This window comes from Solanum lycopersicum, chromosome 5 (assembly GCF_036512215.1).
Source record: "Solanum lycopersicum chromosome 5, SLM_r2.1".
NCBI lineage: Eukaryota > Viridiplantae > Streptophyta > Magnoliopsida > Solanales > Solanaceae > Solanum > Solanum lycopersicum.
The window spans coordinates 51,139,933-51,212,021 of NC_090804.1; the positions used below are offsets into that span (position 1 = coordinate 51,139,933).

Consider the following 72,089-nt stretch of genomic DNA (forward strand, 5'->3'; position numbering starts at 1 on the left):
CTATACTTTAGATGATGTGGCCTCGTCGGCATTTATTTTTCAATTGTGAAACAATATGACCTCGTCGACATTACATTATGTATTATTTTATTATCATGTTATAAATTTATTGTGTAATCATATTAAGGTTTATATGAGTTACATTTATCTATAAAGTGAAATATGGATACTTTTAGTAGATTATAGGTTACCATGACAGGCTATAGGGATGGTATATGTGTGAATACTTGTTATTGAAGTTTGAACCTTCTTAAGTGATCATAAGAGACTTGTGATTAATTATATTGATGATCTATAGTATGCGTGTAGGGTGAGTTGTTAGTATTCCTACTTTACCCTATATGCTACATAGACTGGTATTGTACATATGGTAAGGTGAAAATAAAGGGTGTCTTCTTTTGGTAGACTCTTGTCCCTTACATAATACATGAAGAATGTCAATATGAAACCTTTACTTAGTAGGATAAATTACATTTTTCATGAATGTCTTATGTTCTTAATAATAGAAAAGAAGGCTATATATGTGGATTCTTTTATAAAGAAGATTAAGATATCCTTGAATTAGAAAGTCGTAATGGTATCCTTGTTGTTTTAATGGTGTAGTTAGGGTGGATTGGATGGTAAGGCATGAAATTATCCTTATGAAAGTCATTGAGCTATCCTCTTAGCCATTGTAGGCAGACCTAGTTGACCCTCTTTGGAAGGTATGTTATGATTTGGTTATGAACAAGATATGAAACCTCTTCAGATAATCATTTATTGAAATACTCTATGAAAACAAAGGATAACACCGAGTGAGTATGCTTGGATAGTATCTATAGCTATGATGAGGCTAGAGTACAATGAAATCCTTGATATTCCTTAACCATGTGCCTATGTGGGATGTCTCCTAGTTCTATCGTTGGCAAGTAGAAAACCATCCATCAGAGTAGGTTTATGACTCCGGATTCCATGCCTAGATAGTACGGTATATTTCGGTTTTTGCCTATTCTCATATGATGGGATACCTATTAGTGTTGGAGAATTTCTATGAAGTTTACATAATGGAATGAGACTCTATTAAGAAATTTCACAATTAGGATTTGAAGATGTTAGTGCGTGCGTTCCCTATTACTTCTCCAAGACCATTATATGGATGTACTTGCATGTTAAATGTCTCTTGAATGGTATAACGAACATTATGAATTAAGTAAAGGTATGTTAATGAAAAGGCAAATATCTAGAGTAGCTTTTAGGATTGCTTAGTTAAGCTTGGAGAGGGTGTATAGGCATTCTCTTCTTGTGTTACTTAGGTGAGTAATAGAGTAATTCTAGGTAAAGAGTTTGATTAACGAAATAAAAATAATCTTATCTTAGGTAGTCTAGTTTCTCTTAGGTGTGTGTGAAAGGATTGTATGGGCAGTCCCTTCATAACTAACCCAAGAGATCCTTACAACCACCTTCGGTAGCAGGGTCTCATGTTATATGTGCTGATGTGTTCTTGATGAGCTTTTTTGGTATGTTACTTAGATGTGAAATTGTTGTGATGTGTGGTCGTTATATATTATCATAGGAAGTTTTACTCTAAAAGAGCATATTTGATACAAATGTCCATTTCTCATGATTATATGCATTATGCCATATTAAGTACATGCATTCTACACTTCCATATTTTTTTGTATATCTAAGGGTGTGACTAGCAGGTGAAAGGTATCGCTAAGCAAAGCTTGGAAACTAGGACTTTTTCAAGCAATGTTGTGGTATGTCCTCACTTGATTTGAGGACATTACTACAATTAGATTTCTTTCATTAAAAGTAATGTAATAGACATTATTATTCTATATTCGCATTGTTTGGTGTCACGACCCAAATCCGAGCCGCGACTGGCACCCACACTTACTCTCCTATGTGAGCGAACCAACCAATCTAAACCTTAACATTTCAATATAATATCAACAGAAAGTAATGCGGAAGACTTAAACTCATTAATAAAATCAATAAATATTAATATCCCCAAAATCTGGAAGTCATCACCACAAGAACATCTAGGATCAAATTACTAAACTAAGAGTATTCTAAAAGCTAAAAATACATAAGAAGCTAGTCCATGTTGGAAGTTCAAGGCATCAAGACTTGAATAAGAAGATCCAATCCAAGCTAGAAGCATTAGCTCACCCTGAATTTCCGATGTAGTAAGACTGGCTTGAATTACTGTTGAGTCGAAGGCGAGGACACGTTTGCTGCACTCCACAAATAATCAAGAAGAAAGCATAAAAGTAGGGGTGAGTACAAAACACGGGTACTGAGTAGATATCATCGGCAAACTAAAAATAGAAAACAGTATATATCAGATAATATCATAAAATCAACTAATATCCTTAGCATGCAGCATTTACAATTACCATAACCCTTGGTTACAACACCAAGCTCATCAATGAGGACTCACGCCTCCTCATCATACTCATTTGGGAATTAGGTTCATTAGATTAAACATATTATCATCTTTCAAGATTCATTATCTTTTACTCCTCTTGTGTCGGTACGTGACACTCCGCTCCTCAATATACTATCCTGGTGTCAGAACGTGACACTCCGATCCTCATTCTATCCTGGTGTCGGAACGTGACACCCGATCCATATTCTATCCTGGTGTCGGAACGTGACACCCGATCAATATTCTATCCTGGTACTGGAACGTGGTACCCGATCCATATACTATCCTGGTGTCGGAACGTGACACTCTGATCCTCATTCTATCCTTGTACCGGAATGTGGCACCCGATCCATATTCTATCCTGGTGTCGGAACGTGACACTCCGATCCTCATATACTATCCTGGTACCAGAACGTGGAACCCAATCCCCTAATCTCACTACTTTCATTCATCAAGCCTTCTTTTATACCAAGGCATCATCATTAACAAGTAGATTAGGGTTTTGCAAGATTTGGGATTCAATAACTTCATCATGCGTATATAATCACAATTATATAATTACCTTAATACAAGCATACAATTAAGCACATAGCAGGATTTACAATATTATCAATACATATCATTCGCTATTAAGAGTTTACTACGAATATCGTAAGAGAAACCATAACCTACCTCCACCGAATATTAGTGATCAAGAAAGCAATTTTTCTCCAAAGCTTTGTGTTTCCCCTTCTCGATCGACTCTCTCTCTCTCTTCTTGTTCTTTCTATTTTCTTTATTCAAACCCTCTTTCTTTTACCCTAATTAGTATATAATTAAGAATAAAAGATGGCAATAATAATCCACTAATTAACTTAAGGTTGACTCTTTTAACCCCCAAGTAATTAGACTTATTAACATTAACCCACTAACTTTATAATTAAGGCAGGGATAGTCAAAAACGTCCCTTAAAACGTATAAAGAAATCCGACCCGAACTGGGATTACGCATCCTGCGATGGCCCGTCATGCCTGCGACGGTCCATCCTGCAGGTCGTCGCAAGGTTCAGAGAATGGATTTTCACTAAAGGCTCTGTGACGGTCTGTCACGCCTGTGACGGTCTGTCACGCCTGTGACGGTCCGTCCTACCATTCCGTCACGAAGTTTAGAGATTCGATTTTTAGTACCCAATTTCAGATTTTCTAAGTGTTTTGAAACGAGACCCTGCGACGGTCCGTTGTGCCCATGACGGTCCGTCGTGGGATCCGTCGCTTCTACCAGTTTTTCCAGAATTGAAGTCTGCTGCTCAAAATGACTAAACAGGTCGTTACAATAGATACCAATTTACCCATCGTTCGTCCCTGAACGATCACAAGAAGGAAAAACAAGGGCGAAAAGGAGTACCTGAATCTGTAAACAGGTGTGGGTATCTTTCTCGCATATCGACCTCCTTCTCCCATGTTGCTTCTTCAACCGGCCGATTCTTCCATTGTACCTTGATGGATGCAATCTCCCTTGATCTCAACTTGCGAATTTCCCTATCTAGAATGGCAACAGGTTCCTCCTCATAAGACAAATTCTCGTCAAGCAGAACTGACTCCCAACGGATAATGTAGTTTCCATCCCCATGGTATCTTTTCAACATCGACACATGGAATACCGAATGTACTCCGGACAGCCCTGGAGGCAAGGCTAATTCATAAGCCACCTCCCCTACTCGCTTAAGTACTTCAAATGGTCCAATATACCTTGGACTTAGCTTACCCCTTTTACCAAACCGCATCACCCCTTTCATGGGCAAAACCTTCAGCAAGACTTGTTCACCCTCCATAAACTCCAAGTCTCTAACCTTCCGATCTGCATACTCCTTCTGTCTACTTTGATCCGCTAGAAGCTTTTCTTGAATAGATTTAACTTTCTCTATCGAATCCCTCAAAAGATCAGTACCCCAAGGTCTAACCTCGATTGCATCAAACCAACCAATGGGGGACCTACATCTCGTACCATACAATGCTTCAAATGGAGCCATATCAATGCTTGAGTGATAGCTATTATTGTATGAAAATTCCGCTAAGGGTAAGAAGCTATCCGAATGGCCTCCAAACTCTATCACACATGCGCGAAGCATATCTTCCAACACTTGAATCGTTCGCTCAGAGTGACCATCGGTTTGAGGATGGAACGCGGTACTAAGGTCTAACCTAGTACCCAATTCAGCATGCAATGTTCTCCAAAACATGGAAGTAAACTGCGTACCTCTATCTCATATGATGGATCGTGGAACCCCATGCAACCGAAAAATTTCTAAGATGTAGATTTTGGCTAACTTCTCTGCATTGTAAGTCACCTTGACAAATCGGCGGTAGTAGCTAGCTAACCCAACAAAGCTCCTTATTTCGTACACATTAGTAGGTCTTACCCAATTCTTTACTGTCTCAATCTTAGAAGGATCCACCATCATTCCATCCCTAGAAACCACGTGCCCCAAGAAGAACACCGCATCTAGCCAAAACTCACACTTAGAGAACTTGGCATAAAGCTTTTTCTCCCTCAACATTTCCAATACCATTCTCAAATGCTCCTCATGTTCTTTCTTGCTCTTTGAGTATATCAGTATATCATCAATAAATACGATCATGAAGAGGTCCAAATATGGCTTCAAAATCCCGTTCATCAAGCTCATGAACGAAGCAGGGGTATTCGTAAGACCAAAAGACATCACTACAAATTCATAATGCCCATACCTCATTCGAATAGCAGTCTTTGGCACATCCGTTGCCCGTATTTTCAATTGATGATAATCGGATCTCAAGTCAATCTTAGAGAAGACACAAGAACCTTGTAACTGATCGAACAAGTCATCAATGCGAGGAAGAGGATACTTGTCTTTATGGTTACCTTGTTTAGTTGTCTGTAGTCTATTCACATTCGAAAACTCCTATCCTTCTTCTTCACAAACAAAACCGGAGCACCCCAAGGAGATGCACTTGGTCTAATAAAGCCTTTGTTTAACAACTCTTGAAGTTGGGATTTTAACTCTCGTAACTCCGCGGGAGCCATTCTATAAGGGGGTATAGAAATGGGGCGAGTACCCGGTTCAAGATCAATACCGAAGTCAATATCCCTATCTGGTGGCATACCAGGAAGATCTGCAGGGAACACATCCAGAAACTCACGGACCACCGAAACCGACTCAATCGAAGGTACTTGGGTAGTGTCATCCTTGAGATGTGCCAAAAAAGCCAAACACCCTTTACTAACCATTTTCTTAGCACGATCAAAGGAGATGATACGCACCGGATTGGAAGTGTAGTAACCCTCCCACACTAACGGATCTGTCCCAGGCTTGGCTAACGTCACCGTTTAAGCATTACAATCCAAGATCGCAAATTGCGGAGAAAGCCAAGTCATACACAGAATTACATCAAAATCATTTATTTCTAAGATAACCAAATCTACATAAGTGTTGCTCCTCCAAACAAAACCTATATACCTTTTCAACAACAACAGACTTACCCACCGGAGTAGAAACACGAAAAGGCATATCAAGTAATTCACAATGTAAATTTAGACCATTATAAAATGAGGAAGATACATAAGAAAATGTGGATCCAGGATCAAACAATACAGAAGCCATGCAATCACAAACAAGAAGATTACCTGTGATGACAGCATCAGATGCCTACACTTCAGACCGCCCAGGGAAAGCGTAAAAATGGGCCCTTTCGTTTGTTTGTCCGTTGCCCCTACCATGTTGTTATGTAGTGGCTCCAGTTTGCCCATCACCTCGGCCATTTTGGTGACCACCATTACCTCGGCCACCACGTCCTCCAGAATAACGGCCTCTACCATGACCACCTCTACCTCTAGCCATTGGGGGTCTATAACTCTATTTCGGACAATACCTCTTGATGTGTCCAATCTCCCCACATCCATAACACTCTATGGGTTCATGCATAGGTCTCTGAAAGAAGTGTTGACCGGTCTGAGGTGGGCCCCCAACTACAGTCTGTAGTGAAGACTTAATTGGTCGGACTGAGTAACCTCCAGAATCTTGTCCTCTAGAGTAAGAACCATTAAACTCACCTCCCTTTCGAAACCTTTTTGATGTAGTTGCCATGGTGAAGTCATCTGGCTTCACTCCCTCTACCTCTATTACGAAGTCTACCACTTATTGAAAAGATTTCGCTATAGCCGCTACCTGTAAGGCTGAAATCCACAACTCTGATCTCAACCCCTTCATAAAACAATGAATCCGCTCTTGTGGACTGAAACAAAGTTGGGTGGCATATCTCGATAGTGCACAAAACTTAGCCTCATATGCATTGACCGACATCCTACCTTGCTCTAGGCTCAAGAACTCATCCCTTTTCCTATCCCTCAAACTCCGGGGGATATACTTCTCCATAAACAAGTTAGAGAATGAGGCCCAAGTCATAGGTGGTGCCTCTGTTGGTTGACACTCAACATGTGACCGCCACCACATTTTGGCGTTCCCTTGAAACTAATAACTCACGAACTCAACACCAAACCGTTCTACTATACCTATCTTGTGTAGTAGCTCATGACAGTCAACTAGAAAATCGTAAGCATCCTCAGATTCAGCACCCTTGAAAACTGGAGGTTTCAATTTCAAGAACTTACTGAAAAGTTCATGCTGATCATTTGTCATTGTAGGCCCAGTAGTCAGACGTGAAAACGTGCCTATGTCCAATGAGGCATCCATACGAGGAGCCATAGTGGCGGCATGTTGTACCACTGAAACTGGAGGTGTTGGTGCAGAAAACACTGGAGGGGCCTGACCCTGATCAGACAACCCACTAAGATAAGCGAGAACCTGATTGATTATCTCTGAGGTAGGTTGGGGTGGCAATTCCTCATTTTGCACTTGTTCATTCTCCCCTTCCTCACCCTCTCTTACTACTTCCTCAGTCGGTGGAGGAGTCCCTGCCCTAGTATCAGATGGGCTAGGTGCTCGTCCTCTTCCTCTATAGGACGTCCTCCAACGACCTCTTCCACGGCCTCTTGCCGCTACTCTTCCTCTAGCTACAGCCCAGTGGCTGGTTAAGACGCACCCTTTCCTGTCGGTGCTGGTGTTGGCATGGTTGTTGCTCTAGTTCTAACCATCTGCGAAATAGAGTGAAGATGGTTAGATACAAATTTGTATCACCTAGATACAATTTGGACCCAAATAATAGCACGAAAGAAAGAATGAAAGAATGGAATTTTCCTAAAGTCTTATAGCCTGTCAAAGAAAAGTAAAGCCGTCCCCCTACTGTTCCTTAAGACTCTACTAGAATCTTTCTTGTGTGATGAAACCAATGAACCTAATGCTCTGATACCAATTTTGTCACGACCCAAATCCGGGCCACGACTGGCACCCACACTTACCCTCCTATGTGAGCGAACCAACCAATCTAAACCTTAACATTTCAATATAATATCAACAAAATGTAATGCGGAAGACTTAAACTCATTAATAAAATCAATAACTATTATTATCCTCAAAATCTGGAAGTCATCACCACAACAACATCTAGGATCAAATTACTAAACTAAGAGTATTCTAAAAGCTAAAAATACATAAGAAGCTAGTCCATGCCGGAAGTTCAAGGCATCAAGACTTGAAGAACAAGATCCAGTCCAAGCTAGAAGCATTAGCTCACCCTCAACTTCCGATGTAGTAAGACTGGCTTGAATTACTGTTGAGTCGAAGGCGACGGCACGTTTGCTGCACTCCACAAATAAACAAGAAAAAAACATAAAAGTAGGGGTCAGTACAAAACACGGGTACTGAGTAGATATCATCGGCCAACTCAAAATAGAAAACAATAGATATGTGATAATATCATAAAATCAACTAATATCCTTAGCATGCAGCATTTACAATTACCATAACCCTTGGTTACAACACCAAGCTCATCAATGAGGACTCACGCCTCCTCATCATACTCATTTGGCAATTAGGTTCATTAGATTCAACATATTATCATCTTTCAAGATTCATTATCTTTTACTCCTCCTGTGTCGGTACGTGACACTCCGCTCCTCAATATTCTATCCTAGTGTCCAAACGTGACACTCCGATCCTCATTCTATCCTGGTGTCGGAACGTGACACCTGATCCATATTCTATCCTGGTGTCGGAACGTGACACCCGATCCATATTCTATCATGGTACCGGAACGTGGCACCCGATCCATATACTATCTTGGTGTCGGAACGTGACACTCCGATCCTCATTCTATCTTGGTACCGGAACGTGGCACCCGATCCATATTCTATCCTGGTGTCGGAACGTGACACTCCGATCCTCATATACTATCCTGGTACCGGAACGTGGCCCCCGATCCCCTAATCTCACTACTTTCATTCATCAAGCCTTCTTTTATACCAAGGCATCATCATTAACAAGTTGATTAGGGTTTTGCAAGATTTGGGATTCAATAACTTCATCACTCTTATATAATCACAATTATATAATTACGTTAATGCAAGCATACAATTAAGCACATAGCAGGGTTTACAATATTATCAATACATATCATTCGCTATTAAGAGTTTACTACGAATATCGTAAGAGAAACCATAACCTACCTCCGCCGAAGATTAGTGATCAAGCAAGAAAATTTTCTCCAAACCTTTGTGTTTCCCCTTCTCGATCGACTCTCTCTCTCTCTTCTTATTCTTTCTATTTTCTTTATTCAAACCCTCTTTCTTTTACCCTAATTAGTATATAATTAAGAATAAAAGATGGCAATAATAACCCACTAATTAAATTAAGGTTGACTCTTTTAACCCCCAAGTAATTAGACTTATTAACATTAACCCACTAACTTTATAATTAAGGCAGGAATAGTCAAAAATGTCCCTTAAAACGTTTAAAGAAATCCTACCCGAACTGGGATTACGCAGCCTGCGACGGCCCGTCATGCCTGCGACAGTCCGTCCTACAGGTCGTCGCAAGGTTCAGAGAATGGATTTTCACTGAAGGATCTGTAACGGTCCGTCACGCCTGTGACGGTCCGTCCTGCTATTCCGTCACGAAGTTCAGAGAGTCGATTTTTAGGACCCAATTTCAGATTTTCTAAGTGTTTTGAAACGAGATCCTTCGACGGTATGTTGTGCCCATGACGGTCCGTCGTGAGGTCCTTCGCTTCTGCCAGTTTTTCCAGAATTGAAGTCTGCTGCTCAAAACGACTAAACAGGTCGTTACAATAGATACCAATTTACCCATCGTTCGTCCCTGAACGATCACAAGAAGGAAAACAAGGGCGAAAAGGAGTACCTGAGTCTATAAATAGGTGTGGGTATCTTTCTCGCATATCGACCTCCTTCTCCCAAGTTGCTTCTTCAATCGGCCGATTCTTCCATTGCAACTTGATGGATGCAATCTCCCTTTATCTCAACTTGCGAATTTCCCTATCTAGAATTGCAACAGGTTCCTCCTCATAAGACAAATTCTCGTCAAGCAGAACTGAATCCCAACGGATAATGTAGTTTCCATCCCCATGGTATCTTTTCAACATCGACACATGGAATACCAGATGTACTCCGGACAGCCTGGAGGCAGGCTAATTCATAAGCCACCTCACCTACTCGCTTAGGTACTTCAAATGGTCCAATATACCTTGGACATAGCTTACCCCTTTTACCAAACCCCATCACCCCTTTCATGGGTGAAACCTTCAGCAAGACTTGTTCACCCTCCATAAACTCCAAGTCTCTAACCTTCCGATCTTCATACTCTATCTGTCTACTTTGAGCCGCTAGAAGCTTTTCTTGAATAGATTTCACTTTCTCTATCGAATCCCTCAAAAGATCAGTACCCCAAGGTCTAACCTCGAATGCATCAAACCAACCAACGGGGGACCTACATCTCCTACCATACAATGCTTCAAATGGAGCCATATCAAGGCTTGAGTGATAGCTATTATTGTATGAAAATTCCGCTAAGGGTAAGAAGCTATCCCAATGGCCTCCAAACTCTATCACACATGCGCAAAGCATATCCTCCAACACTTGAATCGTTCGCTCAGACTGACCATCGGTCTGAGGATGGAACGCGGTACTAAGGTCTAACCTAGTACCCAATTCAACATGCAATGTTCTCCAAAACATGGAAGTAAACTGCGTACCTCTATCTGATATGATGGATCGTGGAACCCCATGCAACCGAACAATTTCTGAGATATAGATTTTGGCTAACTTCTCTGCATTGTAAGTTACCTTGACAAATCGGCGGTAGTAGCTATCTAACCCAACAAAGCTCCTTATTTCTGACACATTAGTAGGTTTTACCCAATTCTTTACTGTCTCAATCTTAGAAGGATCCACCATCACTCCATCCTTAGAAACCACGTGCCCCAAGAAGGACACCGCATCTAGCCAAAACTCACACTTAGAGAACTTGGCATAAAGCTTTTTCTCCCTTAACATTTCCAATACCATTCTCAAATGCTCCTCATGTTCTTTCTTGTTCTTTGAGTATATCAGTATATCATCAATAAATACGATCACGAAGAGGTCCAAATATGGCTTAAAAATCCTGTTCATTAATCTCATGAACGCAGCAGGGGCATTCGTAAGACCGAAAGACATCACTACAAATTCGTAATGGCCATACCTCGTTCGAAAAGCAGTCTTTGGCACATCCATTGCCCGTATTTTCAATTGATGATAACCGGATCTCAAGTCAATCTTAGAAAAGACACAAGCACCTTGTAACTGATCGAACAAGTCATCAATGCGAGGAAGAGGATACTAGTTCTTTATGGTTACCTTGTTTATTCGTCTGTAGTCTATACACATTCGAAAACTCCCATCCTTCTTCTTCACAAACAAAACCGAAGCACCCCAAGGAGATGCACTTGGTCTAATAAAGCCTTTGTTTAACAACTCTTGAAGTTGGTCTTTTAACTCTTGTAACTCCGCGGGAGCCATTCTATAAGGGGGTATAGAAATGGGGCGAATACCCGGTTCAAGATCAATACAGAAGTCAATATCCCTATCTGGTGGCATACAAGGAAGATCTGCAGGGAACACATCCAGAAACTCACGGACCACCGAAACCGACTCAATCGAAGGTACTTGGGTAGTTTCATCCTTGAGATGTGCCAAGAAAGCTAAACACCCTTTACCAACCATTTTGTTAGCACGAACAAAGGAGATGATACGCACCGGATTGGAAGTGTAGTCACCCTCCCACACTAACGGATCTGTCCCAGGCTTGGCTAACGTCACTATTTTAGCATTACCATCCAAGATCGCAAATTGCGGAGAAAGCCAATTCATACCCAGAATTACATCAAAATCATCCATTTCTAAGATAACCAAATCTACATAAGTGTTGCTCCCCACAAAGTTCACCAAGAAGGCCTATATACCTTTTCAACTACCACAGACTTACCCACCGGAGTAGAAACACGAATAGGCATATCAAGTAATTCCCAATGTAAATTTAGACCATTATCAAATGAGGAAGATACATAAGAAAATGTGGATCCAGGATCAAACAATACAGAAGCCATGCAATCACAAACCAGAAGATTACCTGTGATGATAGCATCAGATGCCTCCGCTTCAAACCGTCCAGGGAAAGCGTAAAAATGGGCCCTTTTGTTTGTTTGTCCATTGCCCCTACCATGTTGTGATGTAGTGGCTCTAGTTTGCCCATCACCTCGCCCATTTTGGTGACCACCATTACCTCGGCCACCACGTCCTCCAGAATAACGGCCTCTACCATGACAACCTCTACCTCAAGCCGTTGGGGGTCTATAACTCTGTTTCGGGCAATACCTCTTGATGTGTCCAATATCCCCACATCCATAGCACTCTCTGAATTCATGCATAGGTCTCTCAGAGAAGTGTTGACCGGTCAGAGGTGGACCCCCAACTACAGTCTGTAGTGAAGACTAAATTGGTCGGACTGAGTAACCTCTAGAACCTTGTCCTCTAGAGTAAGAACCATTAAACTCACCTCCCTTTCGAAACCTTTTTGATGTAGTTTCCATGGTGAAGTCATCTGTCTTCACTCCCTCTACCTCTATTACGAAGTCTACCACTTCTTGAAAAGATTTCGCTGTAGCCGCTACCTGTAAGGCTGAATTCCGCAACTCTGATCTCAACCCCTTCACAAAACGACAAATCCACTCTTGTGGACTGAAACAAAGTTGGGTGACATATCTGGATAGTGCACGAAACTTAGCCTCATATGCATTGACCGACATCCTACCTTGCTCTAGGCTCAAGAACTCATCCCTTTTCCTATCCCTCAAAGTCCGGGGGATATACTTCTCCAAAAAGAAGTTACAGAATGAGGCACAAGTCATAGGTGGTGCCTCTGTTGGTTGACACTCAACATGTGACCGCCACCACATTTTTGCGTTCCCTTGAAACTGATAACTCACGAACTCAACACCAAACCGTTCTACTATACCCATCTTTTGTAGTAGCTCATGATAGTCAACCAGAAAATCGTAAGCATCCTCAGATTCAGCACCCTTGAAGACTGGAGGTTTCAATTTCTAGAACTTACTGAAAAGTTCATGCTTATCATTTGTCATTGTAGGCCCAGTAGTCAGACGTGGAAACGTACCTATGTCCAATGAGGCATCCATACGAGTAGCCATAGTGGCGGCATGTTGTACCTCTGAAACCGAAGGTGTTGGTGCAGAAAACACTAGAGGGGCCTGACCCTGATCAGATAACCCACTAAGATAAGCGAGAACCTGATTGATCATCTCTGGGGTAGGTTGGGGTGGCAATTCCTCATTTTGCACTTGTTCATTCTCCCCTTCCTCACCCTCTCTTACTACTTCCTCAGTCGGTGGAGGAGTCCCTGCCCTAGTATCAGATGGGCTAGGTGCTCGTCCTCTTCGTCTAGAGGACGTCCTCCCACGACCTCTTCCACAGCCTCTTGCCGCTACTCTTCCTCTAGCAACAGCCCTAGTGGCTGGTTCAGACGCACCCTGTCCCACCGGTGCTGGTGTTGGCGTGGTTGTTGCTCTAGTTCTAACCATCTGCGAAATAGAGTGAAGATGGTCAGATACCAATTTAAATCACCTAGATACCAATTGGACCCAAGTAATAGCACGAAAGAAAGAATGAAAGAATGGAATTTTCCTAAAGTCTTATAGCCTCTCAAAGAAAATTAAAGGCGTCCCTCTAACTTTCCTTAAGACTCTACTAGACTCGTTCTTGTGTGATGAGACCAACGAACCTAATGCTCTGATACCATGTTTGTCACGACCCAAATCCGGGCCGCGACTGGCACCCACACTTACCCTCCTATGTGAGCGAACCAACAAATCTAAACCTTAACATTTCAATATAATATCAACAGAAAGTAATGCGGACCACTTAAACTCATTAATAAAATCAATAACTATTATTATCCCCAAAATCTGGAAGTCATCACCACAAGAACATCTAGGATCAACTTACTAAACTAAGAGTATTCTAAAAGCTAAAAATATATAAGAAGCTAGTCCATGCCGGAAGTTCAAGGCATCAAGAATTGAAGAAGAAGATCTATTCCAAGCAAGAAGCATTAGCTCAGCCTGAATTTCCGATGTAGTAAGACTTGCTTGAATTACCGTTGAGTCAAAGGCGACGGCACGTTTGCTGCACTCCACAAATAAACAAGAAGAAAGCATAAAAGTAGGGGTCAGTACAAAACACGGGTACTGAGTAGATATCATTGGCCAACTCAAAATAGAAAACAGTATATATCAGATAATATCATAAAATCAACTAATATCCTTAGCATGCAGCATTTACAATTACCATAACCCTTGGTTACAACACCAAGCTCATCAATGAGGACTCACGCCTCCTCATCATACTCATTTGGGAATTAGGTTCATTAGATTCAACATATTATCATCTTTCAAGATTCATTATCTTCTACTTCTCTTGTGTCGGTACGTGACACTCCGCTCCTCAATATACTATTCTGGTGTCAGAATGTGACACTCTGATCCTCATTCTATCCTTGTGTCGGAACGTGACACCTGATCCATATTTTATCCTGGTGTCGGAACGTGACACCCGATCAATATTCTATCCTGGTACAGGAACGTGGCACCCGATCCATATACTATCCTTGTGTCAGAACGTGACACTCTGATCCTCATTCTATCCTGGTACCGGAACGTGGCACCCGCTCCATATTCTATCCTGGTGTCGGAACGTTACACTCCGATCCTCATATACTATCCTGGTACCGGAACGTGGCACCCGATCCCCTAATCTCACTACTTTCGTTCATCAAGCCTTCTTTTATACCAAGGCATCATCATTAACAAGTAGATTAGGGTTTTTCAAGATTTGGGATTCAATAACTTCATCATGCTTATATAATCACAATTATATAATTACGTTAATGAGCGCATACAATTAAGCACATAGCAGGGTTTACAATATTATCAATACATATCATTCGCTATTAAGAGTTTACTATGAATATCGTAAGAGAAACCATAACCTACCTCCACCGAAGATTAGTGATCAAGCAAGCAAATTTTCTCCAAAGCTTTGTGTTTCCCCTTCTCGGTCGACTCTCTCTCTCTCTCTTCTTGTTCTTTCTATTTTCTTTAATCAAACCCTCTTTCTTTTACGCTAATTAGTATATAATTAAGAATAAAAGATGGCAATAATAACCCACTAATTAACTTAAGGTTGACTCTTTTAACCCCCAAGTAATTAGACTTATTAACATTAACCCACTAACTTTATAATTAAGGCAGGAATAGTCAAAAACGTCCCTTAAAACGTATAAAGAAATCCGACCCGAACTGGGATTACGCAGCCTGCGACGGCCCGTCGTGCCTGCGACAGTTCGTCCTGCAGGTCGTCGCATGGTTCAGAGAATGGATTTTCACTGAAGGCTCTGTGCCGGTCCGTCACGCCTCTGACGGTCCGTCCTGCCATTCTGTCACGAAGTTCAGAGAGTCAATTTTCAGTACCCAATTTCAGATTTTCTAAGTGTTTGGAAACGAGACCCTGCGACGGTCCGTCGTGCCCATGACGGTACGTCGTGGGGTCCGTCGCTTCTGCCAGTTTTCCAGAATTGAAGTCTGCTGCTCAAAACGACTAAACAGGTCGTTACATTTGGGCAGTGTCCCAAGTATTATTGAGCCTACGACTGGGGTATGTTGATACTTAGTATTTTATATCATTTTATATAAACGATGTTTTGCAATATTATTTGTGTGAAAAATTATAATTCCACACTACATTTCATACATTTATGTAATGAATGATGTCTAAGGGCTTGGATAAGACCTCCAAGAGATCCAAATAGGACGTGTCGTAATTTGAGGGTGCGCTAACTTCTAGGGTGTACTCAAAGGTTGTTATACAAGTGTTATCTGTGTACATCCTTTACTGGATCTTCGGGCATGGCCTTTCTATATCGCCCTTGGACTGCAAGTATGGTAAGCCGTTGTCAGACATGGGCTGCTAGAATCAGTCCTATCCTACGTCTTGCTTATATGACGTCAGTCGTGGACTGCCTGCATCCTTTTTGGCTTGTGCACATCGCTGATCTGTCATCGAGTGAAGACTTCACGCATCGTCCATGGCGTGCAAACTATAGTCATGCAAAATCGGGCATTGCTTACGCTCATGACCTTTGGCTAGCACAATGGTCAGTCGACGTCGGACGTTGCCTGACCCCATAACCTTTTGCTTTCACATTGGTCAGCCGACCTCGACCATGGACTTCCCAAATTGACTTTGACCTAGACATAAGGGTAAGCCGACATTTGATTAGGCGTTCCCGCATCGCCTTTCTCTTTCTCACAATGGTCAGCGAACGTCAAACGTGTCCTTGAAACAATGGTCACCAGATGTGGGACATGGACTGCACGTATCACCTGTGACCTACATACATTAGTCCATAGATGATGGACATGGGCAACACCTATCGTCCGTGGCCGGCTCACATCAGTCTTCCAATGTAAGACGTCGCCTGTCAACTTCCTCCATAGCTTCTACACATCAGTCTACCGACCTCAGAGTGACGTGGCCGCATTAACTATGGCCTACACAATTTGGTCACTCTACGTCTAAACTTGTTAGACAAGTGACGTCAGATTTGGCGACATTGATCAACGGCTAGTCATAGAATGTGTATATCCATAAGGTACAAAAATCAAAAGAGTGTGAAATGCCCTTCCTGCATAACAACATATTCATCTACTTTCCATCATTTATTCTCTACGTTTCCACCTGACGTGGTTCCTTCCTATCAATTTCATCACGTTTAAGGTTCGTAGAATATTGAAAAATCAGTTATTTGTACAAATATTTAATTTATCATTAATCTTATATAATAAAAGTATTTTCAAGCATTTTCACATTTTTCCGACTTTTATTCATTGTTTTGAAAATCATTTTTACGTTTGTTATTTTTGACATCACATTTTAAAAGTTATTTTTTAAAAATATTGTTGAATTTAATGCTTTATTTATTTGTGAATTTTTTTTAAAAAAATTATAATTTTTATGATTTTCCTATTTTATTTAATAATGAATTACCTATTTTCAAAATATAAGGAATAAAAATAAATATTAAAAAAATTTCAAATTGTTGAATTTAAGGTTGAAATATTTATTTATTAATTTTTTATTTTTCCTATTTTTTATTAATGTATTTACCTTTTTTGAGATTTACCAAATAAAAATAATACTAAAAAAATTGTTGAAATCTTTTAACTTATAATTTCTATAAATCTTTGTAGTTAATTTTATATAACTCGAACTAAATATTATTTCTATTTTTTATTTATGAATTACCTATTTTAGAGATTTAACAATCTAAAATAAAAAAATATATGTTGAAATTGTTGAATTGAAGGTTACAATACTTATTTGATAATTTTTGGCATTAATTTTTATTTTATTAATGAATTACCAATTTTTAAGATTTAACAAAAAGAAAAATAAATATTAAAAAACATGTTGAAATTGATTAATTTAAGGTTACTCTATTTTTTATGATTTATTGGCATTAATTTGATATTTTTCTTAATTTTTATTCATGAATTACCCATTTTCTAGATATACCAAACAAAAATATTAATTAAAAAATTATTGACAACATTGAATATCAGGTTCCTTTATTTATTCGTGTATTTTTTTTTCATTTATTTAAATGTTTTCATTGATTTACTATTTTTTAATCATCAATTACTTATTTTCGGGATTCATCAATAAAATAAAACATAAAATAATTTGTTAAAATTACTGAATATAAGGTTACTATAATTATTTGTGAATTTTTTACATTATTTTTTTTTTCATATTATTCCTATTTTTAATTAATTAATTATTCATTTTTGGCTTTAAACAAAAAAATTAAACATAAAAACAATTGTTGAAAACTTTTTTATATATATAAATAAGTTATTTGTGGAACCTAATGTGTGTTTGTATCTTAGAAAATGCATATTTGGGTTGTTCAATATGAATCTTTAGAAAAAATGATGTCTACTCAAGTAAGTCAGAATTCGTGCCAAACAATTAAATGCTCCAACTGGACCATGCATCAGACGTGGCATGTTGGCTTCAACAAAGTTATTTTGTGTAACGACAAGCACCATCAGCCAAGGCTTGCACGAATGAGTCTTGGCGTGTGCGTATCGCTTGGGCGACATCGGCGTTGTGCAACAACAGACACCATCATCCAAGGCCTTTAAGCTTTGGGAAACAAATCTCGGTCAACAGAAAGCGGCATTGTCTATGTGAAATTGGTCGTGCATAGCCCGCATTGGTCGTGGCTTGTGCAGATTGATCCATCCATGTGTGTTGTGGACTGCCCGCATCGGTTGTTTCTTGTGCGCATTACTCATTCTCTGTCGTGCATGGGTTGTGCGTGTCCGTCACGCAAATTCTTCCCTTGTCTGAGCCCATCGGTTAGGTGACATCAGTTATGGCCTGCATCATCGAACAATCGACATCGGCCAATGAGAGGTTACAAAAGCCAAGGCCTACATGTATCAATCTTAGTGTGTGTATCGACTCCACGACACGTTCGTGGCATGCATGCATTGGCCAGGTGACGTAGGCCAATGACAAGTTGCATCAACCAAAGTCTTCACGCATCTAACGTGGCTTGTGCATATAGGGAAAGGAACATCGTACAACAAAATGCAACATCATCCAAGGATATGCATGCGTGACACGTGGAGTGTGTACATCGTCTTTGAAAATCGACATCGGCAATAAAAGACACAATCAACAAAGGATTATGTGCTTTCGGCAAGTGAGGTTGGACAATGTTAGGCATCGTCAACTAAGGCCTACATGCATCTGATATGGCATATATGCTTCGGAAAAGCAATATCAGCTAACGGAAAGCCGCATCAGCCAGTCCTACATGTAGTTGTCATGGTGTGTGTGTATCGACAAAGAGACCTTCGCATCGGCCTACGTTAGGTAATATTTGCTATAACTGGTGTGTTTCACGCACGCAAAGTTTCCCAACGGCAAGAAACATAAGTCGTGGCAAATGTAGATCGGTAGGTCAAAGTTAACGTCATCTTAAAGCTTGCATCATAAGCCAAAGCATATTTTCTTTGGACTTTTTACATCATTTAGTAGTCGTCGGGCTTGATATTCCCACATCGCCCTTGGTGTGCACACCATGGTCAACCAATGTCAGACGTGGGTTTCCCGTATGGGCCGTATCCTGCATATTTCTCGGCCCCTGTCGGCCATGGACTGCCTGCACCGACCATGGTTTTTGGACATTGCTATGTTTTCATTGGGCGTGGACAACAAACATCTTCCTTAGCCTACAAACAACTATCAACAGACATCAGTCTATGCCTTCTCAAATTGACTTTGGCCTGCACAACGGTCATCTGACGTTAAGAGTGGCCTTCCCACCTTGCCGGTAGCCTGAATACAACGTTCGTCAATTGCAAACATGCCATTTCTGCATTGTCTTTTTCCTGCAAACTATGGCAAGCGGGCTACACATGTGTCCTAAGTGCATTACCTTTTGCTTGCACACAAAAGTCGGTAAACGTCAGACGTGGACTATACCTATTGTTTGTAGCCTACACATATCAGTCAGCGACCTCTGATATGGCCTGCCAGTATTGTCCATAGCCTGCACACATCCTCCTGTAGATATCGAACGTGGCCTACCAGCATCATATGTATCCTGCATACATCGGTCTACCTAGATCAAATTTGGTCTAGACGCATCACCTCTAACCTGCACATATGAGTTGGCGACATCAAGTGTTGCTTGCTTCCATTGACTTTGTCCAGCACCAATAGTAAACCGACATGCTAGGTGGACTTCCTGCATCATCCTTTGTCTACACACCACGGTAATAAGACTGTTAGCATTGACTTCCCATATTTCCTTTAGCGTACACACAATGACCAGTTGATTTCGGACCTGGCCTACCCCAATAACCTTTAACCTGCACACAATCTGCCTACCTCACCCTTGTCCTTTACACAACGGTTAGCTGACATTAGACCTGGGTTGCTAGAATTTTCCTCAAACTGAACACATTAGTCTGTTGATAGCATTGTCTGTATCCTACATACATTAATTTCCAACGTCGAACGTTGTTTGTCAACATTGTCCATAGCCTACACACATCGGTCAGCCAATATTGCATGTTGCCTGCCAGCATCGTACGTTGCCGGCACATCGGTTTATAGATGTCTGCAAATGGTAGAAAACATCCAAAAAGTCCTACATGCACGAACGTGAAATGAGCATGTCTTGCAAGCTATGTAGGCCTTAGGCTTTAGATATCAACCAAGTATTTCACGCATAAGTCTTGGTGTGTGCGCATCAACTCGGAGACATCATTCGTGGCTTGCACGCATCAACCAGGCCAAATCAACCAATGGAATACATCATCATCCAAGGTTTGCACGCATCACCCATGGCGTGTGCGCTTCGAATGGGTGTCATTGGTCATGTCCTACTTTTATTTGATAGGTGAAATCAACCAACAACAAGTAGTATCATCCAAGGTCTTCATGCATCTGAAAGTGTTTGTGAATATTTTTCAAGCGACGTGAGACAAAGACATGCAATATAATTCCACTCATGCACACATAATATGTGGTGTGTGTGCATTGGATAAGCGAGATCAACATTAGTACTAGGCGACACCATCAGCCAAGGTTTGTATGCTTCAGGCAAGAGATGTTTGTCAAAGGCAAGCAACATCACCTAAGGCCTGCACATATTTGACATGGAATGTGCACATCTTGCAAGACACATTGGTTATTCAAACAAAGTACCAGCCATGGCCTACACACAATTGTCATGGCGTGTGTGCATCTGCAGGGCAACCATTGTATCTTCCTCCGTCAGGCAGCGTCATCCAAGGAAGGTGCACTTTGGGCAAGAGATGTTGTTAAATGAAATGAAGCATAATATGTTGTATTTGTATATATGTAGGGTGACCTCAGTGTCTGCTGACAGCAGGTAGAATTAATTAAGGCCTATATGCTTCGAGCAAGAGACATCTTCCAACACGAAGTAGCATTAGCTAAGCAACGTTGATTGTAGATAGTTGCATTGGTCGTGGCCAGTGCATATCACTCACGAGACATCGAGAGTGGACCAAGAATGGCCTCTGCACATAACTGAGAGATTGTCAAGCTTGGTCATTTCGTATCACCTTTGGACTAAACAAAATGTCTAGGAGGCATCGGATGTGGTCTCTCTGCATTGTACGTATAATGCACATTTCTCAACCTATGTTGGCTGAAGACTGCCTCCATACGTGGTGATTTATGCACATAGCTTTGCCATTGTCGGACATAGACTGTGCGCATTATTCTTGTACTTCAAAGAATGGTTCGATGTAGCTTGTCTCTGTCAACTTGTCCTACACAAATGTCAACCGACATGAGGCATTTCCTGCCCCCATCAACTTTTGACAACATAATAATTAACGACCATCAAGTATGGCCCTCCCTCATAACCTTTTTCATGTACACAATGATCAGCTAACGTCGAGTGTGGCCTTCTTGCACGCATCACCTTTTATCTCCACACAATGATCAGTCTATGTCAGACCTGGGATACACCTATCTTTTATGTACTGCACATATCGTTCAACCGACGTCTGACGTGGCTTCCTTGCATATTGTCTATCCTCCACACATTGGTCGGTAGACATCACACGTGGACTAGACTAATCACCTCAGGATTTCACATATTTTTCTGGCAAAATCAGTTGTTACCAGCTCCATCAACATTGGCCTGTACAATGATTAGCCGACATTAAGTGTGGACTACCTACATTGTCCTTTGCCTACACATCATGGTCATCAAATGTCAAGTGTTTCCTGCCTTCTTTTCCCTTGGACTACACACATTGGTCAATGTTTATCAGGTTTGGCCTGCCACCATTGCCTTTAACATTCACACAAAGGTCAGCCGATGTCAGACATAGTCTGCCTTCCTGTAACCCCCTAAAATGAACTAAGGTGAACTAGAAATTCGTTAATGTTTCAAGAGTTAGTTTTGTGTGAAAATGAGCTACATTGATGTTATAAGGAATTGTGTGAAGTTTGGTGACGTTTAGAGGTCAAATGTCCAAGAATGTCCATGTCATTCGGAAGGTAAGTCTTAGAAAATGCTTGTGTGTATTTATGTTATTTAGTGAGTTTTACATGTTCATTTTAATTGAAATTGATGTGGGATGTAATTAAGACCTAGAAAACTATGTTTAGGGGTTTAACATCTGGGTACGACCCAACCTAGGACCCACGAGGGGTCCTAGAAGAGGACCCATCACTTGTGTAGGATGCTGCGTAGAAGTGACAATACATGACCACAACGAATGGTCTTTTGGTAAACAAACGGTCCATCAAACTTTAGCTTTGACTAGCCCTTAAAGTCTAGAAGATACTTCATATTATGGAGTATCAGTCCCAATCAACGGGCCTCCACCAACGGTGCGTCGATTGGGAAACAGTCCATTTTTTGAGAGCGGTTGGTGGTGGCTGGAAAAAGATAGCCTCTGCTTGGGGTGTTTGGTAAATTCACCCCATGTATTTTAGAAACTTTGGATAATATTTTTTAGGGTCTTCTAGGTATATTGTGGTTTTTCAAACCGTGAGACCTAATTTTAGACATCATTTCCTAAAACCAAAAACCCTTCCCTCAAGAAAACTCTCTTAAGACTCCATAGAAGCTAGAAGTCAAGAAAGAGTTAGGAGCTTTTTTGTTCGTCAATTCTTCATCAAAACATAGTTGGGTTTATTCTATTTGAGAAATGGTAATCATCCTTGTACTCTCTTCCATTTAAGGAGTCCTTTCTAATAGATTTTCTAAAAGGGTTTTAAAACTCTATCTCCTTATACTTTTAATTGTATGAATGATTCTAGCATGAAACATTTTAAATGATTAAAATATGATTTTCCTAATGTTATTTGGTGATTTTAATGCTAAAATTTCAATGAAAACAAGTTAAAGATTTTTATCAAATTTTGGCTTAAGGAATGGGTCAAATGAGCATGATTATGTAGTCTTTGAGCCTTGGTTTTTTCGGGTTGATGTTGTTGTGTAGATACTGCCTAAGGGTTATATTATGATGAATTGTTGAAGAATTTACAATAGGTTATGGAATCTTAGATAAATGGTAAGTTGGTTATGTTGTTTAACTTTATTTATGAATTGCTCTTGAGTGGTATTGTCCACCTTCTTTGTGGCAGTGTTTACTTGATGAATTTGGATATAATTGGTATGTATTCTAAGGGTGAATTTTATGTCCTTATGTGTGAAATGAAGTTATAATGAAGATTATTCTTGTAATGTGTATTATGAAGCTTAAATTGCATGTTTTCCTTAGATTATGCCTAAATGAAGTAAGTGTATATGTTGAGCATCATAGAGTTTGTAATGAGATGAATGAAGGTCTAACCATGTTTTGAAGTTAATGTATATGAAATGATTTTTATATTCAAGGTGTGTTATGTACACACATACACTTGAATGAATGAATGAAGCTATGGTTAAGTCAAAAGGAGAGTTTTGGGGTAAACACTCTTCATGAGTGGAGATGAAGTGTTTAGTAGCAACCTCACTACATCCTAAGAGCTTTGTAAGAGAGTTCGGATGACGAATGCCCTTCGTCAGGGGTGATGTGGTGTTCACTAGTTATTCTTAACCTATATTTTATAATTATGAGAATCTGTGGGGAGTTATGTATATTACTGAGAGGATATGAACAACGGGTGGTTACACATCGTTAGTTTAGATGTTGTATTCCAATGTACCTCTTGATATGATTCTCCTCATTAGTAGAGAATGGTTTACTTTGTAGTAATCTCCTTATTCCTTAACTATGCGTCCGCATAGGTTTAGCTATTGGAAAAGCCATGTAAAATATGAGAGAATGACCCTACCATAGGCAAGTGTGGATCCCTTATCCGATAAGGGTAGTATCGGGATTCTACGTCTAGATCTCATGGTCTATGTCGGGTATGCTAACCCCCACAAAATAATGAATGAACTAAGTTTCCTAAAAGAACATACATCTTAGGGCAGGTGGTGGAATGGGATGCAATCTATCCATTGCAATATATAGACATTCTGAAAGGGGAGTCTTGGTATGTTTTATGTGAAGTGTATGAACTAAGTCTCCTAAAAGAACGTACTACTTAGGGTAGGTGGTGGTATGGGACGCTATCTATCCATTGAACTAAATAGACCTTCAAAAAGAGGAATCTTGGTGTGTCTTATATAAATTGAATGAGATAAGTCTTCTAAAATAGTGTACTATTTGGGGTAGGTGATGGAATGGGACACAATCTATCCATTGCCATAAGTAGACATTTCAAAAGGCGAGTCTTGGTGTGTTTTAAATGAAGTGTATGAACTAAGTCTCCTAAAAGAATGTACTACATAGGGTAGGTGGCGGTATGAGATTCTATTTATCCATTTAACTAAGTAGACCTGCCAAAAAAGGAGTTTTGGTGTGTCGTATGTGAATTGAATGAGCTAAGTCTTTGAAATAAGTGAACTAGTTGGTGTAGGTGATGGAATGAGACACCATCTACAAATTACACTACGTAGGCTTCCGAATGGGAAGTCTTTGTGTGTTGTTTGAGCGTTCTTCTAATGTCTTATCATTGAGTGGGGACTTGTTCTCCCGAGCCGAGTAAGCCTAGAATGGGCAGTCTTGGGGATCACATAGGAGTGTATTGAAGGAGGTTTATGGGTGTTTCCTTCATGTCTTACATTGGTGAGTCTTAGGATAACCTTAGCTAGGGAAACTCCAACGGAAATGAATTGACATCCTATTGGATTGACTTTGGGAGTTCACTGTTTTGGGTTTGAGATAATTCACTGTAATGCTAAAATAAGTCACTCTATTTTTTGGGAGAGCATACTGTAAAATGGTTCTTTTGTTAAAATTATTGAAATCCTTTTCTAAGTGTGAAATGATGATTCGTATGTTTTTTTACTCCTACATTCATGAAGGTTTTACACAATTGGCATTAAAATGTATTAATGCTAAAATGTCCCTTTTTGCATATTTTTATATATACCATACTTAGTATTTTATTTATACTAACCCTATACTTTTCTATGCTCTATTACTAGAGGTTTGGAAGCAAGGAGAAGTTTAGAAGGCAATGCTTGGGAAAGATTCTCTCAAAACAAAATATGTCCTCATATATCCGAGGACATAGTCCTATTTTCTTAGTTTTCTTTATTTAAGACTTATTATGTTTTTATTTAATTGTAAAAGGTCGTGTCCCTAAATATTATGTTGTTTCTTTAAGTTTGCTTGTGACGATGAGATTTTCTTAGTATTTATGAAAAAATTTCATTTTATATTTAATGTATTGAAAAGTTTTAATTCTGCACTATTTTTCATGTCTTATGTAATGAACGATAGTTTAAGGGCTTGTAAAAGACCCCAAAGAGTCAAGTACGCCTTTTAATTATCCAAGGGTACACCCCCTACCTTCTAAGGTGTACTTGCGGGTTATTACAAGCTTCGTATCAGAGCATAAGTTTATGCAAAATAGTTTAAGGTCCGATGTCTCACAAGCCTCGTCTTGTTCATCGCTGTAAGTTTTAAACAATCCATGGATTAGAGTCTACAGGACGAGAGAATTTCTCTTTCTTCAATTCTCTTATATCGTTCCATATAACTTAACACCATAAGGTCTTTTCTCTTCTTTTCCCTTGTCTTGTGATTTTTTAGAGGTGATTTACTCGGACGGGGAGATATTACTATGTTTGAGAGAGAGAAAATTGAATTTTTTTGCTTATGAAGGTTCTATGGCTAAAAGAGTATATGTGAAGGGTAGTTTTGAGGATGTGTGCGGTTTATGTTTTGTGTTGAGGTGGATGAGTTAAGAGTAGTTTAAGTTCCTACCTTATGAGAAGTTAAGTGGTACTTTGATGTATGAGATATTGAAGGTGGATTTACCCTAAGTGTGGGAGAATTAGTTGAGTAGAAGGGTAGTTGATATCCTAATCTTTTCTTCAATCCTTATTTAAGCTTGAGAAAAAAATACTTGACAGTTTCGTAATGATCAATAGCCTTGCATATTAGTATGATTTATATTACTATTTATGTTATGAGTGCCTTAATGTTATAATGTTTTATAAACCCTAAATGAGATTATGGTAACATTGGGAGAATTGGTAGTCAACCTATATTTGTCGTTTTAAGGTATAGCTAATGGTATTGATTAATTGCTTCAAAGTTGTGTTATCGTGTTATAATGTGAGTTAGTATGATGTTGTCTCTCACATTGCCATGCCTTAATGCTAGAATTACTTGAAGGATGGACTAAAGGGTTTTTTAGCATGTTTCACTGTTAAAGTTTTGTATTCACTGTAAGAAATTCAAAATTTTGAGAAATCTCATTTTTCATGATCAATCTATTCGATGTGTTTATAAATAATGTTTATTATCATGTTTAATGTTATACGAGGTAATTCCACCAAGAAGTTGGTTGTGTTGCCTAGCAAGATGTTTATGAAATGTGTAGTTGGTGTTCCTTGTAAGTTTTATCATTTTATTATGAATTTTTGAGCCTTGATTTGGTGTTTTAAGTTTTTCTAATAAGTCCATAATGTTCCTTAAAGAGTTTAGTGTCATTCGAGGATGAATGTTGTTCCTAGTGGGGGAGAATGTAAGGGCCTAAAATGAACTAAGGTGAACCCGATATTCGTGAATGTTTCAAGATATAGTTTTGTGTTAAAATCAGTTAAATTCATGTTCTTAGGCATTTAGTGATGTTTGATGACGTTTGAAGGTCAAACGTCCACGAATGTTTACAATGTTTGGAAGGTGCGTATTAGAAAGTGCTTGCGTGTCTTGATGTATTTTAGTGAGTTTTATGAGTTCATTTTAATAAAAATTGATGTGAGATGTTGCTAAGACCTAGAATATTATGTTTAGGCATTTAACGTCCGGGTAGAACCCCTCCTAGGACCCACGAGGGGCCCTAGAAGAGGACCCCATCGCTTTTGCATTATCCTGCCAAGCAGTGACCATGGGCTGCCACAATGGATAGTCCGTTGGTCAACAAACGGTCCGCCGACCTTGGGCGTTGACTGGCCATGCATAGCTAGAAAGTACTTCACATTAAGGATTCTCATTTCCAATTGACGTACCCCAACAACGAGGTGTCGATTGGGAGATGGTCCGTTTGTGGGGACCGTTGGTGCTGCCTGCAACTGCCTTGGCTTGGGGTGTTTGGTAAATTCACCCCATGTCTTTTAGGAACCTTCAACGATATTTTTAGTGTCTTTTCGTTATAGTAAGGTGTTTAAAACCCTATACCTAATTTTAGACTTCATTTTCTAAAACCCAAAACCCTTCCCTCATGAAAAATCTCCCAAGACTACATAGAAGCTAGAAGTAAGGAAAGAGCTAGGAGGTTGGTGGTCGATTCTTCATCAAAAATCATTGGGGTTTCTTATATTTGAGGTATGGTAGTCATCCTTGAACTCTCTTCCATTCAAAGAGTCCTTTCTAATATATTTTCAAAAAGGATTTTTAACCCTAACTTCTTCTATCTTTAACTCTAAATGTTGCTCTTGCATGGAAACGTTTAAAATGATTCAAATATGATGTTTCTAATGTTATTTGGTGATTTTAATACTAAAATTTCAATGAAAACATGTTAATGTTTTTTATCAAATTTTGGCTTAAGGAATGGCTTAAAATAGCATGATTTTGTAGTCTTACAGATTTTGTTTCTTTGGGTTGGTGATATTGTTTAGATACTTCTCTAAGGTCTATATTATGATGAATTGTTAAATAAATAATTATAAGTGATGGAAGATTGGATAAAGGGTAAGTTGTTATGTTGTTTAGCTTTATTTATGAAATGCTCTTGAGTGATATGGTCCACCTTCTTGGTAGCGGTATTTATTTGATTAATTTTGATATACTTGGCATGAATTTTAAGGGTTAATTTGAAGGCCAAATGTGTGAAATGAAGTGATAATGAATATTGTTCTTGTAATGTGTATTATGAAGATTGAATGGCATATTTTGCTTAAATTATTTAAATGAAGTAAGTGTATATGTTCAGCATCTTAAAGTGTGTAATGTGATGAATGATGTTCTTAGCATGTATTGAAGTTAATGTAAATAAAATAATACTTGTATGCAAGATGTGTTTACATGTACACACTCACACTTGAACTATAAGTTAAGTAATAAGGGAAGTTTTGCGGTGAACACTCTTCGTGAGTTGAGATGAAGTGTTTAGTAGCAACCTCATTACATCCTAAGAGCTTTATAAGATCGGTCGGAGGATGAATTCCCTTCGTGATTTGAGATGTTGTGTTCACTAGTTATCCTTAACCTGTAGTATATAATGTTGAGAATTTGTGGGGAGTTATTCCTAGGACCTAGAGTATATGAACAATGGGTGGTTACACTTCGTTAGTTGAGATATTGTATTCCAATGTGCATTTTGATATGAGTACTTCTCGTTAGTAGAGAATGAGTTACTTAGTAGCAATCTTCTCATCCCTTAAATATGCGCTCGCATAGGTGTAGCTATTGGTAAAGCCATGTAAAATCTGAAAGAATAACATTATATGGGGAAACTCCTAAGGAAATGAGTTCACTTTCTCTTTTCTTGACATTGGGAGTTCACTGTATTTGGATTAAGATAACGTCACTGTAATGCTAAAATGAACTCATTGTATTTTATGGATAGCTTACTGTAAAAGGGTCCTTTTAAAAAATTATGGAAATTATTCTCTAAGTGTTAAATGATTATTCTTATGTTTTTTACTTCTATATTCATAAAGGTTTTATTTAATTGGCACTAAAATGTATTTATACCAAAATGTCCCTTTTTGCATGTTTTTGTATATACCATTCTTAGTACGTTATTTGTACGAAACCCATACTTTTCTATACACTATAATTATAGGTTGGAAGCAAGGAGAAGTTTTAAAGGCAAAGCTTGGGAAAGATTGACTCAAGACAAAGTATGTCCTCATATATCCGAGGGCATAGTCCAATTTTCTTAGTTTCTTTATTTAAAACTTATTATATATTACATTCAATGTAAAGGGTCGTGTCCTTAGATATTATGTCGTGTCTTTAAGTTTTCTTGTGACGATGATATTTTCTTAGTATTTATGAAAGAATTCCTTTTTATATGAAATGTCATGAAAAGTTTTAGTTCTGCACTACTTTTAATGTCTTCAGTCTTAAACGATAGTTAAAGGTTGTGCAAAACCCTAAAGCGCCAATTACGCCTTTTGAAGATCCAAGGGTTCTCCCTAAATTATAGGTGATACTTGCAGGTCGTTACACTACCTCCCCTTTGGCCTTCAAAGAATGGTCTACCAACGTCGAAAGTGTCCCGAAAACATCATTTGTAGCCAACTCACATCGATGTGTCAACGTCAAAGATGTCATGCCAACATTGTTCATAGCCTACATATATTGGTATATCAACGTTGGATGGTCCGCCAAAATTGTAAGTAGCCTACAAATATCGATCTAGAAATGTTGTCCAATGACTTACATCATCAGCCAAGGTATCACGCATCTAATGTTTCATCTGCGCATCTGGAAATCAATGTCGTCCAATAGCATGCAACTTCAGTAAAGGTCTACACGCACGGATATGGAATGTGCATATTTGGAAAGCCACGTCGTCCAATGATATGCAACATCATCCAAGCATGCATGCATGGATGTGGCATGTTCGCAGCTGGAAAGCAACATCAACCAATGACATACACCATCAATTAAGGTTTGCACTTATCCGTTATCTCGTGTGCACATCGACAAGTCTATTTGGGTCGTGGTTTGAGTGAATCGACCAAGCTACATCACCTATGGCATGTGCGCATCGGTTAAATAACACTGAACCACGGCAGGCGGCAACAATAAATGTGTGCATGAATCAATCGCGGCGTGTGTACATCAACTCAGGGACATCAAACCTATCTTACGCATAGTGGTCATAAGACATCGTCCAATTTCAGACAACGTTGTCACGACCAGGAAGAACCTCCTAGAAGTAACATGACGTACTTGACCTCTCAGCGGTCTTATACAAGCACATATTTATCATTCATTGCATTATCATATGTAAATTTATTAAAAAAATTTAAACTTTCATAGCACATCATATGATAGAAACATCACTTAAATTATGTATAAAATAACATAAGTACATATTTAGAATTGAAGTCTCTTTGTCATCTTATACTCAACATCATTAGAGTCCATTAGGGACATGACCTCTATAACATAAAACTATTAATTAAACTATTACAAAAAATCAACATAAACTTGACACAGGACATCCTTGAATCTTAAGGTTTCCTTTCTTGGAGATTGAGAAACGCATATCAAGCCCTTCATGATAGAAATATCCTTTAGGCATACATAACCTACACTTTTAATTAAAAAGGTAAAGAAGAATGGTGTTAGTACAAGAATGCACTAAGTATGACAAACGTGCAAAACATGCATTTAAAAGGAACATTTTCTTAAAAATAATGCATCATTCCTTTTTGTGAAAACTTCATTAAATTTTGACACCATAAGAATTATACAATTCATGTACTTCATTTAGGCATATAAAATCGTAACAACATTCCGTAAAACCATATATTGCATTTAAGGAACAACTGGAAACACATTACAGTAACCTTATTTTATTCACAATAAGCTTATATCCCTTTTTTAGTAAACTCTCTTTATTCATAATTCCTTAACAAACCAAGTAACCCTCTAATGATAGTTGGTGCAATGTATAGATAATGTCCCATTACACTATCTACACTAAAACATCACCTTAGGGACACTAGATGAACATGCATACAATCTTCATGATTCCCAAACATATACACATATACACAGAGGCTTAGCATATCATGGCAATATAAGTTTCACATATAACTCAACCTAATGCATCAACTTTATAAAATAATTATTCCAAGACAATATACAAGTCAAAACTACCAATAACATCATAAGAGACATTAGTCAACAATACATACTTGGACTTTCCTTCATAGGACATTGTAAGACCTTACTCATAATCCCAATCTAAGCCTACTAGTGCAATGTACATGTGAAGTTCCATAAACTCACTCATACTTAGGAAACTCATATAGAGACCACAAACATACCATTTACTTCATACATAAACAAGACAAATATACACACTTCATACATGTGATGTAAGACTTCATCATATAGTCAATAAGAGCTACCTTATGCATATAAGGTAAGTACAGATCATATAGACTCCTTAGGACTCATACCATGCATTTCATCATAAAAAGAATATAGAACTACAAAGTCATTCTTAAGGACATAAACATAATGATATACATTATAACACCTTCCTAGAACTCCCTTCAAGACCTACTTGTACAATGCTTAGGACGTCCCTAACCCCCACATACACTAAGAAACTTCTCTTAGGTTATTCTAGATAGGGTCCTTACATTACTTTCATTGTCCATTTTACTTTACCAAAAATATAGCCTTAACCTAAACTAAGACCGTTGGTGCTAAATATGGAATTTGGTGGTCAAGAGCCTTACACCAAAGGAAGATGCTCTACTTTTCCAAAAAAGATCATTAACATCATGCTAGCATATTAGGTGATATCACTTGCTAGATTCTATGGGAAAAACATATTATATGAATCTTGGGGGCATATATGGAAACCCTCTTCATGCAAAATAGGACTTTGTAGTTATCCACCTTGTAAAGAATATGGTGAACAAGATTTCCCACATTGTGAAGGGGCATCCTTCATCTATATTCACTTAGTGCTAAGCTAAGTTTCCTATATATAAAAGCCATTATTATCATTACATTATAATATTAGAAGTTAGGAGATTGAATACTCATATGCTTAGTTCATAGGTCATAGATGATAAGTTCATTAGCCTATATCATGGGAGAAAACCTTTCACATGGTATTGCATAGTAAAGCACCATCTAGTTCAGGATACCCTTGAGAACATATTTCAAGAGCCCCTCTATTGACTAGATCATCAAAAAAGCATCATAAACATACTTCATGTGTGTGTATACATGTATGTGAACAAACCTTTCACATAAACACCCTTAGGCTACACATTTTCATACTTGTTTTTCATTCAAACATAAGAGTATAGGTGTAACTATAAGAGCAATCCTTTCATACAAACACATCTGGACACTATGTGTATTTATACTTCATCATATAATATAAAACCTATTCATACCTCAATCATGCATTCATAATCATGTACATAGATCACAAACCTATGAACTATCCTATCAAGGCACACATTCCCATACCCTTTTCCACACTAGTACACACATTTATTCATCCTAGTTAATGGACACTAGTATATATACATTACATGCATTATAGTAGATGCTAGTGCATATGAGAATACCATTTCATTAGACACCATGAACCTACACTACTTGTAAGCATGAATGATATGTATGTGTGTGTACATTGGTAAACATGATCACATAATGGGTAAAAACAACACAATAAGGATGCCTCCCTCTTAAGACCACAATGAACATTAAAACATAGACCACACAACAGATAGTAGCATAGGAGACAAGAATGAGTTCAGATTACATTCATGACTACTAACCTTAGCTAATAACACATTCATATGGGGGTACATAGGTAAGGGTTGTATACCAATATCACATCATAAAAGGAATCACCTATACCTCACCCTAACATTGTCACTCGGATGCTTATACGATTATCAACACAACCTAGATTATATCTAGAATGAAATACTTTGCAGATGCTTTACATTGGATGATTATCACCACCAATTAATGAAAATACAATTTCTTTCAAGGACATGATAACCTAACATATACATTGATAAGAAGTAAACACTGCCACCATAAGTAGACCATACCACACAATGCCATACAAGGCTAATCATCTTGAAATTCGATAGAAAAAGTAGAAGAATGCAACAATCTTACCCGATCTCCCATAATTTGATCAATACACAATATATATCAATAATACAATTGTAGGGCAGTAGCTAAAGATAACATAACATAAACAAAATCATGCTTCATCTCAAAAAATTAAGATCACTTTTTGTACATTGCATTATCAATATATAGAAGATAGAAGAATATAGGTAAATCATACAAAATCTTCAAACCTTGATCAACATGTATCACTCATCAACAACTCTTTATCAATTCGAGTAAACAGTAGCAATAGCAAATTAAACATACTAGAATCATAATTTAATTAACACATAATAAAGATCACAATGCCCATAACATAGGCTAATTTCAGAATTGGAGGGAACATAGGTTCATCATGAAATTGGATTAAATTTTACATGAAAATCAGTATACAATCATCAATTCATCCTAAACATCCTTTGGAAAATGTTTTGAGAAAGAACCTATGGCTAGATTGAAAGATAAGCAACCTAACCATGAACTTTCATTGAAAACATAGGAAAGCGCTCTTTAGTGGAAGATTATATAAAGGTTAAGGATCACCATACCTCATTGTAGGAGAGAACCACAAAATATTTATGAAGAATCTATGATATCAAAGCTCCAAGATGTCCTTTAGCTGCACTCTTTAGTGGAAGATTATATAAAGGTGAAGGATCACCATACCTCATTGTAGGAGAGAACCACGAAACATTTATGAAGAATCTATGATATTAAAGCTCCAAGATGTTCTTCAGCCGCATCTCGAATGGAGGTTTCTAGAGAGGTTTCTTTGGAGAGAAATGTCAAATTTTGGAATGTAAATTGTGTTTAGGGTTTTAATATTTTTGACTAACTTAGTGTACCAAGAATAGATAAATTAACTACCTAGGGTCAGGTTTGAATGTGGGATAAATTTCCAATTCACCCTTAATAAAACAGTGCGCCTGGCAGCTTGTTGTAGGCTGGATCGATGCCCTCAATCGACGGTCAGTAGACCCATCAATGGGCTGTACTTCCAACCGTCATCTGGGTATGAGGCTTGTCATTTGCGGGCATCATGTCCCAATATATGTGTGGGACGACGCCTTCCCATCGATGGGGCGTAGGTGCTTTGGCGGGGCATCATGCCTTGCCGTCGTTTGACACTGCTAAGGCGGTGTCTGGGTTCCTCCTTGAGGAACTTTTGTGGTGCCCTTGTGGAGTGAGTCCCCGATGTTTTAAACGTAAATACCCACATTAACATGTCAATGACCTTCTATATTATTTTTATCATCTAATAATGCTCGCAACACATCAAAACATGTTAGGGATACTCAAGTATTTCCAAGGGCTAACTTTCGAATGTCTTAGACGTTCTTTGACGTTTGACTTATAAATGACTTCAAATCAATAATGCATATTGTAAAACGCTTATTTAGAATATTTTGATCCTATCTAGACTCATGTGAGAATATAGACACGTTAACTTATTTTAGGGGTCTTACATTATCTCCCACTTAGGAACATTCGTCCTCGAATGACACTTGGAACACTTTAAACACAACAAGGACATCAATGACCCATAGAGAAGATCATAACAATCAAACAATTATCATATAGAAGTCAATGAACAAAACATACAAGGAACACCAACTTCAAAACATTTAGTACTCCATGCAACATAAGCAAGCAAAATCTTTATTCACTCACCTTTTTTAATGCATCAAACACATAGGCTCTTGTCATGGTCATAAGAGGAAAATTATTTACCTAATCATAATATGGTCCTATTATTTTATTTAACTATGAGCTCATTATGCAACCACATTCAAGTCATACTTATGTAGATTTAACATCACGCAAGAAGCAATAAGGCACTCATACTTTAATGCATATAGACTTTAGTAAGGTGGATGAACAATGGATTCTTACTAGTTAGGCCTTATGCCATGACGGCCATACTCAGCCATACCATGCTTAGTTATGTTTAGTGAGGAATATCCTTCTCCTTAACACACTTACACGTCTCATGAGTTCACAGACAAGCAAGGCACAAAGGTAAATTCATTTGAAATTTTAAGTTCTAGACTTTCAACCACAGCATACTAATACTTTCTTCCTAGTTAAGTCAAGTGGTAAATCACACCACATACATTACAACAATAGGCTGTCATTTCACATAGTTTCAATTCCTAGCATAACACTAGCTTTCTTCATGCATCATTTAGGAAAAATGTTATAATTTATAAGCACACACAAGGACACTATCTAGATGTGCCTTCAATTTCAAGAGACTCACCATTTTTGGAACACAACACATTAAGAGTGACATGAATATGTTTCTTACGTTATCTCATGAAATTAAATGCACAACTAACATATCAATATGCACAATTAACTTAAGAAAACATGAATTTGATCAAAAAACATTTTTTATGCAATTTAGAATTTTCAAAACATGCTTAACATATTGTAATTTAAGACATGCATAATATATGTAAAACATGCAACTGACACTTTTATGCAAGATTGTTATCATGAAGAAGCTTCTAGGAACTCTTTAGTTTCAAGTTCAACTAAGTATAGAAGGACAAGATAGAATATTTGCAACCTTACTGCTCACATCATCATCCCCTACTTAGGGTAAACACATTTAAGAGAAACTTAACTCTACCATCATCATTCCTCTTTTCCTTACACCCAAAAAAAATCCATAACATTCACGATAGGTCATACTACCCAACTACATAGGGTCTCAACTATTGCATGAACATCAAGGTGCACACAACATTAAGGGAAACAATAGAGGAGACATAGACATAATGTCTATTTATTTTCTTTCATTATTAGAGTAAGGTAACATCTAGGTTAATCAAACCCACAACATCACCCTAAAAGGTGAGCTCACTACATTCGCTTCTAGGATAAAGCCTATAAAAAGGACTCCAATCCATACAAGGCAACTATGAAGAACCACTCATATATAAAAGCCAACATAGAACCATTTCACCTATACAAAGGTAACTTGAATCTTTACCATTTAACAGATTCTTCAAAGTATTTCAAGTCTAAAAAATATTATAAGACTATCATCAGGCAAAATCATAAAGCAACTATAATCCTAACAGGAAGATAAATTCAACTATAACAACTTCTTTAATAAACTATAAACTTATTATAACATAAATCTTCACATAATATATCATTTGTCATAAATCAAATATATAGTCATAAGTAGCATCACATCATCAGAGCATGCCAAAATTAACCTCACATATATTCATCAAACCAAAAAAAAACAAAAATGAACATCAAAATTCACATTTTCTCCCTCAAGCATTAACATACAATCTTATCAAAGCAATCACATCTAAAAGACCACAAGACAAGAAAACATTAGAGAGAGATCTTATAGATTTATGTTCTATGGACGACATGAGAATGATGAAGAAGGGAAACTCTATTGTCTGCCCACCTCGACATCAGCTTTCACATTGCTCATCCGATATCTATCGTGGATTTTACAATGTTTAGCCGTCGTCGAGTGTGGACTGCCCACACAGAACTTGGCCTGCAAAAAGAGGTCAGCGATATCAAGTGTTGCCTCCCCTCTTCTTCTTTGTCCTGCACGTAGGTCAGTCGATGTGAGGTGTGGCCTACCTCCATCACCTATGGTCCGCAAAAATGGATAGATGGCATAAAATATGGACTTTCCTCATCGTCTTTTTCCTACACAAAATTGTTAGATGACATCTAACATACCACCTTTTTCATGCACACAACGGTCAGGCGACATCAGATTTGGACTTTACCTATCATCCACGGTTTGACAACAATAGTAATACAATGTAAGATGTGGCTTCCCAGAATCGTTCGTAGCATGCACTCATTGGTCTGCCATTAGCGAACGTGTCTTGTCAGCATCTTCCATAGCCTGCACACATTGGTTTGTAGATGTCAGCCAGTGGCAGACACCTCAACAAAGACTTGCACACAGATCTTATGGCATTTATTCATCGGTTGGACAAAATTTGCAATGACCAACGTCAGGTAGCATCAGCCAAGGGATGTGAACTTCAATCAAGCAATGTTGGCCAACAATAGTTATTATCAACGAAGACTTGCACACATCAAACATGGGGTGTGCGCATCGACAAGGTGACATCAACATTGGCCAACGACATGAAGCATCAACGAAGGCCTATGTGCTTCAAGCAAGTGACATCTGCCAATGAAATCTGTCATCAGACAAGCAACATTAGACGTAGAGTATTGCAACGGGCATGGCCAGTGCATATCGCTCAGCCACCATTGGACGTGGTACGATTATTTCAACCGTCGCATGTGTACATCCTTTAGAGTTCTTCAGGCTTGGCGTTCGCGAATCACCCTAGACCTGTTGTTGCACTCAGAAAGCACACCCTAGAAGATATGACACTCTCGGGGTGCGACCCGGCGTACTGATGTCTCGTCGGTCTTGTACAAGACCCTAAACACTATTCATTGCATACATTTATAAAAAGTAGTGCGGAATTAAAATTTAAACACGGATAATATCTTAAAACATTTTTTATATAAAACAATTGAAAACAGTAAGTCTCATTATATACCATATTAGACTCAAGGTATACTCGGGACACGGCCCATACATTCAAAATATATCAATCTAGTATGTATTATAATACTTTGATAATAAGTCTAAAGATGTTGATATCATCGAATAGAGTGAGGACATACCCCAACTTTTCTTAAATGATTACTAGATTCAAAGCTTGCTTCAATGACACCTCTCACTCTCTAGCCACACCTTTGGAGATAGACAAAAGTATGAAATCAGTCCAATGCATGGACTAAGTATGACATAGTGCATAAAATCATTAGAACGGTACATTTACAAGAAACGTGCTCTTTTAGATCAAAATTTCATATAATAAGTATAAGATTCACATTCAAACACCAAAAATCAAATTTGGAATACATGCCAACTGATATTCAATTTATATCAAATTAAATGCATTTACAATAAAATTATAGTAAGCCATACAGTGAGCTCACTGTAATTTCATATGAAACTTGCACTTCACAATATAGCCTCATGAATGTATTGAAGCACATAGACTTGAGATCCTCTTACCCAAGGTTATTCTAAGGTTAACTTGAATTAATTATGAAGCGACCACCCATACATACCTTCACACACACCTATAAGATCATTTAGACTACCTATAAAAAGTCTATTCTCGTCTCATTGATCTACTTTCCAATCTAGAGTTATCCTTAAGACTTCTCTAGGTAAGATGTGAAAAGACCATTCTTATGCCTGCTCCACACCTTCAATAGGCAATACTTAAAGCTAATCTAGATTAGTACTTACTCATTAAATTACTTTTAACTTAAGTCATCATCTTCATTAATCCATTTTATATATATTCAACATTTAAGGATATTCATGTAATGGTCTTGGATAAAATTAGGGATTCATGCACTAACATCTTCAAATCCTAATCGTGCAGTGTATAGATTGCATCCCATACCAGTACCTAAGCTTCATTGAACTTCTCCAACACAAGTAGGTATCCCATATGATGAGAATAGGAAATAAACGACAAAGACAATACAAGGTATGCACGGAATTCGGAGTTATGAATCTACTCCAATGGAGGTTTGTTGTTCTTACAAATGTTATAACTAGGACACATCCCATACAGAGACATGGTTAAGAAATATTGAGGGTTTATTTGTTCTTCAATATCATATTTGTTACAGAAACTTCCCAAGCATACTCATTTAATGCTAGCCTTTGTTCTCCTCGAGTACTTCATCAAATGGGCGTATGAAGAGGTTTCATATCTAGTTCACAACCCAATCACATTACACTTTAAAAAAGAGGGTCCACTAAGACTACCTAAAATGTCTAAGAGGTTAGCTCAATGACTTTCCTAAGGATTATTTCATTTTGTTCTAACCAATAACCCCTAAGTAAACCATTCACACATGAAGTATACCATTACAACTTTGAACTTCAAGAATGTCATAACCTTACATCTAGGATGAAAGTACCACATTAAAGACCTTCTTATCTATGTTCAAGGTCACATGTCAATCACAGACAAGACTAAGAGCTTTAACATACCAAGTCAAGAATTGATATTCACATTGTACATGTATCAAGTAAGGCACAAAAGTCTACTAATACAATGCACACACATACTTCATAATATCACATATAACATACCATTCTACAAGCATATAGGACCAACCAGTGTCATCTATAGGTCACTCTATTATCTACTATAGCATCCCCAATCTATATCATCACAAGACTCATATAATTCATCAAAAAGTGTCATACTTCAACATAAGGTATTATACATAATGACTCAACTATAGCCTACTAAAGATTGATATGATCAACTAAGAGAATTCATGCTTTGAGTCCACATTTATACACATTTCATCAAAAGCAACAAAATGATCACATAGGAAAGTACAAAATAATAATAACATGATTTATAAAGTAATGCTGACGAGCCACGTTGATTCATAATTCATAAAGTAATGCAGACAAGGCCACATAATTCACAAGTATAACACATAAGCACGTCGTTTTCATCTAAGTCATATACTGCACAATATAGAGAAAGTTAGATCAACTTACCATTAATACAACCTCACAACTCCAATCCATAACCAATTCAACCAACTAAATATACCAAGGCTCTTACCAATAGCCCTAGACACCAATTCAATTGAATAATCACAATATATAATTAATTAAAGGTGATATAATATTAATTCATCAAATTATGTAATCCTACTCACAATTCTACTATGATTCTTTAATAATTCAATAGCCCTAATCAAACTACACAAGGATTGAATAGCACTAAGACCTAATCAAAGCACCTATAAATTAGTCAAAACTAGGGTTTCATGAGTTGCATGGGTTCATAGAGTTTTAAGGTTAAAATAATCAAATATTAATTAATTTAATCATAATACATTGATTCAAAATGTTTTATGCAAGAAACCATGGCTATATTAAAAAATAGGAGAATTCATATTTTGAGAAGTATTTGAAAATCACTTTGAAGATTGGATCCTTGAAGAAAAGAGATTCAAGGAGGAAAGCCATACTTTAATGTGATGAAAAGCACATAAAATTGATGGATCAAAACTTTAAAATTTGTCTTCTTCCTTGGAGCTTGAAAGCTTCATTCACGGAGGTTTTTTTGGAGAGAAACAATGGAAAGGTTTTGTTTTGGACTTGAGGGTTTTGATTTGAAGTGTTAATCGGGGTTTTAAAAGGTCTAATAATCTCCAAAAAGTATCCTCTTAAATACCCAAAATACCCCTATAATTATAGGACCCTTTAACAAGGTCAAACTCAACTAAATATCCGCAATTATCATCGAGAATCAAGTCTGTGATGCGGAGCTGCTCCCACATGATTTTTTTAATTAATTTACAAAATAGTATAGTCCGCATTGTGTCCATGACGTGGAAAAAACTCTTGGACCAAGGACACCCTAATACGCGACGCGGACCCATGTTATTCTTGAACAAAGTCGGCTGCCTTTGGCAGCTTGCTAGCCCAAGGTTTGGGTCCTTCTAGACGACCCTTTGGTCGTTCCTCGGGGAATTTACCTGGACATTAACACCTCAAATATTCTCGTATTTAGGAAACTCTCAAATCAATTTCAACTCCAAACAACACATAACACATGCCAAGAGACCCTAGCGTGTTTTAAGGCATAACTTTCGAACGTCGTGGATGTTTGATCCAAACCTTAGAAACTTTCTATTGATATCATTATAGACCATTTTAGGACTTCAAAATATCAAGACAACAATTTTTACAATATAGTTTCACCTAAGTCATTTTAGAGGTTGTACAATCTCACCCACTTGGACAACATTAATCCTCGAGCGATACTTGCTTCATTTTAAAAACATTCAAGATATAAGAATTTGTCGACAAGCAAAACATAACCATACCACAACATACACACTAGTAGGGACATCAATTGTACATACTTTTGGTGACTTATAACACAACAAGAGGATAGAAACGAATCTAAAACTCATTAAACAATAAGACTCACATTCTAGATTTAAAATGGCAAGAACTTCTCCTATATTCATTATCATGCTTATATACATCCATTATATACACACTATAACCATTTTCAACAAAAACCAGTATAGTAAAAATATGAAATTCCTTACAGTGAACTGCTAAACAACACAGTGTACTATGCTCAATTTTTTCCAAAAATTCAACTATTAAGCATTGAATGATGAAAACCTGACAATATAAGAGATATAAAAATATAAACTTAATTTAAAACATGATGATAACTTCATGAGGTGCACAATGCAAGGAATCAATGAAATTTAATTTCAACAAGAATCCTAAACACAATGCAACATGCTACTATGACATTCTAACTCTTAAGCTTAAATTGAATAGAAGAGAAGAGACCATATATCACTACTCTGATACTCACCATACTCCCCCACTTAGAAAGAATCCATAAAATTATAAAGGTTGAAACTGCAACTTACCACATCATCTCTATCCGGCATTGTTCCTTTGGACCAAAGTGCATAGAAGCGATTCTTCCTTGGAACATTATAACCGGAAAACTTTGAGGAACCTTCTTACCTTTATAGTTGCAATAGAAGAACAATCTTTCACCTTGTGTTCTTCCATACCAAAACAAAAACAATTCTTTATACCAACTTGAGATTTCACATAGTGCTTCTTCCCACAAGTTTGAAAAGTAGGTTTACCATTTTGAGAACCACTTTCCTTCTCAAGTTTAACCTTCGGAGCACTAGGTCAATCTTGCATTGGAGCTCTCTTATTGAACCTAGGTTGATTTAGCTCACTAGATCCACCCCTGTTCAATGGATTGACCATACACCATAAGCCTACACAAGTTCATGTCCTTGTGGAGCATGGTCGTACAACACTCTTCTTGCCCAAGGTTGCAACACCGGTCACAAACCTACTCATCTCATTCATTGCATTAGACATCAAAGATGGAGCGTACCTAGAAAACATAGTGAATTTCAATGAATACTCCTCAACACTCATATTTCCTTGCTTGAGATTAATGAACTCTTATACCTTCACCTCCCTCATATCACGGTGAAAATACATCTCTAAGAAAGCCTCCTTTAACTTTTTCAACTCAATGGTACCCGACTAAACCGGCCTATTATCTTTCCATTGAGTATACCACACTTGAGCAACATCAAACTCCATTTTATCCTTAGAAGTCTCCCCCATTGCACTCAACAACTTGTACAAACCATCAAGAAACTCTTATAGATCCTGTCCCACCTTAGAGCCTAGAAAGATAGAAGGATTCATCCTCACAAAGTCTCTCAATCTATATGTCATAGTGATATCCATAGCATTTACTCTAGGTTCAACATCCCTATTCATATGAGTAGTCATGGCTCGGGCTAAAGCAAGTAAAACCTAGCTAATCTCCCAGTTAGTAATGTCCCGAGGAACCACCGGAACATCATTAACTTTTTCCACAATAGGAACTTGTGCATCTCTAGCACCTTGAACACCTTGAAGAACTTGCTCAAATTGCTCATATTCGGAGAAATTTCCTCATTCACCCTTCCCACATCAAAGCTTCTAACGACTACCTTCTAGTAGTCATCTTCCTAAAAACACAAGAAAAAACATTAAGAAGGACACTCATAGATTTTACTCTACAAAAGGACACAAGAATAGAGAAACAAAGGAAAATCTATCATCCTATAGACTCTCTCTCATGGATGTGTCGCGGCTCACACCGATGAACAAGACTCTACTAAATGTGGATTTTTGAGACATTTTGACTTCTAAAACTACTTTCATAACATTTGCTCTGATGCCAAAATTGTCACACCCCTCAAGCACACCTAGAATATATGGCACTCCTGAAGTGCGACTCGGTGTACTTGATCTCTTAGAGGTCTTGTACAAGCCCTTAGAAACATTCATTGCATACATGAATGGAAGTAGTGCGGAATTAAAACTTTTCACACAAATATTTGGGACACAACCCATATAATAAAAATATAGCAATCTAATATCTTTTACAATACTTTGATTAAAAGAATTCTAAAGATGTTGATGTCCTCGAAGAGAGTGAGGAAATACCCCAACATGGCTTGAAAGGTTACTAAATTCCAAGCTTGGTTCAATGAAAGCTTTCACATTCTAGACACACCATTGTAGAAGGAAAAAAAGTATTGAATTAGTACAAAGCATGTACTAAGTATTTCATAATGCATAAACTCATTAGAAGTGGATTATTATAAAAAAAACATGCTCTTTTTTATTAAAACTTCATATAATATATATCAGATTCCCATTTAAACACCAAATATCACATTTAGATCACATTACAAGTCATATTCAATTTATATCTAATTATGTGCATTTACAATAACATTACAATAAGCCTTACATTGACTTCACTGTAGTTTCATATTAAACTCACACTTCACAATATAACCTCATGAGTATATTGAAACACGTAGACATGAGATCCTTCTACCAAAGGTGATTATAAGGATCACTTAAGTGAGTTATGAAGAGAACGCCCATATAATCCCTTCATACAGACCTAAAAGATCCTTTAGACTACCTAAAATAAGGTTACTATCATCTTGTTAATCCACTTTCCACTCTACAGTTATCCTTAATATTTCTCTAGGTAAGACATGAAGTGACCATTGTTATGCCCCCTCCACAACTTAACTAGGCAATCCTTAAAGCTACTTTATATAAGTACTTATTCATTAACTTACTTTTAACTTAAGTCCTTATCTTCATTAGACCATTAAAGAGACATTCAAAATTAAAGGATATTTAAGTATAGTCTTGGAGAAGACCTAGGGACTCAGCACTAACATTCTAACGGCCCGAAAGTACCCCTAGATGAAAGGAGCACCCTTAGGTCTGAACAACGAGTACTTGACCTTTCAAAGGTCTTGTACTAGCCTTTTGCTATCATTCTTTTTATATGAAATTAAAATTAGTGCATAATTAAAAAATTTCATGACAATTATAATAATAATAAAATATACTTCATAAATACTAAATAGTAATCTTGTCTGTACAAGACATCTTAAAGATACAACATAAATATCTTAGAGATACGACCCTTTACATCAAATGAAAATACTTAATAAGTCCTGATAGTAGAAACTAAAGAGATTGAATAATGCCCTAGAATATAAAAGGACATACTTAGTCTTTAGAAAATAGATTCCAAATCTTTCCTTCTAAATTTCTTCTTGACTCCAGTATATACTTATACAATATAGAAATGTATGGGTTAGTACAATAAAATGTACTAAGTATGACATATGCAAAATCATGCAAAAAATGACGTTTTAGTAAAATAAGTTTTCATGCAAAATAATTAAAACCTTCTTGATTATAGAGTTAAAATAGTATAACAATAATAATTTATGACATAAAATAGAACTTTTATAATTTTAGAACCAAGACGTAACTTTACAGTAAACTCAAAGTACATTATAGTGAACAAAGTGACATTACAGTGACCACATTAACACAAAAATTAGTGAACTCATTTCCTTTGAGGTTTCCCTAAACAGGTTATCCTAAGACTCACTAAGGTAAGAAATGAAGTAACTACCCATACACCCCCTTCAATACACACCTAAGTGATCCTTAATACTACCAACCATAGGCTTACCTCGCATGGGCACTACACCATTTTTGTCCTGCGGCAACACCACATAAGTGTAGCCTAAACTAGAAAAAAGTGTGGCCTTTGATAAAAGGCTACACTTTTGGAATTTCAGCAACAATTTTTACGGGTGCCCAAAAGGAGCGTAACCTTTGACAGTGGGAAACACTTTTTGAATGATGCCATCTTTGGCTACACTTATAAAGCGTAGCCAAATAGGTATAAGGGCACGCTTTGAACACGTGCATTAGCAACACCTATTTTTTATTAGACTCCACTTGAAAATGTTGCTTTTTAGAGTTATTGGTCACACTTAAAAAGTGTTGTCTTTTATTGATCATCTAGAGCAACACTTATAAAGTGTAACTTTATAACTCATATATAGCAACACTTATAGTGTAATGTTATTTCTAATCTATAGCAACACTTATAAAATGTAACTTTATATCTCATCTATAGAAACACTTATAAAGTAGAACTTTATATCTCATCTATAGCGATACTTATAAAGTGTAACGTTATATCTGATCTAGAGAAACACTTACAAAGTGTAACTTTATATCTACCTAGAGCAACACTTACAAAGTGTAACTTTATATCTACCTAGAGCAACACATAGAAAGTGTAACTTTAATATTTATAATCCTACATGTAGAACAAATACACAAAAACATACATACATACAATTGACCTAAAACACAAAATTAACTAATCATTAAATCGAAGCTAATTTAAATAAACTTTGAGAAATATTTCATGTATAACCAAAACATAGAAAGTGATTTCTTAAAGAAGTCAAATATCAAATAATTCCAAAAAAAATGTCATTCAAATGTATATGACAATACTACAAAATTCATCATCTTTCACCAGAATTGATCGAGTTTACATCTGCCCAAATTCAAATTCAATTACTAGAATTTTCTTGCACATTCAAAATAAAATTATAAGTTTGTGAAATAATTGTGGAAGTGCATAATCGGAAAGTATTTATTGTAAGACAACCAATCCAACTCTAAATACAATTTCAAAGTTAAAATTACAAATTACAAGGACTACAACGTTTGTGTAGTCTTCTTTTGTTGGCTCTCTAAAATTAAACTTCAAAAGTTTAAACAGAGATTAGATCTTTGTCATAGGACAAATGAGATAACTGTTGAGATATGAATTCTTCAATTGCATATAGAAAGAAGTATATAATATGTATAAAGATTTTTTCTAATGCTCTACTTACTCTTTCAGACTTCATAGATAGTAAGTCTTGAATGGATTGTAGTAACTCAAAAAGCAACAGAACTACTTAATAATTCTGCACTTGCTACTTCTAGTAGTTCTTCACTAGCAAGTCTTGAATATTACATGTATTCTAATAATTCTACACTAACAAGTCTTAAATGTTGTACGATAATTCTCGGAACTTGTTTTGATCACCGAATAAGACAGACTCATTACACATGTAAGACTACTAATATGCACTTGCTACTTCTAATAATTTCATTGATCTTTCTATGCAGGATCAACAAAACAATCAATAAATAAGAATAAAATAGAGACACCAATTACTAATAAGTCGAGCACTAACAACATATTAGGCCTGAAAACACTCACAAGAACACACAAATAGTTCAAACGAACCAGACATGAAAACGGGAAAAAAAGTTCATATAATAGTTTAGAATGACCACAAAAATCAATATATAACAACAGGAATATAGTATTTTCAAAGACATGAAGCATAGGGCAAGGTGCATTACCAGGCTGCGTCTCCAGTGCATACATGTAAGTGCCAAAATATTCTAAAGGTTCAGTTTATGCTGGTACTCTATTCCCTAATACCCTAGATAATCTTGTTGTCAAGGAAGTTGCTGATATGGCTGGAAAGTCCAGGACACTACTAATATGCAGGAAAAGAAATCTACAGGGAGGAATGAAACGACTCTTGTTTTGAGGAGGTTATGGATATCCCTTTTCACTATATTGAAAACCATGTTACTCTTATTTCATGTTCAAAAAATACGGGGCAACAGGAGGTCTTTGATACAGGTCAAATGGAACATAGGTTCAATAATAAATCAGGATGAAGGTTTAGTAAGAAGAGAAGGAATGCTATAAAAAGGCATAAACAAAATCTTCAACAAGGTAAAGATTTAATAGACAATGAACAAAAAATAGAGGACCAGGCTGCAAAAAAATCCCGTGCCAATATTCCTCTCCAATTTTCTTTGCCTTGTCTGTAGTTGAACATAGCCACAACCACTTCACGGAGAAAGAAATCAAATTTCTCTATGATCTTGTATCATAAAAGTCCCTCGAAATATTCTTGTTTTAGGGCTTTAAACATAGTTCTTTTCTCAAATTTCAACAATCAATAGGGATGGATGCGTTGTCTTTCTTGAGGACCACCCCATGAATATCAAGCTTTATAACTCCACTAAAAATGTTGATAGTACTCGAATTCACATAGTCGATTATCAAACTGTTGCTACAGATGCATACAAGATTTTAAAATATGCTAGACAAAACAAGAAAGACTTCTACATTTCAGCAATCTCTAGGCCTAGTAGTTCAAAACATGATGTGCATAGTAGTTCATAAAGAAAGTGCAAACTTATGTCACTTGTTACAAATGTTCCCAAGGAAGTGTATGATGTGAAGAGGGATTTGGTGATTGTTGATGGACCAGAAAGCGATAAACCGGAATTATAGGAAGAATGGCTGCAATTTATATTGCTAGTGTAGTAGCAAGAATAAGAATGGGACTCATGCATTGGTACATGATGTTGATAGAATGATTGATAAGTGGTTTTCTTGCTTAAGTTTAAACTTTAATTTATGAAAGATTTCTAAGCGTGTTTATCTTTTATGACATCCTATATGTTCTATTTGCCTTTATAATTCTCTCACAAATTAATGAACTATATTTTAAAAGCTTAAAGGATTTGGATATATCTTCTTAAGTTTTTACCCGTGCAGCGGAGTAAGCACGTCAAAAAACCAAACCAGAAAAGTATTTTTAATGTAATTCCAAACAAATATAATACTTGAATCTAATTCAATACCAAAACTATATTATGAAAAACTCAAGATCATGTAAGTAAACAATCGGTCAAAGATATTCTGAAATTCAATAACTATTTCATCATCTGTTTCTTCAGCTTTGATTTTCTATTACACCTTGTAGTGCCCCTGGTGTTCACAAACAACATGGTAAGAAGCACCAGTAAAGCCAACATGCTTGTGGGGCAATGATTCCTTATTAGTCCTACTTTATCAAGGATTAAGTCCACTAAATACAATATCAATTGAAACCAAGTATATCCACATCCATAGGACAAGAACTCAACAAAGGTGACTAGAAAAAATTAAAAGAGAGACATGATTTTCAAATATTGCATGCTTATCAATTTTAAAACACATTTTATTACAAACATGACCAAATTTCTTAAGCTATAAATGTAGTGACGGGTTAAAAACTGGATATTTTCTTGAATCATGTAAAACAGTCTACACCAAAGCATTTAGACCTGCACTTTTTTTAGACATCTAAAACTGTATAGACCAAGGCATTCCAGTCAGCTTGTATTGTCTGTTAGCTGATTTATATAAGCTGATAAAATATTGAAATACCAGTCAGCAGGTGCAGGGTACTCCACGTTGGTCGTCAAACATTTTTTTTAAATTTTTTTTGCAGAAAAAAATGCAGAGAGGGGTAGGGACCATATGATCATGTATTACATGAGACACTGTTTAGTATTGATAAGCTAAGAAAATGTCAAGTGGTCACTATATATACTTTAGTTATACTGCTAGTTCTCATGTATTAAGTTATAACTTTTTGTAATTCCATATCTATGGCTATGAAATGAATGGGTCATAACTCATTATTGTTACTCAAAAGAGAACCCACATGACAAGGGGAACAGTCTTCCATGGATCTTTCTTCTCCGATAAAGTGGTGACCTATCTCAACTCTCAACTTAATACCCAATATTATTATCCCCTTGCTCTCACCGCTCCACCTTTCATATACACTCTCCCTTCAACTCCAATCATACTATAAATTACTTAATTTTTTCTCACATTTAAACTATTTGTCATTTTTCAAGTTTACAACAAAATTGATTACTTCTCCTGTCTCATTTTATATAAGTTGTTTTTTTAGTCAAACTAAAATAGAAACAATGCAGTTTTCTAATAGAATGATTTATTATAACATTCTACAAGTTTCAAAAGTCATTGTTTCTTATTTAAACTGGTAAATAAGATTAAGAAATATTATTTTTCCTATTTTGTCCTTAGCGTAATATTTGCATGATAATTCTTCAAAGTGTTTATGGAATATCAATTCCCAATATGCAAACCTCAATTATTATCTATATAACTAATGATATGGTGACCATCACTATGCCATTGACTGTATAAAAGAAATCGATATCATATCCAACATTTATCGTGAAAGAGCAAAAACTTTCACATAATTTGATAAATGAAATGGATAATATTAAATGTTTTCTTTATCACTTATTTTAATTCTAGTTCTTTTACATACTTGATGAGTTACTTCATGTCTTAAAAGTGAGAGAAGCTAGTTTTAATGCCTTATATCTAGTCTATGTCGTCTAAATTAAAGACGTCAAAGAAGTTATATATTCATGTTTACATAAAAAGACATGGAGAATAAACTAACCACAATATACCAAAATAAGATGATCATCTCATTAGCACATGCATCATTTGTCCAGTGATCTTTCACTATGTTTAGTTCAATCAATTCAACTAATCCATGGAAGTGGTACAAGTCGTAAGTAAGATCAACGTGGATCAACCTTCAAACAATAAAATAGATATACAATAAGTACTACATATCAAACTATAACAACACTTATAAACTGTAGGTTATCCCATTAAAGAGTACACATTAGAAGTGTTGCTAATATTAGTGTAGACAAAAGTCAAAATCTTTGGCAACACTTTATAAACATTGTCAAGAATTAGTGTTGCCGTAGACCTAAAATGGTGTAGTGGGGAACCAAGTCCACACTCAAAATATACATTGGAAGAACATTCATACATTAAGGACTTCACATAGGTGCCCTACTCCAATGGTACTTGTAAGTAAAACCAAGTGCAATGTAAGAGTAGAATCCCACACTACTACTCCCACTTAATGCTCCTTGAGGATTCCCTTGGGTAAAGCACACTACATTAATCATTCGAAACTTTTTTATATAAAACTTAATGTTAGCATACTTCTTCCAAATTAGAACTCAAGTCAACTAACTTCATTTTTAACACATCATAACTAATTCACACACTTCATATAAAAAAAAACCAATACTTATTTTTCGGAATGTCTACTTTGACAATTAATAAATAGCGTCTCATACAACCACCTACCCTAAGTAGTACATACTTTTAGGAGACTTAGTTCATTAGTTGTTTTGTGGGGGATAACTTAACCAATATAGACAATGAGAGATAGGCATGGAATCCCAATATTAGCCCTTATCGGACGGATGAGGGATCCCTATTGCCTAGATTAGTGTAATTCTCTTAGCGTTTACATGGCTTTTCCAATAACTACACCTATGCGGGTGCATAGTTAGGGGATAAGGATATTGCAACTATGTAACTCAATTTTTACTAACGAGAAGTACTCATCTCAAGAGGTACATTGGAATACAACATATCAACTCACAATGTGTATCAACCCCTTCTTCATATCTTCTCGGTGCTAAGCATAACTCTCCCACGAAGTCTCAACATGATATACTATAGGTTAAGGATAACTAGTGGACACCACATCTCAACTCACGAAGGGAATCCATCCTCTGGCCTATCTTAGATAGTTCTTGGGAGATAGTGAGGTTGCTACTAAATACTTCATCTCAACTTATGAAGAGTGATCACCTCAAAACTCTCCTTAATCACATTTGCTAACTTCATTCATTCATTCAAGTGTGAGTGTTTGAGTGTACATGTGAGCAAACGTTTCCACTAATAACCATTTCATCAATATTTAATTCTAAAGATGCTTAAACCTTCATTCATCATGTTACACACTTAAACATGCTTCACATAAACATATAATTCATTCAGACATAATCTATAGCATACTTTACATAACAAGCTTCAAAAAGCACATCAATAAGAACAACATCATTGTCATAATATTTCACATAATATTCCTTCACGGCCTTATACACAATACACAAATAAATTTTATTCATATATTTCAAATAAACAGCAACATAAAAGGTGGACCATACCACTGAAGATCATTTCATAATAGGAGTTAAACAATGACACCAACATACCATTTATTCAAACATCCAACACCTATTTACAATTTACCCAACAAATCATCATAAAGTATACCTTAGAGCAGTAGCTAAATCATAGTATTAATATGAAGAAACCAAAGCTCAAGCACTACACAATCATGTTCATTTAACCCATTTTGTTAAGCTAAAAGTGGAAAATATGCATAAGAATAGTCTGTTTAGAGTTTTCATGGTAAAATCACCAACTAACACAAAAAAACAAATTTGAATCTTTAAAACATTTTTACATGAAGACCCATGCTTAGAGTAAAAGATTGAAGAAGATAGAGCTTGTAAGCCCATTATGAAATCTTTTAGAATGACTCCTTGAATGGAAGAGAGTTCAAGGATGAATACCATACCTCAATAAGAAGAAACCAACTACGTTCTTATGAATAAATCGTCCACCACCAGCCCTCCAACCCTTTCTTTGATTCCAAGCTTCTATGGATTTTGGGGAGAGTGTTTCTTTAGAGAGAGAATTTGAATATTTTAAATGAGGGTTCTTGTATATGTCTAGGACTTAAACCCAATTTAATATACTTTAAAAACAAAAAAATAATCATCCTAGGGTCATAAAAGGCTTGGGTTGAATTTACAAAACATTCCAAGCTAAGGTAGTGCGTCCAGCAGCTTTTGTAGAACCACTATCGACGGAGCCAAGCAACAGGGCGTCAACTGAACGACAGCCCGTTTACTAGGCGTCATTTGGGTCTCCATATAGAAAATTTAAGGGTTGTTATCCAAGGTTAAGTATCAAACTATGCCCTATACGAAGGGGCTTTGTCTAGACTACGGCCAGTAGGTTGATGGGCGTCAGTTGCAACGTTTTTGGCAACTTGGTTTCCAAGTCCTTGATCCTCTTCTATGACCCCTAATGGGTTCTATGTGCAGTCAAACTCGCACGTCGAACCCTTAAACATGGTCATATAGGTCTACAGAATATCCAACATCAATTTCAATCAAAACGAACACGTAAAATTCGCTAAAACACATGAAGACACACTAGCACTTTCTAAGTCACACCTTCCGAACGTCATGGACGTTCTCGGACGTTTTACCTCCAAATATTAAAAAACTTCATACACTGCCTGAGAAAATTATTATTAATAATTTAACACAAAATCAACTCATGAAACATTTAGGAAGTTCTAGTTCTCCCTAATTCGTTTTAGGGTATTACATGCTCCCCCACTTGGAACAATTTTCATCCTCGAAAGATACTTAACACTTTTAAGAAAAGAAACGACTTACTAGAAGCATATATTAACACTAAATAAATTCTAAAACATTCATAGTCAATGCACCAAGCTTAGAAGGAACACCAACTGCGCATTGACAAGAATATTTTAGGCAACACATGCACCTTTTCAGAAATAATTTCCACACTTCAAAACTTTTTATCATTCTTCATTTTTGGAGGATATACCTTATGATACATTAAAAATGTTTATATAAATCATTTTAAACACATTGGAACGATTATTCATGAAAATTCAATTTTTTTCGAACCTTGAAATTTTTATAGTGAGTACTAAAATTCAAATAGTGAAACATCTGTGAAATTTCAACAATTTTCCAATTAAGCGATTTATCAAGAAAGCACGATCATAATAAGGATTAATCCATATGAAATAATCTTACAACATAAACACAACAACTAGAAAGGGTTAAGACTTACTAGGACTATCAAATCTATATTAGTTCTCCCTCCTAGCCCCCAACCCATAGGGAGGATTCTTCTTTGGAGCATTAGGATCTAGAACATCTTGAGGAACATGATTGAACTCTTTACCTTTTCCCTTGATGTTATGGAAGTCCCTCATCTTGTAATTCATACTAGCACACGCAAAGAAACCATCCGCTCCGGTAAGACACTTACCCAAATGTTGCTTCCCACAAGTAAAAAACCTAGACCTCTCAAAAGTATGGCCACCTCCTTAGGAATTTTAGTTGGGAGTCCTATCCTTGTTCCTCATGGAAGACTCTTGGTGATAGAACCTCTTCTTAGGATTTTGTTGACTTTATTCATCAAACCTAGGCCACTTCCCATGTTGTCTTATCTCCCTAATTTTGGACTCCTCAATTTGTTGTGCGTGCACAATGTTCCTAGACATATTTATCTAATTAATGAGCATTGTCGTACGACACTCTTTTTCCACAAAACTAGACACTCCCATCACAAATTTGTTCATCCTATATCTAGGGTTGGCTACAATGGTTGAGGAATTCTTAGAGATTTGGGTGAATTTGAGAGATTACTCTTTCACACTCATTCCACCTTGACGAAGATTTATGAATTCAACCATCTTCTTCTCCCTCCACTCTAAGGGAAAGAACCTATCTATAAAAGCCTCTTTGAACACTTCCAATCTACTGAACAATCCCGTAAGCGTCTCTCTTCCTTCCATTATTGCTTAAACCACACTTCAGACACATCCTTGAGTTGGTAAGTGGCTAGCTCCTCTCTCTCTCTTTAGGGGTCACACCCATTGCCTCCACCACCTTGAATATCTCATCTATGAAGCTTTATTGATCTTCATCCACCTTAGTTCCATGAAAATTTGGAGGGTTCGTCCTCAAGAAATCCTGAATTCTAGAAGCGGGAGTACTCACAAAGAGTGGAGGTCCACCTCCTTCGTTTAATTTGTCAACCAAATGATTAGTGACGACTTGAGCTTGATCCGTCATGATTTGGGTCAAATTCATAGGGGCAGCCCTTAAATCCGCATTAGTCATTTCCCCTTCGACAAAGGGAGCTTGAGGAGCTTGAGTTGTAGGGGGGAATATGACGTCATTGGGGTCCTTGATGTTCCTGATGGGGAACCACCTCATTTACATTCTCTAGGCTAACTATAGGAATTGGTCAACACGATCTGGGATCCTCTAATTTGCTACTCCTTACTCCTCCTTTCTAGCAGTTTCTCTCCTCGTATTCATGTCCTATAAGCACAAAGAGAATAGGTTGAGAGATACATCTTATAGAAATAAACTCTATGGAGTGATATTAGAAAAATGAATAAAGTGAAACTTTTATCATCTTATAGCCTCGCACTCATAGATGTATCGTGACTCACACTGATGAATAAGACACTACTAGACGTAAATTGTGAGACTCTAGACCTAAGTTATTTCCCATAAATGTATGCTCTGATACCTAGTTTTAACAATCAGAAAGTACCCCCCAGAAGAACAGAGCACACTTATGTCGGAACATGGCGTACTTGACCTTTCGGAGGTCTTGTACTAGTCATTTTCTATCATTCATTAAATACTTTTCTCGACAGTCATAATAATAATAAAATATCATACGTATATACAAGATTAATCTCGTCTTCACAAGTCATCTTAAAGAAACAACTTAAATATCATAGGGATAGGACCCTTTATATTAAATGAAAATATTTAGTAAGTCTTAACAGTAGAAACTATAGAAATAAATCAAATATATGAGGACAGACTTAGTCTTGAGAGAGTGGATTCCCAAGATTTTCCTTCTAGGCTTTTTCTTTATTCCAACCTATACTTACAGATTATAGAAAAGTACAAAGTTTGGAAAAATAACAATGTATTATGTATGGCATATGAAAATAATGAAAATAGCGACGTTTTAATAAAATAAGATTTCATGCAAAATAAGTAAATCCATCATGATTATGTAGGTAAAATAGTACAAGAATCATCATTTATCTCATAAAATTGAACTCTCTCAACTTTAGAACTAAAACCCCATTTGAATCATTAAAGCATTTTTATATGAAGACCCATGCCTAGAGTCAAAGATAGAAGAACATAGAGTTTGAAAACCCATTTTGAAATCTTTTAGAAATAAATCCTTGAATGAAAGAGAGTTCAAGGATGAATACCATACCTCAAAGAGAAGAAACCGACTATCTTTTCTATAAAGAACACATCCACCACCATCCCTCCAAGCCTTTTCTTGGGTCCAAGCTTCTATGGGGGGCTTGGGAGAGTCTTTCTTTACAAAGAGTGTTTGAATATTTCAAATGAGTTGTCTTATCTAAGTATAGGACTTAAAACCAATTTAATGTACTTTAAATATCCTAAAATAATCATTCTATTTTCACAAAAGACTTAGGGTGAATTTACAAAACACCCAAACATAAGGCAGTGCGTCCAAAAGCTATTGCAGAACTACCATCAACGGATCCTAGCAATGGGGCATCGACTGAACGACGGCCCATGCTATTGTGCGTCATTTAGGTCTGTAGCTGGAAAAGTGAAGGTTTGTGCAACAAGTATAAGTATAAACCTACACCCTTAGACGAAGGGTTGTCATCTTAACTAAGGCCAGAAAGTTGATGGGCGTCGATTGCCCTGTTTTTTGCCGCTTGGTATCTAAGTCTTGGGTCTTTTTCTAAAGCCCCTTGTAGGTCCTAGGTGGAGTCGTACCCGACTTTGAAACCCTAAAAATGTTCATCTAGGTATTAGGAACATCCAAAATCAATTTCAGTAAAAAATAAACATGTAAAACTTGGTAAAAGAGGAGGACACACAAACACTTTTTAAGACACACCTTCCAAACGTCATAGACCTTCTCAGACGTTTGACCTCCAAACTTCATACACTATCTAACGACATCATTTTTAATAATTTAAAACAAAATTAACTCATGAAACATTTATGAATATCTATTTCACCTTAGTTTATTTTATGGTATTACAAAACATCTTCAAAGCCTAATCGTGCAATGTCTAGATAGTGTGCCATACCACGATCGAAACTGCATAGAACTTCTCCAACACTAGTAGGTATCCCATATCATGAGTATAGGTAATAATAGACATAGAAAATTCCATCTATGCATTTAATACGAAGTCCAAAACCTACTCCGCTGGAGGTTTGTTCTACTTGCCTATGGTAGAACTAGGAAACATCCCATGTAGGCACATAGTAAAGGAATATCGATGATTTCTTTATTCTGTAATGTCATCTTAGTTACAGCAACTTCTCAAGCATACTCACTTGTTGATAGATTTTGTTCTCATAGAGTATTTCCTTAAAGGAGTATATGAAGAGGTTCCATATCTAGTTCACAGCCCTATCACATTACACCTTTCAAAAGAGGGTCCACTAAGACTTACCTACAATGTCTAAAGGAATAGCTCAATGACTTTCATAAGGATGATTTTATACCGTTCCAGCTAATCAACCATAATTCTACCAATCACACATGAGGATACCATTAAAACTTTCAATATTAAGGATATCATAACCTTACATCTAAGATGATGGTTCTACATAAAAGACATTCATAAACATGTGTACATGAAATACAAAGAACTAACATCACATTTTAGAGTCTTAAACCCGATACACATAGTCATGTTTCACATTGCACACACGTACACATAGTTTAGAATCACATAGGTGATCTTTTACACGATTTCAAACACACATACATGAACATATTCATCACAAAAAAACAGCACACGCCTAATATATACCAGCAAACATATCAAACCTATGAATCATTGAGAGCTAGTGAAAGGGACATGCAAGGACGAGGAATGTTCATATATTGGAATCATTGTTGGATAATGACATGTTACATCATCCAAGCATGCATACAAGGACATGGCATGTGCGCAACTGGCAAGTGACGTCGGCTGACGACATGCATCATCACTTATGGCCTTCACGCATCAGTTCTGTCGTATGCACATGGACTTGCAATTTCAACCATGGTTTGAGTGCATCAACCAAGAGAAATCACATGTTTCTTGTGCTCATCGGCAAAGAGACATTGGGTAACGACAAGGATCAACAACCAAGGCATGCATGCATCAGTCGCGGCGTGTGTATGATGACTCATTGACATCAGTCCTAGCCTACGCTCAATGTCTAGGTGACGTTGACTAGTGGATGGAAGTATCAGCCAAGTCCTGCACACATCAAATGCGGCATGTGTGCATAAATTGGGCGACACTGTCATGGATTGAAAGTTTAGGTCATCTGAGGTCAGCAAACGGAAAGCACAATCAACAAAGGTCTTCACGCATCTGACGTAGTTTGTGCATAACTTGCAACATACGTAAGATTATGACATGAAGAATCATCCAAACAATGTACACATAACATATGAGGTGTGTTAATTAGATGAACAAAATTAACATTGCCCAACGATAGGCACCGTCAATAAAAGCTTGTGCGCTTTAAGTATGCGACATCGACCAACGATAGGCAAAATCATCCAAGGTTTGCATGGATTTGTCGTGGTGTTTGTGCATGAATTGGGCGCTATTTGCATTGGCTAACGTCAGTGAGCATCACCAACGTCCTGTAAGCTTCTAGCAAGTGACGTTGGCCAACGAAAAGAAACATAAATCAAGGAATTAATGCATCAGCCATGGTGTGTGCCCATTGGCCGTTGTCTTCACATCAGTCAATGACATGACACATTAGTCAAGGCCTGAATGCTTCAGGCAAATGACATCGGCGATGAAAGAGGCCTCTGATAGGTGAAATTTATCGTGGACTACCACATCATCCGTTGCCTATGAATATCCTAAGTCGATGTTGGGCATTGACCAGTCGATCAGCCTTGGCATGTGCACATCACTCAGTTGCTGTCAAACATGACCTTCTTGATTCCCTTTTTTCGTACACACAATGGATAGTCAGCGTCAAACATGGGGTTCCTTCCTTGGCCGAAGCCTACACATTTCTCAGCCGACATGGACAGGGGACATCCCGCATAGCTTTTTGCCTACAAATAATGACCAGCGATATCGGGCGTTTCCTATCCACATCGCCTTTTGACTGCACAAGTGTTAGCTGACGTACGGTGTGGCCTTCCTACATAACCTTTGGTTTGCAATAAATGCATAGTTGACATCAGATGTGGCCTTTCCTCATCTCCTTTTCTCTACACACAATGGTTACCCAAAATAAAACATGGACTACCCACATCGCATTTGTCATGCACAAAATGGTCAACCAACGTCGGACGTGGTCTCAACCTATACTTCGTGGCATGGTAGCATCGTACGTAACCTATAATCGTCAATCTGCTGACATCGAACATGGACTGCCAAAATCTTACATAGCCTTCGTGTATCAGTCTGTAGATGTTAAAAAATGTAAAGCATAACAGCCAAGGCCTGCACACATTCATTATGGCGTTTATGCATTGAATGGGAGACATTTGCATCGACTAACGTCAAGAAACATAACCTAAGACATGTTCACTTCGGGAAGCGACGTTGGCCAACAATAGGTAGCATCAGCCAAGGTGTGCATGCATCCGTCTTGGCGTGTGCACATTGGTTAGGCGTCATCAATGTCAGTCAACGGCATAAAGCATCATCCAAGGCATTTGTTTTTTGAGAAAGAGACATCGGCCAACGACAACTGACATCCTCCAGTGGACATTAGTCGTGGATTGTTTCATCGGTCGAGGCATGTTCACATCGCTTAATGTAAGGTGCTGATCATCCGCATCGACCGTGGCCTATGTTTATCCTTTAGCGATCTTCGGGATTGGACTTATCGCATGCCTTGTACTACAACCTATGGCCAGCCGTCGTCAGACAAGGGATTCTCTCATTGGTCATAGCCTGTATATTTATTAGCTCACCTTGGTCATTTACTGCTTGCATCCTCCGTGGCTTGTGCACAATGCTCACCTATCATCGGATGTGGACTACCTCTTACGCCCTTGGCGTGCAAACAATAGTCAAGCGACATTGGGTATTGCCTGCCCTCATTGTCATTGGCTAGAACACTAGGAAGCTGACGTAAGAAGTGGCCTGACCCCATCACCTTTGGATTGCACATTGGCAAGTCGACCTCGAGCGTGGCCTTCCCACATTTCCTTTGGCATGTACATAATAATCAGCCGACATTGGATAAGGCCTTCCTGCATCGCCTTTTACCTGCTCAAAATAGTCAGTCAACATCGGATGTGGCCTTCACAAAATGGTCAGTCGATGTGGACTTCGAGTGCACGTATCATCTGTGACCTATTGTCCGTGGCCTGCACGCATTGGTCTTCCAATGTCAGATGTCGCCTGCCAACTTCGTCCACAGCTTGCACACATCGGTCTACAAACATAACAATTACCTAGATGAATTGACTGTAACCTACATAATTTGGTCACTCGACATCGGAGCCGCATCTTTTGATGCTTGCACTTGTTAGACGAGCGACATCACATGCAGGGACATTTATCAAGGTCTAGTCATACCAAGCAGATGTCCATGTCGTACAAAAATACAGAATGTGAAACTACTTTCCTGCATAACAACATATTCATCTATTTTCCATCATTTATTCTCAACGTTTTCACCTAACGTGGTTCTTTCGTACAAATTTCATCATGTTTACGGTTCGTACAATATTGAAAAATCTTTTATTTGTACAAATATGTATCTATTATTAGTTTCAAACTTTTAGAATTATATTCAAGCATTTTCATATTTTTCGGATTTTTATACATTGTTTGAAAATTATTTTATGGTTTTTATTTTCTACATCACATTTGAAAAATTATCTTTTTGAAATTGTTTGATTTAATGCTTTATTTATTTGTGAATTGTTTGCCTTAATTTTATAATATTTAGATTTTTCCTATTTTTTCATAATCAATTACCTATTTTTGGGAGTTAACGCACAAAAAAATATAAAAAAAATTGAATTGTCAAATTTACGATTACCATATTTAATTATTAATTTTTTCATTAATTTTTTTTTTTAATTTTTTTAATAATGTATTACCTTTTTCGATAATTATCAAATAAAATAATTATTGAAATCTTTGAATTTTTAGTTTTTATATTTATTTTTGTATTTTTTCATTAATTTTATATTTCTAAAAAATATTCTTCCTGTTTTTTATTAACGAATTACCCATTTTAAAGATTTACCATACTAATATAAAAATTAAAAAAATGTTGAAATTGTTCAATTTAAGGTTACAATATTTATTTGTGATTTTTGGCATTAAATTTTATTATATTAATGCATTACAAATTCATAATATTCATCGAAGAAAAATAAATATTGAAAAACATATAGAAATTGATGAATTTAATATAACTATATTAATTTGTGAATTTCTGACATTAATTTGATATTTTTCATATTTTTTTCTCATGAATTACCCATTATCGAGATTTTTCGATTAAAAATAATAATTAACAAAAAATTTGACATTATTGAATAAAAGGTTACTTACTCTATTTATTTTTGAATTTGTAGCACTAATCTTATATATTTTTCATAGATTTCCTATTTTTTTTATGATCAATTACTCATTTTCGGGATTTATCTAACAATAATAAAATAATAAATTTATTAAAATTATTGAATAAGGTTACTATATTTATTTGTAAATTTTTGGCATTATTTTTAAATTTTTTTTATATTCTTTCAATATTTAATTAATTAATTACTCGTTTTTGGGTTTAGCCAAAAAAATTTAAAATAAAAAAATTATTGAAAAATATTTTATATATATATATATATATATATATATATATATATATATATATATATATATATATATAAATAAGTTATTTGTGGTAGATAATGTGTATTTGTACCTTAGAAAGTGCACATTTTGGTTGCTCATGTTTGATATGAATCTTTGGAAAGAACGATGTTTACTCCAGTAAATCAGAATCCACGCCATAGAATCAAATGCTCAAAGTGGGCCATGCATCGGACATGGAAATTTGGCATCAAGAAAGCGACGTTGTTCGATTACAGGAAGTATCAGCCAAGGTTTGCACACATGAGTTGTGGCGTATGCACATCAGTGTCGTGCAATGACAGGCACCATCAACCAAGGCGCCTATTTTTGGCAATAAATGTCGGCCAATGAAAGAAACATCGAACATGCGACATTGGTCCTGGATAAACCGTATTAGACGTGGCTTGTGCACATTGATCCGTCAATGTTGGTCGTGGACTCCCTGTATCAGTTATGGCTTGTGCACATCGCTCATTCATTGTCGGGTGTGGGTTTTGCGCATCAGCCAGACGAATTCTACCATGGTCTGCGCGCATATGTCAAGTGACATTAGTTGTGGCCTGTGCGCATCGACAAAGAAACATTAACCAACAACATGTTACAACAACTAAGGCATACACGTATCAGTCATGGCGTGTGTACATAGACTATTTGATGAATTTGTTGACTGCACGCATTGTCCACAAGACGTCAGCCACTGACAGGTTACATCAACCAAAGTGTTCACACATCTGACATAGGTTGTGCACATCTGCAAATAAACATCGAACAACGACATGCAGTATCATCAAATAGTATGCACTATATAACTCGTGGAGTATGTGAATCATTTTTGCAACTCAACGTTGGCAATAAGAGGCACCATAAGCCAAGTCTTGTGTAGAGCAAGCGGCGTCAGCCAATGGTAGGCACTATCACCTAAGTCATGTACGCATCTGACATGGCATGTGTGCTTAAGAAAACAATGTCGGCTAATGGAAAGTTGAATCAGCCAGACCTGCATGTAATTGTTGTTGCATGTGCACATAAAAAGAGTGATCTTCGCATCAGCCTACGTTAAATAGCATTAGCAAAGGTTGGTGCATTTCGGGCAAGCGACATTGCCCAACGGCAAGAATTATATGTCTCGGAATGTGCAGATCAGAAGGGCGACATCAACGTCAGTTGAAAGCTGGAAGCAGAAGACATGGAATATCTTCTTCGGGAAAGCGACATCCCCCAATGGCAAGCGGCATTGGCCTATCATCGGTTGTGGACTGTTTACATTGTTCAATATTTGTCGGGCTTGGCATTCTTGTATCGCCCTTAACGTTCACACCTCAGTCAGCTGGCGTCGGACGTGGACAACCAACATAAATCGTAGACTGCACATTGCTCTGCCCATGTCGGTTGTGGACCGCCCGCATTGACCGTGGTTTATTCACATCGCTAAGTCATCGTTGGGCATGGAATGCAAAAATCACCCTTGGCTTGCAAATAAAGGTCAAGTGACATCAGGCGTTGCCTGCCCCCATCAACTTTGACCTTCACAACGGTCAGCTTAAGTCGGCCGTTTCCTACCCCTATCATGTTTTGCCAGCACAATGGTCATCCGACGTCAAGTGTGGCCTTCCCCCATTGCCTTTGGCCTGAATATAATGGTCATCCAATGCCAGACATTGCATTCATTCATCGTCTTTGGCCTACAAACAATGGTCAGCCGATGACACATGCAGCCTACCAATAACTCTATTTGCCTGCACACAAAGGTCGGCCCATGTTGGACTTGGGTTCTACGTATCATTTGCGGCCTGCACACATCGGTTAGCAAGATCGAACGTAGTCTACTAGTATTGTTCGTAGCCTGCACAAATCAGCCAGCCGATATCGCATGTGTCCTGCCAGCATCATCCGTATCCTACATCGATTTACCGAGGTCAACAGTGACTTGGCTGCATCACCGACAGCCTACACATATCAATTGGCGAAATTAGGTATTGCCTGCCTACATCGACTTTGGCCTGTGTAATAGTCAGTCGACGTCTAACGTGGATTGCCTGCATCATCCTTTGCCTACACACCATGGTCATTCGATGTTTAGCGTTGCATTAATGGTTTTAGCTTGCACAAAATGTTCATTTAATGTAGTACGTGGTCTACCCACATCGGCTTTTACCTGAACACAGTCTACCTGGCTTACAATTGTATTTTAGATAGCTGTTGGCTAATGTTAGACATAGACCGCCAAAACTGTCCTCAGCCTGCACACATTGGTCTTTCATAATCGAACTTGTCCTGATAGAAGTGTCTATAGGCTACACACATTGGTTGTCAACATCGAGCATAGTATGTCAGTATCGTCTGTAGCCTACACACATCAGCATGCAAGCATCATGCACTGTTGGCACATATCGTTCTTTGGATGTCCACCAATGGATGACAACATCCGCGAAGGCCTACACGTATGAATGTAGAATATGTGTGTCTTGCATGCAACATCGGCCTTAGGCTTGGGATATAAACCAAGTCAGGCACACATAAATTATGGCGTGTGAGCATTGATTTGCGAAAATCATTTGTTGTCTGCACTCATCGTCCAGGGGACATCAACCAATGGAACACAACAACATCTAAAGTTTGCATGTGTCATATCCTAGAAGCACCCCCTAGACGTAACTGGCGTTGTCCTCCTTTTTGAGTACTAAGACTAGCCTCTTAGTTTATATAATAACATTCTTAGGTTAAAAATACATAAAATTTAGAACTTTTCATTAGTTCTACATTGAAGTTTACATAGACCTCTACATACACATAATATTTATATCGAGTATACATAGACCTTTCGTATACGAATATTACATAATCTTCTACTTTTATTGCATATAGATATGTAAGATATAACAAATTCTCAAATGGATGTGTCATCTCATAAACATCCAACAAGAGTATAAAAAGTTGGGCATACCCCATAGATAAATGTAATAAAGCCACATATATGCTATACATTGTTTAGTACTAAAATGAAAAGGAAAGAACATAGAAGTCTCAAAACTAGAAATGCTTCATATGATTTATATTTGCATTGCCCTGGAAAAGTGACGACCTAACCAACTTGGACGAACGAGAACTCCAAGTCTTCCTTCAAAGTTGTCTCAAAAATCCTTCATCGACCGGAACCATAAATATTTGGGAAAATCGAGAAAATGGGGTTAGCACGACACTTGCATTAATTATATGACCATATGCACAAATATCATGAAATCATGCTAAAAAGGGACAATTCATTCGAGTATGCAATTTACTTTGAAAAGTCTTATGCACATTCAAGAAGACCATACCAATCATTAAGATGTATTCATTAAGTAAAAAGCATGTAAATCACAAGAGCAACAATATTAAGTCTAGTCAATTCAACATGCATATCACATAATTGAACATATAGTCAAGGCAAACCTATTATCAAGTTATACTAACAACAAGCATGAATAAGAGTACATTACAACATAGCCAAACAAGACACCCATGAACCCTCATTAAGCAAATTAGTGAAATGAACAAGCAAATCCCCATAACCTTACTCAATCAAGTAAACTCAACAAGATTCATAACCAATGTCCAGCTTTACATATTATATCATTTAGAGATATTATATCATTTAGAGTAAATGTCATCATACATTATCAATATAGATCAGCACATGTTAATAAGTGAAATCAATCATCATGTAGCATCATCAATGTACAAGATCATTAACCATATAACATGTACAATTATGATCATATTTATATTTAATAACAACCTTTCAAATTTTCCTTCAAGGCAAACTAGTGCAAGGCATAGGTAGAGTCTCATACCCCTACCTAAGCTAAGTCAAACCTCTTAAATCACCATGGTTGCTTTGTACTTCATTACTTCATTTTTATTTAGATAACATATTCCTTAACCGACATACACCACAAGAGCTATGTGCAGAATTCGGTGTTGGAAAACCTTACACCGATGGAAGGTGGTCTATCGGACAAAGAAAAACAAAACATAAATGTATCTTTCTAGGTGTATCCACTAGCTTGTCTTCCTATGGGGTTAACATCATTCAAGAACTAAGAGATATGTATGAACTCTGCACATTACACTTGATAATTGGGGCCTCATCTCATGGGAATCCATAGGATTAGTATCCCTCGTAGGGGAGTCAACACCTTATGTGGAACTATTGGGTAAATCTTCCTCTATGGAAAGTCAACACCTCTTATTGTCAAGTTCACTCAGTTCTAAGCTAAGTCACTTTTGAAATGTTTTTAATATCTTTATTAATAATCATAACTTAATGTAGGTCATAGGGTCTATGTCTTGTTTAATCATCATCATCATAGCCCAATAAGATTTGCATGAGTATAGTGCTTTCACTACAATTCATATAAATGAGGTTAGCACATTTACATAATAACATCATGATAAGGCACATTGGTAAGTTATCACCATCCTTATAACATTTACATCTTCGACAACACCTCACATCCCATAGTCTAGACATTTCAATTCAAAATCATACAAACCCTATCAATCATAATACAAGATATACTTCAGGGCTACATCATCACTCAATATCAAGTAACCACAATTGAAGTAAAGAATAGGGATCACAAGACTTACCAAGTCTCCTTCATAATCCATCATCAAGGTCTTACAATCAAACGTTAACTCAACCTAATAAATGAGCAATATAATCACACAACAATAACCATCATGAAAACAAAGCCAATCGAATCACTACATCATAATCCATCACTAGTTCATGACTGAAGATAAGATACTGAGGTCAAAGTTATTATCTAGATCTATTACTCATGAACTAGAATGATAGGACTAATATTTATCTTAATATATTCATAGTTGATACAATAACATTATAGTATAGTAGTAAAACCAAAAACCAACTACACTGAACCAACACTATATAATTCATAGCAAGATCACAACCTAGAGTTATGGGGAAAAGGTCATCCTCTACAAAGAAGAACAGTCCATCAATAAGTAGTGTAATATAGTCATAATTAATCATAATCTTATCGATAAAGTCCAAGGAAACCATCAAATATAAATTTTAAAAATTATTTTCTTTATCGGAAAAAACCCACTTGAATTTCATATTTTTGAAATCAATTAGATGGAACCCTTTGTGGAAAGAAATCTTAAAGGTGAAAGGAATCCCATACCTTATTGTTTGATGAAGATTGATGGAGAAACCTTTGTTATTTAATACCTAAAACCCCTATGAATTTGACATTGTATGGTGTTTTTCAACTTGGGAGAGAGAAAGAAGAGAGAAGAAAGAGAATTTGGGTTTAGAAATTATGAGAGCTTAGGTTAGTTTAATTATCTTAGGATCTCTAAAAAGGTTGTTAACTAACTTAATTATACCAAACTTAAACCCTAATTAATTAAACAACCACTTGATCAATTAAATTATCCATTTTAAGGATGTGTAGCAAAACAGCCCCTTGACAGACGAGACACCGACAAACAGTCTGTTTGTCAAACAATGAGCATTGTTCACTTCCATGCTGCATACTCGTTGTTTTGGTTTGAGAATTGTAAAAACAGGCCTCTAAGAATTTGGCTAAGTGTCCATCGATGGAAGCACTCCACGCCCCGTCGATTGGACAATGGATCTTTGGTTGCATTCGTTGGTGGACACTGCCTTGGGCACCTTTGACCCCAAAATGCAAGGGTCCTCCTCAAGGGACCTTGGTTGGTCCTTAGAGAGTCGTGCCTATACGTTTCAATTACGAATCAACATTTATTCCACCAAAATTCATCAATTCCTGACGCATAAAACTTAATCAAATAGGCTAAGGAACACTAGCACCTTATTGAACTAGTTTCCGGACGTCATGGACGTTCTTTAACGTTTTGGTTTCTTAACTTCCTAAATGACTTATATATATATATATATATATATATATATATATATATATATATATATATATATATATTAAAATAGACCTAAAAAAGGAGTCCAAACCTTTTGATACTTATGTTAGTCTCTAGAACACATCTTAGACTTTCCAAGTGTTACATTCCCCCCCCCCCTTAGTAACATTTGTCCCCAAATGACACTAAACTCTTTTTAAAAGGAAGGAATAGACTCAAGACTAGCAGCCCTTCCAACAAAACTAAATAACAACATCAGTTACAACATCAAATCAATATAATGTTACTCATGAATTTTACAAATAGCAATTCAAGACTTCAATTTCCACACATAAGGCTCATTATCACACTATGACGAATTTTATTCTAACACAACAACATGAGCTCAATATACCAAATATGAGTCAATTATGCCAAAGCCAACTCACAAACTTGCTTAATATAATTTCATACAGACTCACCATTTGAAAATGCACAATATAGCTCAAAATAAGAACAATTGCAAATTTTGAAGTCAATGTACACAATTAGCTGTAACTTCACAGTAATGACACCAAAAATGAACATTTTCGCAAAACATCACCAAAATTAAAGCAACTTCAAGTTTATATATTATTTGGAAGAACAAATAACCTTTGTTAGGAAAAATTTGAGGATAAGGGGACTACATGTTGGCCTAGGCTCACATTTTTCTCCCACAACTATGTAGTTTCTCCATAACACTTTTATGGAGGCCACCTCTTTGTTTCTCAACCTCTTCACTTGATGATCAAGGATTTCTACCGGGAACTCCTTATAAGAGAGGTTATTCTTCACACCAAGACCCTCAATAGAAAGAGTAGACTCAGGATCACCGATACACTTCTTTAGAATAGAAACATGGAAAATCGGATGAACCGAATCCAATTCACTGGGTAACTTTAACTCATATGCCACCTTACCAATCTTTCACAAGACTTCATAGGGACCCATATAACAAAGACTCAACTTTCCTTTCTTGTGAAATCTAACCACCCCTTTCATAGGCAAAATTTTTAGATATACTGTATCACCCTCTTAAAACTCTAATTCCCTTCTCCTATGGTCGGCATAAGTCTTTTTCCCTCTATAGGCCGTTTTAATGACTCACCCACCTAAAACCACCCAATTGGAAATCTACATCTCCTATCATACAGGGTTTCATAAGGATCCTTAGATATAGATGAATGGTAGCTATTGTTTTAAGCATAATATACCTAAGCCAAATGCTTATCCCAATTTCTCTTAAAATAAATGATACAAGATCTAAGCATATCATAAAGGTTTGAATAGTATGCTCCTCTTGACCATCCATTTGGGGATGAAAAGTGGTGCTTAACTTCACGTTGGTACGCAGCCCTTCTTTGAATGACCTCCAAAACCTAGATGTGAATTGTGCACCGCTATACAATATGATATATAACGGAATACCATGGAGGCACACGATCTCATCTATAAAGATTCTTGCATAATCCCCCAGTGACTAAGTACACTTAATGGGAATAAAACTAGTGGATTTTGTCAATCTATCAACAACCACCCATGTAGAGTCATATTGCTTTTCTGTCAGAGGCAAACCTACCACTAAGTCCATATTGATGACTTCCCACTTCCAAGTTGTAACTTTGACTTCATGAAGTAAACCACATGTATGTTTGTGTTATGTTTTCACTTGTAGGCAATTTGGACACTTAGAAAAAAATTCTACTATGTCATTTTTCAAACCTTCCTACCAAAACACCTCCCTAAAGTCATGGTACATCTTTGTCAAACCCTGATGAATAGAGTAACGAGACCCATGAGGTTCCTCAAACATTTGGTTCCTCAAGCCATCTACATTGAACGCAGAACCTTCCCTGATACCTCAAGACATCATATCCCCTTAGAAAACTAAGTCCTTAAGCTTACCAAGTAAAGATTCCTTCAACTTCATCAATGGTTGATCAAGGTGTTGTTTGGTCTTCACCTCAACTACTAAAGATTAATCGGAGTTATGATGGACCATAAGACCATTTGGAGAATCTTCAAACCTAACACCCAATCTATCAAACCTATAAACATATTTAACTACATCTTTCTTAGCTTCCTCTACATGAGACACACTACCCATGGTCATACGACTTAGAGTATCTACAACCACATCGGTCTTGTCAAGGTGATAGAGAACACTCATGTCCTAATTTTGAAACAATTCCAACCATATTATTTGTTGGAGATTAAACTCCTTTTGTGTAAACACATATTGGAGAGTTTTCTGGTCGGTATACACATCAACATGAAAACCATTCAAGTAATGTCTCCATATTTTCAAGGCAAATACCATGGCCGCTAATACATGATCATGAGTTGGATAGTTTCTCTGATGCACCTTATGTTTTCTAGATGTATAGGCTATTAAATTCCAATGTTGAATTAGCACACAACCTAAACCCACTTAGGATAGATCACAATATACAACCAAGCCCTTAGTACCCTCCGATAAAGTCAACACCGTAGAGGAAGTAAGTCTTTCTTTCATGACTTCTAATTTTTTCTCACATCTCTGCGACCACTCAAATTTCTTACTCATTTGGGTAAGAGTAGTAAAGGGCGACGCAATGGATGCAAAACCATCCAGAAACCTCCATAGTAACCCTCTAGACCCAAGAAACTCCTAATGTCAGCTGGATTCAATGGTCTAGGCCAATTTTTCACCGCCTCAGTTTTCCTTGTGTTAACCTCAACTCCCTTACTTGAGATATGACCTAGAAATGCCACCGACCTCAAACAAAACTCACATTTTCTATACTAGGTTAATAATTAATTCTCCTGAAGTACTTGTAACACCACCCTTAAAGGGTACATGTGTTCACCCTCATTTTTCAAATATACCAAGATGTCGTCAATGACAAATGAATATAGGTAACTTTGAAATACCATATTCATGAGATCCATAAACGTCGTCGAGGCATTACTGAGACTAAAGGACATTACTAAGAACTCATAGTGACCATATCTAGTTCGAAATGTCATTTTTGGTATATCCTCACCTATCACCCTAAGTTGGTGATACCCCGATCTCAAGTCAATCTTAGAAAATTAGCTTGCACCTTGGAGTTGATCAAACAATTCGTCAATCCGAGGGAGAGGATAGTTGTTCTTAATATTAACTCTATTGTGTTGGCGATAATTGATGTGCATCCTAAGGGACCCATCCTTCTTCTTCTCAAATGAAACAGAAGCACCCTATGGAAAAATACTAGGCCCAATGAAGCCTTTGTCAAGTAAATCTTTGAGTTGAGCCTTCAACTCTTTCAATTCGTTTGTAGTCATCCAATAAGGAGGAATTGGAAAGGTATTTGTATCAGGTAACAATTCAATAACAAAACCAATTTCTCATTCGGGAGGAATACCAGGAAGATCATTAGGAAAGACCTCTAGAAATTTCCTCACTACGGGACCGACTCGATTAAAGGAACTTTGGAGTCTAAAACTTACTCTTACGATATGGTATAAGAACACTTCAGAGATCATTTTGCATGCTTTTAAACAAGATGTGATACGACCTCTAGGAATATAATTTCTTCCATTCCATGTTAAAAAGGGCTCATTTAAAAAGTTAAACTTCACCACCCTTATTTTATATTCTATAGAGACAAAGAAAGCATCCAACCAATACATACTCAATATGACATCAAAATAAAACATATCAAGTTCTACTAGTTCAACATGAGTTACTCTATTGGGAAACATTATAGGATAATTTCTATATACTCTTTTTGCAACAACCGACTCACTCACCGGGGTAGACACCATAAAAGGGTCATTCAAGATATTGGGAAAAATGTCAAATATTTTAGGTACTAAAGGAGTAACAAATGAAAAGGTAGCACCGCGATCAAGTAAAGCATATATCAATATAAAAGACTTTCAACATATCACCATGTCAGGGAAAGTCTCTTGCTCACTCCTAAAACAGGAAGCATAAAAGTGATTCTTTTTCAATGCATCATGAGAAACCCTTGCTTAAGCTTCACCACTAACATATTCTTTCCCCTTCATATTAGTGAGATCCTTAACCTTGTGTCCTCTCATGCTACCAGAAAAAAAATTATCGGTTCTAACTAAGCATTCTCCTAAATGACCTTTTCCACACTTCGCAGAGGTAGGCTTCTTGTTCAGTAAACTAGTATCCCTTCCCTTCTCAGGCTTAAGGTTAGACACCCTATAATCATGAGCCTTAGTTAACTTAGAAGGAACTTGATTAGAAAACCTCTTTTTGAACCTAGGCTTGTCTGGGATATCAAGCCTACCCTTTGAAGAACCCCTATCAAAAGATTTTTCCCTCTTGGCATCTCTACTCTTTCGCTTAGCCCTTGACTCTTGCACTTGTTGAGCATAAACCATGAGACGATAGATGTTCATATTTTCATGTAGCATAATCGAATGACATTCCTCTTGCAATTCATCTGACACACCCGTCACGAAGTGGTTCATTTCATCCCTGGGATCAAAAACCAAAGAAGGAGCATATTTTGACAATTTTTTGAATTTCAAGGAGTATTCAAGAACACTTGTACCTCCTTGATGAAGGTTTATAAACTCCACAACTTTGGCTTCCATCTAGTCAGAAGGAAAGATTCTATCAAGAAAATCCTTCTTGAAAATTTCCCATGTCATCATTCCACCTCTTAAGGGACAATTATCTCTCCATTGGACATACCAAGTTCAGGCCACATCCTTGAGTTGATAAGTGGTTAACTCAGCCTTCTCACTAGTATTAAACCCCATAGCATAAAGGATCTTTTAGATTTCTTCAATGAATTCTTGGGGGTCTTCTTCATCCTTGGACACATAGAATGTTTGGGGATTCATCCTAGTTAAACCCCTCAAACGGAAGGCCATGGTACCAAAAGGTTTGTTTGCTCGGGGTACAACCTCCCGATTAGCTTGAGGCATCATGGATTAAGCTTGATTAGTTACAACTTGTGCTTGAGTAGTAATGGCTTGGGACATGTGAAGAAGAGTTTCCCTTATGTCACCATCCGTCAAAGGAGGAGGATCGACCGGAGCTTGGTCATCATTAATATCTTCTTCAATTAGAGAGGCTTGATCACCATGGGAAGGAACTCCTCCATTGGCAATATCTTCTTGAAGTTTTCATGCGGCGTTCCTTCGAGTATTCATTGCCTATAATCACAATAAAAGTATTAGATACTAAATGCACGTAGAGTCAAAACTCTAGAGGCACGATATTGGACTTACAAGAATGTGAGAGTTTCCTAACCATCACATAGGTTCCTATCTATACGTGTGGAACGCTTTACAGTTGTGAGTGAGAATCTACATATACGTGGTCGAGAGAGACATATACTCAAATATATTTAACCTCATTATTGATACAAACTTTGTCACATCCGGGGAGCACCCCCTAGACGTAACCAATGTCGTCGTCCTCTTTGAGGACTAAGAATAGACTCTTAGTTTACATCATTACATTCATAGGTTAAAAATACAGTAAATTAAAAACTTTTCATTACTTCTACATTGAGGGTTACATATACCTCTACATACACATAGTAGCTGTATCGAGTATACATAGACCCTTCTTATAGAAATATTAAATCGTCTTCAAGTTTTATTGCATATAGATATATTAGATATAACGTAGTCTCAAATAGATGTTTCATCTCATTACAATCTTACAAGAGTATAAAAATTTGGGCCTATCGAATACATTAATATAATAAAGCCATACATAGGCTATACAATGTTTAGTACTCCAATGAAAAGGA

The 72,089-nt window shown here is 37.0% G+C and overlaps 1 protein-coding gene and 1 pseudogene across 1 annotated transcript; one reads left to right on the top strand and one right to left on the bottom strand.

Annotated features, from left to right (window-relative positions):
- Positions 1–15,795: 15,795 nt before the first annotated feature.
- Positions 15,796–47,212, top strand: LOC138348875 (uncharacterized; annotated as a pseudogene).
- Positions 47,213–70,320: 23,108 nt separating this feature from the next.
- Positions 70,321–70,917, bottom strand: LOC138348876 (uncharacterized). Its single transcript, XM_069298467.1, has one exon. It carries the CDS (start codon positions 70,915–70,917, stop codon positions 70,321–70,323), a length of 597 nt encoding a protein of 198 aa, XP_069154568.1.
- Positions 70,918–72,089: the final 1,172 nt, after the last annotated feature.

Bases quoted from the DNA above. Each gene is read 5' to 3' on its own strand.
- LOC138348876 (XM_069298467.1), bottom strand. From the start codon at position 70,917: ATGGAAGCCAAAGTTGTGGAGTTTATAAACCTTCATCAAGGAGGTACA.